Source organism: Silurus aristotelis, assembly GCF_946808225.1.
Source record: "Silurus aristotelis genome assembly, chromosome: 6".
NCBI classification, from domain to species: Eukaryota; Metazoa; Chordata; class Actinopteri; order Siluriformes; family Siluridae; genus Silurus; species Silurus aristotelis.
The window spans coordinates 3,069,900-3,125,299 of record NC_139579.1 but is presented as its reverse complement, the minus strand read 5'-3'; the positions used below and the strand labels follow the sequence as shown (position 1 = coordinate 3,125,299).

The 55,400-nt window shown below is 38.1% G+C and overlaps 7 protein-coding genes and 2 long non-coding RNA genes across 21 annotated transcripts in view; 4 read left to right on the top strand and 5 right to left on the bottom strand.

The window, feature by feature from the left end:
• Nucleotides 1-642: 642 nt before the first annotated feature.
• Nucleotides 643-12,593, top strand: eya3 (EYA transcriptional coactivator and phosphatase 3). 9 transcript variants are annotated; one of them, XM_083544210.1, is made up of 20 exons: nucleotides 718-819; nucleotides 1,510-1,572; nucleotides 4,223-4,344; nucleotides 4,462-4,511; nucleotides 4,613-4,701; nucleotides 4,797-4,865; nucleotides 4,960-5,026; nucleotides 5,489-5,598; nucleotides 5,811-5,948; nucleotides 6,707-6,786; nucleotides 6,942-7,122; nucleotides 7,217-7,350; nucleotides 7,445-7,528; nucleotides 7,628-7,717; nucleotides 7,798-7,856; nucleotides 7,974-8,134; nucleotides 8,529-8,643; nucleotides 8,756-8,877; nucleotides 8,967-9,067; nucleotides 9,594-12,593. In XM_083544210.1, exons 3-20 carry the CDS (start codon nucleotides 4,312-4,314, stop codon nucleotides 9,672-9,674), a joined length of 1,764 nt encoding a protein of 587 aa, XP_083400336.1. In that variant the 5' UTR covers nucleotides 718-819; nucleotides 1,510-1,572; nucleotides 4,223-4,311; the 3' UTR covers nucleotides 9,675-12,593. The 9 variants fall into 9 exon arrangements, with proteins under 9 accessions (XP_083400340.1, XP_083400338.1, XP_083400335.1 ...); XM_083544209.1 differs by lacking the exon at nucleotides 1,510-1,572 and having other exon boundaries at nucleotides 679-819; XM_083544208.1 differs by lacking the exon at nucleotides 1,510-1,572 and having other exon boundaries at nucleotides 686-819; nucleotides 4,229-4,344.
• Nucleotides 12,594-13,632: 1,039 nt separating this feature from the next.
• LOC310728011 (XK-related protein 8-like) lies at nucleotides 13,633-17,988 on the bottom strand. The gene is made up of 3 exons (XM_083545039.1): nucleotides 17,605-17,988; nucleotides 14,935-15,125; nucleotides 13,633-14,862 (listed from the first exon to the last, which is right to left on the bottom strand). Exons 1-3 carry the CDS (start codon nucleotides 17,910-17,912, stop codon nucleotides 14,012-14,014), a joined length of 1,350 nt encoding a protein of 449 aa, XP_083401165.1. The 5' UTR covers nucleotides 17,913-17,988; the 3' UTR covers nucleotides 13,633-14,011.
• On the bottom strand, nucleotides 17,079-17,565 carry LOC310728014. Its single transcript, XR_014534162.1, has 2 exons — nucleotides 17,146-17,565; nucleotides 17,079-17,115 (listed from the first exon to the last, which is right to left on the bottom strand). It is a non-coding gene; the product is annotated as an uncharacterized lncRNA (long non-coding RNA).
• Nucleotides 17,989-18,593: 605 nt separating the features above from the next.
• On the bottom strand, nucleotides 18,594-24,353 carry LOC310728010 (XK-related protein 8-like). Of its 4 annotated transcripts, none has more exons than XM_083545037.1 (4): nucleotides 23,062-23,194; nucleotides 21,576-21,697; nucleotides 19,949-20,139; nucleotides 18,594-19,872 (listed from the first exon to the last, which is right to left on the bottom strand). In XM_083545037.1, the coding sequence occupies exons 2-4, from the start codon at nucleotides 21,614-21,616 to the stop codon at nucleotides 18,974-18,976; spliced, it is 1,131 nt and encodes a 376-aa protein (XP_083401163.1). In that variant the 5' UTR covers nucleotides 21,617-21,697; nucleotides 23,062-23,194; the 3' UTR covers nucleotides 18,594-18,973. The 4 variants fall into 4 exon arrangements, with proteins under 4 accessions (XP_083401163.1, XP_083401161.1, XP_083401164.1 ...); XM_083545036.1 differs by lacking the exons at nucleotides 18,594-19,872; nucleotides 19,949-20,139; nucleotides 21,576-21,697 and adding exons at nucleotides 21,738-22,979; nucleotides 23,476-23,923; nucleotides 24,127-24,353 and having other exon boundaries at nucleotides 23,062-23,252; XM_083545035.1 differs by lacking the exon at nucleotides 23,062-23,194 and having other exon boundaries at nucleotides 21,576-22,216.
• An 861-nt stretch (nucleotides 24,354-25,214) lies between these two features.
• LOC310728012 (XK-related protein 8-like) lies at nucleotides 25,215-28,260 on the bottom strand. The gene is made up of 3 exons (XM_083545040.1): nucleotides 27,719-28,260; nucleotides 26,786-26,976; nucleotides 25,215-26,684 (listed from the first exon to the last, which is right to left on the bottom strand). The coding sequence occupies exons 1-3, from the start codon at nucleotides 28,042-28,044 to the stop codon at nucleotides 25,927-25,929; spliced, it is 1,275 nt and encodes a 424-aa protein (XP_083401166.1). The 5' UTR covers nucleotides 28,045-28,260; the 3' UTR covers nucleotides 25,215-25,926.
• A 3,224-nt stretch (nucleotides 28,261-31,484) lies between these two features.
• On the bottom strand, nucleotides 31,485-33,448 carry LOC310728013 (XK-related protein 8-like). Its single transcript, XM_083545041.1, has 3 exons — nucleotides 33,111-33,448; nucleotides 32,397-32,584; nucleotides 31,485-32,286 (listed from the first exon to the last, which is right to left on the bottom strand). Exons 1-3 carry the CDS (start codon nucleotides 33,392-33,394, stop codon nucleotides 31,856-31,858), a joined length of 903 nt encoding a protein of 300 aa, XP_083401167.1. The 5' UTR covers nucleotides 33,395-33,448; the 3' UTR covers nucleotides 31,485-31,855.
• Nucleotides 33,449-36,227: 2,779 nt separating this feature from the next.
• On the top strand, nucleotides 36,228-44,512 carry LOC310728161 (transmembrane protein 238-like). Of its 2 annotated transcripts, none has more exons than XM_083545345.1 (3): nucleotides 36,228-36,324; nucleotides 37,947-41,385; nucleotides 43,786-44,512. In XM_083545345.1, exon 2 carries the CDS (start codon nucleotides 40,882-40,884, stop codon nucleotides 41,377-41,379), a length of 498 nt encoding a protein of 165 aa, XP_083401471.1. In that variant the 5' UTR covers nucleotides 36,228-36,324; nucleotides 37,947-40,881; the 3' UTR covers nucleotides 41,380-41,385; nucleotides 43,786-44,512. The 2 variants fall into 2 exon arrangements, with proteins under 2 accessions (XP_083401471.1, XP_083401470.1); XM_083545344.1 differs by lacking the exon at nucleotides 36,228-36,324 and adding an exon at nucleotides 37,208-37,333 and having other exon boundaries at nucleotides 43,786-43,929.
• A 4,239-nt stretch (nucleotides 44,513-48,751) lies between these two features.
• On the top strand, nucleotides 48,752-50,407 carry LOC310728223. The gene is made up of 2 exons (XR_014534212.1): nucleotides 48,752-49,907; nucleotides 50,202-50,407. It is a non-coding gene; the product is annotated as an uncharacterized lncRNA (long non-coding RNA).
• Nucleotides 50,408-54,308: 3,901 nt separating this feature from the next.
• Nucleotides 54,309-55,400, top strand: part of foxk2b (forkhead box K2b) — a 7,925-nt gene continuing 6,833 nt past the window's right edge. The window contains exon 1 of the mRNA XM_083545042.1: nucleotides 54,309-54,854. Coding sequence (XP_083401168.1) covers nucleotides 54,526-54,854 — 329 coding nt within the window. The 5' untranslated portion in view covers nucleotides 54,309-54,525. The remainder of the gene's footprint in view (nucleotides 54,855-55,400) is intronic.

The following is a 55,400-nucleotide window of genomic DNA, read 5'->3' as shown; positions in this document are numbered from 1 at the left end:
TTAGTTAGTTAGTCGATTCGTTATCTCCGTGTTTTTGGGACAGGTTGTGATTCACTGCAATCTTGACCAGCAGTTACTGAGAGTTAATTAATATTGTAATACTTTTTTTTTGCATAATAAATGCTGATAATAATAATGATAATAATGGTTGTTATTAGCATTTTTTAATTGTTGTATACATATATACATAGTATGTCTCATACATTTTATTCACAACAAAAAACTATTGTATGTATGTTTAAAAAAATATAGTGTATTATCAATAGTCACAACAACGAAAACAAACAACAATACTACTACTACTACTACTACTAATAATAATAATAATAATAATAATAATAGTCCCTTTTCTTCTTTTATTATTTTTATTATTATTATATACATGCTTATATAAATATATAGTTTATTTATTATCAATATTCACAACAAAATAAAAAAACAAAAATGATATAATAATAATAATAATAATAATAATAATTATTATTATTATTATTATTATTATTATTATTATAAATACATAGTACGTGCTTAGTGTATTAATCGTCAGTATTTGGTATCTATATACATAGTGTATTTATCAGCAATTTTATTTCCAAGTTTGTTCTTTTCATGATTAATAATTCAAAAATAAAACTAGGTTAAAATATCAAAGCGTTAGTAAGCGGAAGCCGCGCGGTCGTTACTACGCATGCGCATTCTGAACTTCCTGCCAAATAGTTGTCCCTAACAACCCAAGAGCTTCAGTATAGTGTAAGTTTTCAGGCCGGGGAATATTTTAGCGGTTCTTAGCGAACTCGACTCGACCGACTCAGTATGATGGTAAATATTTATTTATTCTCCGTGTATATATATTTATACCGACTTTAATTCTGCGTGTTTAAGCATTTTTAAGGTCATGGAGCAACCATTCGGGTAGCTAAGCTAAATCATTCACGTTAGGCTAACAACGTCGCTAGCTTGCTATCGTTGCTAAATTGTTTTAGGGTTACATAAAAAACACGACAAATGCGAAATGTATTTTGTATTCTAAGTTCAAATTTGTACTATTATATAATACTTTTACTGCATAAATGCACACAAACAGGTTCTGCTTTGTGCACTGAACGCGTCTTTGCTATCACCGTTAGCTTCAGCTAGTGCGCTGATTATTTTATTTTTTTAATAATAAGATACTGTGAGGTTTATTAAAGACTTCAGAACAAATTACTGTTGTAAAAAAATATACAATTTCTCGGTAATACGTCATCTAAAAAAAAAAAAAAAAAGCAAGTGCTTACAAATGAAAAGTTGAGTCCATAACACAGGGTCGCGTCCTAAACCGGCGTGTGCGCCCTCCGAAGTGAATAACAGAGTGCACGGGAATAATGGCCTCTACGCCCTTTTCTAGTGGACTCCAAGTTGCAGGCGGAGGCGATTGATAGCCGGCTATAAATCTGGCTGGTTGTATGGAAGATGAATTAAGCTTTAGCGCAGACACGCTCGAGTTTGATCTACCACTTTATCTCCTAGATCAAGGGTGGGACCTGCTTCATCCAGACCCACTTTATCTCAGGAACCCATCCTGCAGAGATGGTAAGGGGAATAGTAAAATCAGTCAGGGAGGAGATGTGGAGGTGTTCTGTTAGAAGAAAGGATTAGAGATGGGATGTGAAACAGCTTCTGTGATCAGTCAGACGGTGAAGAAGATGAAAGACGCCCCAAACTCATTTAGAAATTGTTTTAATAATAAACATAGGACGTTTTGGTGACAAAGTGAGAGAGGAGCGATTGAGATGGTTCGGACATGGGGTATATCGGTAGGAGAATGCTGAGGATGGAGCCACCAGGAAGGAAGGAAAAAGGAAGACCATGGAGGAGGTTTATGGCTGTGGTGAAGGAAGACATGCAGGTAGTTGGGTTGAAAGAGGCAGATGAAGAGGAGAGGGGGTATGGAGACGGATGATCCGCTGTGGCGAATCCTAATGGGAGAAACCGAAAGAAAAAGAAGAGGGAGATGATTCATTCACTCTTCTCCAGTTTTCCTTGCCTGCTTTGTGCTCACAAAATTAAGGTCTTCATATATTTATGGCATTTGGCAGACCTAATCCAGACTTTGATTTAACTCATTCATACAACTAAGCAGCTATTTGGTTAAGGGCCCTTTCAGAGGCCCATGAGGGTCAGTTTGGTGTGTCTGGGATATAAACCTTGAGATCCAATGCCTTGACCACTAAAATACCACTTCCCCAGTACAGTGCACCTGGAAAGGGTTTACAGCACTTCATTTTTTTTCCACATTTTCTTGCGTTACATTCTTATTTTCAAATTAATTAAATTCATTATTTTTCTCAAAATTCTACAAACAGTATAATGACAACGTGAAAGAAGTTTGTTTGAAATCTTTGCAAATGTATTTAAAAAGAAATGGGGGAAAAAATCACATGAACACCTGTGATAAATTCAGTTGATTGGATATGATTTGGAGAAGCACTCACCTGTCTATAGAAGGGCCCACGGTTACAGTGCATGTCGGAGCACATACCAAACCATGAAGTCCAAGGAATTGTCTGTAGACCTCAAAGACAGGATTGTATCGGTGCACAGAAATGGGGAAGGGGACAGAAAAATCTCTGCAGCATTAAAGGTCCCAATGAGCACAGTGACCACCATCATCCGTAAATGGAAGAAGTTTGGAACCACCAGGACTCTTCCTAGAGCAGAGCCACCCGGCCAAACTGAGAAACCCGATGTTCACTCTAAAAGAGCTCCAGCGTTTTTTGTGGAGAGAGGAGAACCTTCCAGAAGAACAACCATCTCTGCAGCACTTTACCAATCAGAACTGTATGGTAGAGTGGCCAGACGGAAGCCACTCCTCAGTAAAAGGCACATGACGGCCTTCCTGGAGTTTGCCAAAAGGCACCCGAAAGACTCTCACGCCATGAGAAACAAAGATTGAACTCTTTGGACTGAATACCAAGCATTGTGTCTGGAGGAAACCAGGTGCTGCTCATCACCCGGCCAATACTATCTCTACAGTGAAGCATGGTGGTGGCAGCATCATGCTGTGGGGATGTTTTTCAGCAGCAGGAACTGGGAGACTGGTCAGGAAAGATGAATGCAGCAATGTACAGAGACGTTCTTGATGAAAACCTGCTCCAGAGCGCTCTGGGACGACGGTTGATCTTCCAACAGGATAACGACACTAAGCACACAGCCAAGACAACAAAGGAGTGTCTACAGGATGACTCTGTGAATGTCCTCAAGGGAGTTCAGACTTGAACCAGACTGAACATCCCTAGAGAGATCTGAAAATGGCTGTGCACTGACACTCCCATTCAACTTGATGGAGGTTCTGTAAAGGAGAATGTAAGAAACTGCCCAGAAACAGATGTGCCAAGCTTGGAGCATCAAACTCAAAAAGTCTTGAGGCTGTAGGTGCTTCAACAGGTGTCTAATGTTGTTTAACAAAGTATTAAGCGAAGGCTGTGAACACTTCTGTACATGTAAAATGTTTTTATTTCTGCATATATAAATTTGCGAAGATTACAAACAGTTCTTTCACGTTGTCATTATGGGGTGTTGACTGTAGAATTTTGAGGAGAATAATTATTTATATCCACAGGTCGAAATTATAATTTTTTGATCATCCATTTTAAATGTAGGTTGAAACCCAGTCATAAATAAACAGAATCTGTTGTATAGGAGGGTAAAAACTGGGGAACCGCCAAACTCCGCTAGAGAGGTGAGGTTGTAGAAAACCGATTCATGTCACAGGTCCTACACCATGGAAAGCTTTAGCACAGCAACAAGACACAATGTAGCTGTACTGAATCAGAAAGGTCTCTCCCAGACATGTTCCTCAAGCTATTTTTAAGAAACACAAAGAATCGCAGTTTTGAGGACCGTAGACTTGGTGGTCTGCACCAATGAGTAAAAATCAGGAATCTGAGCAGTTGGCTGATTTTAGCAGTCCATCAGTTTCACCACATTTTGTTCAGTCATGATGTGTCATCTAAAAACATCAGCAAACAGATCTAGGGCATGATGGGAAATCTCGAATGTTTAATAGCGTTAGGAGGTGGTGTGTGCTGCGGGAATGATGTCACCTTTGACTCCGATACAGTGGTTACATTTCCAGTGATTTTCCATCATTCATTAAAGCTCCTGAAGCCTGGTGGTGAAATGAGACGGATAACAAGTAAGTGTCTGCGGCTTAGGAAATTTGTGTGTGTGTGTGTGTGAGATTCAGGGCCTGCACAGGGCCAGGAGCAGCACTAGAGCGTGAGCAAAAGGACACATCAGGAGGCACAGTGCCGTCCTCACACACACCTCATGGAGGAGACACAGGAGGCACCAGAGCTCCCGGTCAGTCTACTCTGTATTTATTCACACACTTGCACTAATCGCTCTAAGATCATGAAAACTGATTATGACACAAGAACTTTCAGACCAAAAATATCTCCATGTGTGTTGACTGAACAGGCGAAGAAAGCGAGGCATGACCCGGAAGCCAGTCAGGCAGAAGATCCAAGGTGATTGTTCCCTATATACTTATTACTTATGATCTCCAGTATCTCAAGTCAAGTCAAGAGGCTTTTCACATACTCATACTGGTTTGTTGTTGTTCTTGTAGAAGCACGCTTGCTCACGACAACAGGCCAGGTGTGTTGGGCTCCGAGGTCTCTACTTACCCTCCATCATCTGCTGCTCACCTAGATTCTGGTCCGTCTACTTCGTCATTCTCAATACCAAGAAGCTCACGGTAACATCAACCCGGTTGTTTGTTTCGCATTTTTAAATTATTTCTGATGTTTCAGTTCCTGGGAATCCACAACCCTCAAATCAACATATATCAGGCTGTGACTCGAACCGTTCATATACTAAAGGTATTATTATTGATTCAGATGTCCACTGTAATGAATGAATCTTTATATATAAAATACGGTTTGTATTTATAATTTTGTTACATTTGTATTACAGTAGAGACATGCAAAGATCTCACAGCTGCAGACTCTGAATATACCTCACAGATCTACCAAGAAAACAGGTAAGAGCTCCGCACCGTCGCTGAGGGAGCGTTATTCCGAGTGGTAATCTCTGTTGGTAGATGAATAATTTACATTATATTTCAACATGCGGCTTGTGGCTTCATTTTTTGCAGTATTGATCTTGAAGTAATTCATAGGCGCTGTGTTAGTAGGATTTAATTCACCAAGAGAACAGTGTTATATGGGATGGGAAGGAGGCCACGCCTCTTTTGGTCTGATCGATAGACATTTGTTGCTTCATTTGAGATGATTAGCAGAGTGGCCATGCAACATTTATCAACATTATTAAGTCCAGAAGCTACACCTCCTTCACTGGAATGGAAAGGCATAGCAGACAAAATAATTTAACATGGTGGAATGATTATAAAAGTAATCGACCAGAAGCCCCATGCATATAATCATGATAAACATTAATGTATAAAAAGAGTAATTATTCTCCCTCTCTTTCTCTTTGTACATAGCCCTGCAGTTACTGCGTACGACAGCCAGGTGGCGTTTTCTTCTCTGGGTCAGTCAGCAGCGTACAGCAGCTTCAGCCAGACAGGCCAAACCTATGGCCTGCCTCCATTTGGTCTGTCCCAGCTTGAAGCTGTACTTCATACCACTTTACCACTCATGCTGCCACTGCATTCCAAGCACCATTCACCGCACATGCAGCTTCCATTTGCGTTCACATTTCCACCCCATGTCCGCTTCATCTCATTCTCTGTCTCTGCATTCTCTTTCTTGTGTACGTTTGTCCTCTTTTGCTCCGTGTCTCCACCCACACCCGCGTGGCCTTAGGTGCCATGTGGCCGGGCATTAAGAGCGAGCCCCGGCTGCAGGACGTGTCCGCTGCTGGCCAGACGCCGTTTCTCAGCTTCAGCACCGCTTATACTTCAACTCAGCCATGCCAGACGCACTATTCGTACCCCAGCCAAGGCAAGGCGGCTCCTTTTCCTCCCTCCCTCCTTCCTTTTCTCACTCACTTATTTACTCACTCACTTAATCACTCACTCTTGTCCTCCTTCTGCACCTCCTACAAATGCTGAGCTTCTCATGCAACATTCTTGTAGACTGTAAGCAGTTAAATGTATTACTGGATATGCAAAGGAAAGGACTAGAGATGCATCAAGAACATTTAAAAAAATATATATATTTTGACCACATAATAGTGCAAAGCAGGATACTAGGTGACTGTAAGGAGATGTAATTTTGCAAGGGCTACTCAACATCTGGAACTCATCACTCTCTCCTAAAGTTTTGAGATCCAGTGGGGCCCCACTGGTTAACAATAACCGCACTTTCCCTGTTTTATAACACCCCCCCCCCCCCCCCAAAAAAAAAAGTGTCCATACTGTATATAATAACTGTATATTAAAAAATTAACTGTTCAGTCAGTAGCATAGGCATTAACTATTTACATATTTTTGTCAAAATTTTTTTTATATATAATGTATTTTTTTGGTTATTTATTTGTTTTCAAATTTTTAGTTTAGCCTCGTCCAGGGTGTAGCATCAATCCGTGTGTTTGAGTAAATAATGTGAACTTCAGCATTTTCTTTCATTTTTCACAAAACATTTTCTGTTTTCTTTTCCTCCATGGTTTCATTTGATCACCTCTGATCTTTTTTTTTTTTTTTTTTTTCTCTCAAAATTTTCTCATTATATACTTTATTTTTTGTAATTGAACACTTCAGGTTCCTGCTTTACCACGTCCGGTATGTACTCCAGCATCCCCACAGCCCCCGCTGTCACCACAGCCACCGCTACGCATCAAGTGAGCTTCAGCAGAACCCACTAAAAAAAGAAAGAGAAAATATATATATATATATATTTTACTGCATTTATCAAAACCTCTTATCAGGTTAAATGTTATTTCAAAACTTGCCACATAGATTGTGGGTGCTTACTTATTTTCCCCTCTGACTGCAGGATTTCACCAGCTATAACTCACTGGGACAGAACCAGTTCTCCCAGTATTATGTCCCCCCCAACAGTTACCTCCCACCTGCACCACCCAGCAGCGAAGAGGATGGAGACTCCGTCGCAGTGCCGCCTTACACCCCGGTAAAGAACGAGACTAGCGCCTCCACAGGACTTCCCAGCTCTACAGGTACTTTACATATGGTTTATATTTCTCATTTGTTTCAGGTCTGTCAGTTTAATAACAGTAAGACATTTTTTTGTGTGTCTCTGTGTCTTCCTAGCTGCGTCTCCAGCCAACGTGAACCTCCCCACAGGTGCGGCTCAGGAAGACACCGCTCACAGAAACCCGCCCCCTAAAGCAAAAGGCAAAGGAAAGAAATCCGAAAGCGGCCAATCTGCAGACAACGACCTGGAGGTAGATGAAAATTTTACCTCTTTCAAACAATAATTGTGAAAAAATGTTGATTGCTTTTAACCTGGCTTTATCTCCTCACCCCTGTTTTTCTCAGCGAATCTTCTTGTGGGATCTGGATGAAACCATCATCATCTTCCACTCCCTTCTCACAGGGTCGTTTGCGCAAAAGTTCGGCAAGGTACCACGCAAAGCACCAAATACGAAACAGGCTGGGGAAGATCTACATCCTGTGTACAGAACTCTGAACATCTTTTTTTTTTTTTGGTTGGTTCATTAGGATCCAGCCACGGTGCTGAATTTGGGTCTGCAGATGGAGGAGCTGATCTTTGAGCTAGCAGACACTCATCTGTTCTTCAATGATCTGGAGGTGAGCCGCCTTTTCTCCTTCGTGCCAAACCGCAGCTTCTGCTAGATGTGTAGGTAATCAAGCTTGTGATCCGTGTTTAGGAGTGTGACCAAGTCCACGTTGAAGACGTGTCCTCTGATGACAACGGACAAGATTTGAGGTAATGCAGGAGTAGAGTGCAGTATTCATAGATGCATAGAATATAGTTTGCCATGTATAAAGATTTTTTTTTATATTATTTGTTGGATAGAATTTTAACTCTTTTTCTTCTCATTAGCAACTATAATTTTGGGAACGATGGGTTCAGTGGAACGGCTGGAGCAGGAGGGCAAAACTCCAACCCAGCAGTGCAAGGTGGAGTGGACTGGATGCGCAAACTGGCCTTTCGGTACCGCCGCCTGAAAGAGATCTACAACGGATACAAAGGGAATGTAGGAGGTAAGCTTTAGGTTCGAGGATTGAGGGCTCTGGGTATTCTGAAATGTCTTATAGTATAATCTAGATGTTATGGTTAAAGATGCTGTTGATGATCTGATGCTCATAATGGAGGATTAAGACGTTGGTGAATTGTTGGCAAAAAAAGGCCATAAATTTAAATAGAAATATACCAGGTGGTTTCAAGACTACCTCTGTTTACAAGAAAGTACTTTCTTTCTCTACGGTTACTCACCATCACCATCATTTCTTTAGGCACACTGATTTCTGAAGGTTGGTGCTCCCATTGACTGTGCGTGCAGCCCTGTGCTGCCATCTGTAGGCGTGTTACAAAACTAATCTCAACTTTCTGATGAAAAAAAAAACTTTGGAATTGATAAAGCTGTTCCCTCTGTAGCTCTGCTGAGTCCCCTGAAGAGGGAGCTGCTGCTGCGAGTGCGCAGTGACATCGAGACTGTGACAGACAGCTGGCTCAGCACCGCCATCAAATCCCTCCTGCTGATCCAGTCCAGGTCAAGATCGAGACATCAGACATTTCTCACTGCTTACGAACGTCACACTTAGTCGTGTAATGACCCCTAGGACAGGCTTATTCATGGCTTGTGATGGTGTGTTTGATCACAGGGGCAGATGTATGAATATTCTTGTCACCACCACTCAGCTGGTTCCTGCTCTAGCTAAAGTGCTCCTGTACGGCCTCGGGGATGTTTTTCCCATCGAGAACATCTACAGCGCCACCAAGATCGGTAACAATCAACGTTCTCACTCTTTAAAGAGCTGTGTTTTTTTTTGTTTTTTATTGCTTGCTTTTTATGGAGTGTTTAACGTTTGCTAGGAAAGGAAAGCTGCTTTGAGCGCATCGTGTCACGTTTTGGAAAGAAGGTGACTTACGTGGTTATAGGAGACGGCCGGGAGGAGGAGTTTGCAGCCAAACAGGTAAAGATAAGGATTTTTGAGGTGGATAAATGTCTTATTGATCCCAGAGAGAAAAGTGAACAGCAAATTACAAATGCAGAGTGAACACACAGATTATTCACATCACAGTAATTTAAATTAGTATTTTAAAAATTAATTTTTTTGTAGTAAAAAAAATATGTTGAATTATCATGTTTCATTGCATAATTTTTTTTTTGTTTTATTTTATTTATTTTTATTTTAAATGTTTATTTTATTTAATATTTGTAGGCATTCTAAATAGTTACTATTTTTGTTTATTTATTTATTAGTTAAAATACTGCACCTTTTGGCAGTTTTTTTTACCCATATGGCGATCCATATTGTGTATACTAGAAATTAGTTTTTAGCGATCTCTTCTAATTCTTAGTACTTTGGAATAAGAAGTTTATTACAAGCATTTTATCAAACAATAATGCACAATGCACAGTGCGTTATGTCTACACTCCTGTAATGCATGTCTGTTGTTGATATTTGTGTGTGTGTGTGTGTGTGTGTGTCTCTGTAGCACAACATGCCGTTCTGGCGCATCTCTTCTCACGGTGACCTGGTGTCTCTACACCAAGCTCTGGAGCTGGACTTCTTATAGAGCGCACAATCCCAGACTCTCACGCTCTCTCTCTCTCTCTCTCTCTCTCTCTCTCTCTCTCTCTCTCTCTCTCTCTCTCTCTCTCTCTCTCTCTCTCTCACACACACACACCTCATTACAAACACCTGATGAGGCAAGAAAATAAAGAGTTTGAGCCTACAGGGAATCCTTCCACTACCTTTAAGGCAGCTAAAATCCCCGGGCACGATCCTGGCACTGCGATACAATCTTCAGATCTACATGACGATGGCGAGAACGATAGGAACCTGGCCCCCGGTACTGCCAGCCCACCACTAAAGCACTGCTTGTTCACGAGCTTCTCTGTTCAAACTGGATTCACCAAAGTAAAGACCAAAGCTCTGCACTGGCATTGAATTTTGGAATTTTTTTCTTACTTTTTATTTTTAAATCTTATTCTCTAGTTTGTTGGACCTGATCCTTTTTCCTTTTCCTGTTTTGCACTCATCGAGGACTGGAGCAGCGTCAGAGCCTGAATTTGAATATGGAATAGCAGATCGATTTTCTCTGACCTTATTTCATTACTTTACAGATTTTTTCAGTGCATTTACATTTTTTCAAAACGAAGAACGTCCACTAGTGTGAAGCGACTCGGCAATTCTGCACGACTACATTCATACGAGTCATACAACAGAACCCATCCGACTGGTAGCATTTTGTATTCTGTTCTTATAGCATGCTTTTTATCACTCTCTCTCTGAGTTCAGGATGGGGGGGGGGGGTGCAAGCATTTTTTTTAAACATTTGACTTCTCACGGTACCCAGTTGGTTTCCTGCATTGTGTACACATGCCACTTGTTTATAACCCCATGGATTATTATCTGTGTCCTTCAATGGTTTTATCAGTTTAATCCAAATTAAACCCTCATCTCACTTGCCATAAAATATAAGGATTGTGATCATTCGAGTCCGTCACGTAACTCGAGTGAGAAGTTTGAGAGTGAGACTGAAACTTTTTTTTTTTTATATAGACAATTAAACGTTTTCTTTGCAGCTTTGGTTATACACCATCAGGTGCAATTTAAGGCCGCATCTGTTTTTTTGTTCTGTATAGAAAGTCACCAGATGGTGATTAAAACAAAAGAGTTTTCAGAGAAAAGATCAACAACACATCCTGACATGTTTTTATTTCCTACGTGCCTCAGCTAGTCTGCCGACCGTAACACTCTGCTCAGAGTTCAACTTTTGGGAATAAAACCGGAGACGACTCCTGACAACATTTTAGTTAAAGTCTCCTCGGAAAAAAATAAAAAATGACGTCGCTCAAGGCTATTATCAGAACCGTCGTTAAAGGAAATTCGACACCAATCCAACCAATCAGAATGGAGAATTCCGTTCCATTGATCTTGTGAAGAAGAATCAAAGCTCGTTAACAGCATTGTACAGAATTCCGCGTCTGCTCTGAGACTTGTATTATTACTCGATTTCAAGTTTTTCCTGTTTTTGTTTTTGTCGATTTCAGGCAGAGGAAAGGTTCCGAGTTGTTTGTTTGAGGTGTGACTGTGAAATCAGGCGTTAAAAAAAGTTTGAAATACATTCGAAGTATCGCTTTACGTGAAAAGTGTGCCGAGCTCTAAAGCTTTCCCGCAAGAGCTGACCTGCTTAGTCACTTCCTTTCTCTACGCCTCAGTGCTTCGTTTTCAAATTTACGTGTATAAAAAGAAACATGGAAAGACACAAGTACATGAAACCGGAATATACGTCTCTAGTCACCTTGGGGTCGGTCAGTGTTACAAACCTACTCATTGTCTTTCATTATATCACGATACCGAGTTTATATGTATTAGTGTATATAGTAATGTACGGGCCAGCCTTACGTATCGTAACTCGTGAAAAAAAAAAAAAAAAAACACGGTTTGGGAGAAGAAAAACTGTGCAATATGTTACTTGGTCAGTGATGGACACAAAAAGAGGAGGACGCAAATTCCTGGACGTTTTTTGGACGCTGCGAGATTCGACTGAACCGTCTGAAGAAGATAAAGAAAAATCCCCATACATTTTCACACAAGCAGCTTCGACTGGAAGACGAATGTGGACTTTTTTTTTCTGTACTTATTTATATTGTGCCTTTTGACTATAATCCTTTACAGTGTATCATCTTAAAGGGATTTGCTGTAATAATGCAAAATTTTCTTTTTTGTTTGTGTTTCGTCAGTAAATAGATGTATTTCGTTCTTTTGTTTTTATGATGTTTTTTTTTGTGTGTATGAGTTTTTACTTGATTCTGAGGCTCAGTTTAGCGCTCATGCCTTTATCGTTATCACGGCGCCCCCCGAAGGAAATCGCGCCTACTTCAATTTACGGTTAATATGTTCCAGATATATTAATGCGAATCGGTTTTTCGTCATTTTCGTGTCCTCGTGTTTGCTTGCTGTCCTCCGGTGATCACTCTGAGACTTAAAATGCAAGGACAATCACGGATCCAGAGATGAACCGCTTCGATGAATAAAAAACAAAAAAAAGCTCTTTACACTCGAACCCTTTAATTCCAAAAAAGGTTTGCTTTCAAGTATAGCAACAGTGACGATCTCATCACTTTGTCTGTTTCATCTTCTGCCATGCATTATAATTATTTTTGTGATTATATTTGAGCCTCGACTTCTGATAAAGCAGCTATGACAAATCATTTATCCCAGTTATTATAATTATACTTTGTGAGTGTGTGTGTGTGTGTGTGTGTGTGGAGGATGTTTGGGTATGAATGATTTGTTTGGCTAGTACTCTGATGCTGATGTGAATTGACATAGGATATAGTTTATTCATTATTTTACTCCTTTAATTTTATTTTATTTTTTTGGGTGACCAGAATACTGTTTTTGTTGTTTTTTGGCCCAGGCAAGTTTTCCTGTGTGTTATAATACTATTTGTGGCAGTATAAATAAAACAGTTTCAAAACTCCTACTAAGAGTATGGTGTGAAAATGTAAAAAATAAAAACATTATTCTTCATTAAAAAGATGACATTTTGGTTTTAATGCTTAGCCTTTAATCATTTTACCAAATAAAATTTTGATTACATATATTTACATATATTGTATAACCATGGCAATGTGAAGAAATCAAACAATTTAAAGAAAAAAAAAAGGCCAAATTGCTTTCTTAATGCTTATTAAAAGATTAAAATGGCACAATGTGAAAATGTGTGTGTGTATATATATATATATGTTCTTAGCTGTCAGGAGTGGCACCCGGTGTGGTCTTCTGCTGCTGTAGCCCATCCGCCTCAAGGTTCGACGTGTTGTGCGTTCAGAGATGCTCTTCTGTATACCTCGGTTGTAACGAGTGGTTATATGAGTTACTGTTGCCTTTCTATCAGCTCGAACCAGTTTGGCCATTCTCCTCTGACCTCTGGCATCAACAAGGCATTTGCGCCCACAGAACTGCCGCTCACTGGATATTTTCTCTTTTTCGGACCATTCTCTGTAAACCCTAGAGATGGTTGTGCGTGAAAATCCCAGTAGATCAGCAGTTTCTGAAATATTTAGACCAGCCCGTCTGGCACCAACAACCATGCTACGTTCAAGGTCACTTAAATCACCTTTCTTCCCCATTCTGGCGCTCGGTTTGAACTGCAGCAGATTGTCTTGACCATGTCTACATGCCTAAATGCATTGAGTTGCTGCCATGTGATTGGGTGATTAGAAATTTGCGTTAATTTGCATTATATATATATATATATATATATATATATATATATATATATATATATATATATATATATATATATATATATATATGATTTGCAAATAACAAAAATCCTTATTCTAGTCACAAAATAATTAAAAAAAAGCACTCAGATTCTGCTACAATGAAGTTATGCTATTGTAACAGATGTAGTATGCAGTTAGCATTGTTTTACTCAAATATACAAGGAGTTCCCTGAAAAAGACATTTGTTGCTCTAAAACCTGTATACAGTCAACCCCCGATTAATAAATTATAAATTCATAACATTTTTATTCAAAATTAAAAAAAAGCTTATGCTACACTATTTACAATAGTACAGTCAGATGGGAATCTGAGAACGGCACATTAAAGTACATTAATAAGGTAAAAATGTTGCAAAATAATAATACACTTTTTTGTGCACATGATTATTCTATATACAGGTTGGAACTTAAGTTACTGTACATAAGGTGCACAAACAAGTACATGATCCTGTTAGTGCCATAAGGTGGACAGCCTAAGAGACTGTAGAATAAAATGTGCATACATAAAACATACATTTTATTAACACATGTTTACGTAGAAAAAAATATAATGCTGGAAAATAAAATACTAGGAATCTGCATCAGCAGTACATCTGGACCGAAAATCTGGATCAGCAGTAAAAATTCCCAGCCATGATTTTCATTCGTTTTTGGACCCCTGTTAAATCCCTTTGGGTTGGTGGTATAACAGTAACAGTTTCAAATAGAGGTTCAGGTTGCTCTGTCTCAGTCGAGTCCTTCTCTAGACTACCTAAACTATGTAGCATTGCCCCTACTCTATACTGTGGTTTCTTATCTCCGACATCTAGCTGGTTCAGCAAAATTGGTTGTTTAGGAAGAAATTTCCATTTATCCATATTTAACTGTAACTCCTTTTCTTTCTCATGCAACTGTAATTCCCGTTGTTTGGGATGAAATTTCCAGTAATAAACTAGTCTCAATAGGATTCCTATAATGTAACTGAACATTAACAGAGCAATAAGTAGGTAAGGATAAATAGGTAGTGGACTAAGACGAGATGATTCCACAGATCTTCTCCACCACCACAGTCCCAGCAGCAGCATCATGTCCATCACCATAACCACATGGTAGATAATTCCTTTGTGTTTTGTATTTCCACTTGTTACATTAAACCAGCTAAAGTACCAGATGATGCCTACAGTGGCTCGGTACAGCCATTCTCCAGATTTAGAGTCCATGAAGTCTGTGTTCTGCCACCAGGCCCAGAGGAAAAGCAGCATCCACAGGGACAGGAAGTGAGCAGCAATGTAGCAGGGCAGGACGGAAGCAAATAGGGACACACATACTACACGTGGGCCAATCAGAAGCAAGTTCCATAAGAAGTAGATTACTGAGGAAGTCCATCCCATCCTAAACTTCTGAGGGACAAGCGCACGCATGTTGCGATGGAAGGATAACACGGTAAAGGAGAGTGAGGAAAGAGAGGCGAGGATTTTGATGACTGGAAATAGAAAGAAAAAATATTATAACATATCCAGAGACTAAATGGCAGGGTTTTTTGTACTGGTCTGACCTGTGAAAAAATGCAGTTCTGGCATCTCTATGATGAGTGCCATCATCAGGATGAGCTGTGGGGAGCTTTCAGAGAATGCCTCGAAAAGACGCAGCATGCTGAGGTCGTGATTCAGGTACACGGCAATTCCTTCTTTTAAAAGTTCACCCTGTTTAATGCTGGTAATTGAGATCTCCATTACGGCTGCAAACCTTCAGTGAAAAAAACCCCCCACAATTTGACACAAAGCACATTATTGTAGAGAATGTCTAGAATACACTATATTACTATATTACCACAACCAAAATGTTTGGATGCTGTGTAAAGTATAAGTATAAACAAAATGCAATGATTTGCAAATTTCATAAACCCATCTTTTACTTACAATAGAACATAGAAAACAAATCAAATGTTTAAAATTAGAATATATTCCATTTTAAGGGAAAAAATAAGGTCATTGTAATTTTTGATGGCTGCAACACAAAAAGTTGAGACAAGGCCATGTTTACCACTGTGGAGTATCACGTCTTCTGTCTGTAAACATCTGGGAACTGAGGATACCAGTTGCTGAAGAGAAATGGTGTCCCATATGTGTCAGATTCTAGCTTCTCAACATTTTTGGGTGTACTTTGTTGTATTTATTGTTCCATCATGCACCTAATATTTTCAAATGATGAAAAGTCTAGACTGCAGGAAGGCCAGTTCAACTCCTGGACTCATGCTATTGTAAGTCATGCTATTGTAATAGAAGCGGTATGACGTTAGCATTGTCTTGTTCAGAAATTTGGAAGGCCTTCTATTTTGTTTCACTAAAACCTATATATATTGCTAAGCATTGATGGAGCCTTTCCAAATCTGCAAGCGGCCCATTCCACAGGCACTAATGCACTCCCATACCATCAACGATTTTTTAACTGAGCGCTTATAACAAGCAAGATGCTCCCTATCCTCTTTAGTACGGAGGACGTGGTGTCCATGGTTTAAAAAAAAATAAACATTTTGATTCATCTGACCATAGAACAGTTTTCCACTTTGCCTCAGTACATTTTAAATGAGCTTGGGCCCAGATAGAAAGTTGACTTTCGGGATCATGTTCACTAATGCATTTTTCATTGCACTATAGAGAGTTAACCATTTGTGGATGACATGGCAAACTGTGTTCATAGATAATTATTTCTGCTGGTGTTAATGAGCCCATGCAGTAATTTCCATTACAGAATCATGACCGTTTTAAATACCGTGCCGCCTGAGATCACTTTTAAAACAGAACTTTTAAACAGTAAATGATGAGATATTCAACTGGTTTTAAATTTTATTCAGGAAAATTATTCTGAAATTGTTATATAATTTGTAGACACAGTCTTTCACAGATTGGTGAAGCTTTGCCCAAATTTACACCTGAGACTTAGTCTCTCTAAGATACACTATTTATACCCAATCATCTTACTGACCTGCTGTCAATTAACCTCATTAGGTGTGTAACCCAATTTAAAAAATAGGTTCTACTAATATTGTAGTTTCACTCCCAACCATAGGGGGCACTATTGGATTGAGTCAATTAGACCAGCATTTTATTTCCGTTTGCAATTCTTCTCCTCAGAAATGGCAGCAAAAATAAAACTTGTGGAATTCGAAACGCTGGTTTTGAAAGCAGAAAACTGAGGAAACACTGCCAAAGTAGAAACAATTGGAACTCCGGTGAGTGGAAGCACGTCTTGCTAAGTGTGTTGCTACTTATCACGTGTGCTAAAATTTTTACTAGGGAATTACCGTAAAAATAAAAACCAGTTGGAGTATGTAGAGTTATGTGAACAGTGAAAATCCAAACGAACTATGTGTCTTATAATTACATAAGGTTGATGTCCTTAGCTACATGCTTTATAGTGTTGCAATGCTAAAAGGTGTCTAAGGCCGCAGTACGTTAGCATCATTGTTGGTTGTTCAGTATGACCGAATACGATTATAAACATGATTATTATAACCGAGGTACATAGTCAATGTATTTATTTGTGTTAAATCGTGAATTTTTGATAGATTAGTAATCATGCTAATTTGTTTCCATGCTAAACCTGTGTTAAACAGGCTGATTTTGAATGTATTACAGTTCAAGAATACATTTGTAACTTTCTGTTGAATAACTGTACTTAATTATATATATATATATATTATAACAATACTTTCGTACATGGCTAGATCTTTTCTCTGTGTGTGTGTGTGTTTTCTCTTCTCCACATCGGACCACTTAAATAGCAGCAAACTATACCGATTCAGTAAATATTAACACATTGTTCAATAAAGTGACACTTTTATGGCTATTTGGGTCCAAAGTCCAAAACTAAGAGCTAAAAAAACAACTAATACATAACTTTACTTCACTGATCATTCTAAATTATACAGCAATATAATAAAGGACAGCTAAAAAAGTACGATTATAAGGAATTTGTGTATTATAGTCTACAAGATTTAATTTCTCAGTTAAAATCTGACACTCAAGCACACAAATTTAATGGTGGACCTCAAAAAAATTCTGAGATATATATTAGACTCAATATTGACTCCCAGTAGCTTCTCTAATAGATCCTATGACTGGAACCAAAGCGTTTTATCTTTTTTCAATTTCTGTTTGTCATTTCTCTTTCTACTTTCCATTAATTTATCTCGGTTCTATAAAACAAAAGAAAAAGCACAAACCTGACGAAGACTCCAAGCTGAAAGATGTGCACTATATTCATTAAACCGTGTCTACTGATGAATTTCTCGACATTAGTCTCCAGGTTTTTGGAAGAATCCGTGTACCAGAGCCAGCTGAAGATCTGTAGTAGAACTGAGGAAGTGAGTAAAATGCATAATAACAAACCCATGGAGAAGTATTTCTGCTCTTCATAAAGGGACACGATAGCCCACACGTCCAGTGCAATGTCCACGAGGAACAGAAGCAGAGAGAGCACAGAAAATGTCACATCTGACCACAAAAAATGGAACGGAAAACCTTCTTCCATTGCATAAGCTCAGACGTTATCTTTCTGAAACCAAAACCAGCCTGAAGCACAAAATGAAAGCAGTTGTAATATTCTACTATTGGCTAAGAGGCCTCCCTCTTTACGTAACACCATGTAAATATGTCATGGCGCATGATTCATTGGCAGGCTTTACAAGGAATAAGGGAAGTAAACATTGCACCTGTTTCACAGTCTAGATAAAAGTACAAACAGTGACACACATGGTTCAAACAGTAATAGTGGCATATTTCATTTACATTCTGCACAGTTTCCTGAATTCAGATGCAGGTTAGCAGTAGAAATTCCCAGCCATGTTTTTTATCCTTTTGTGTATTCCAGGGACAGTGTTTTGAATTGGAGCTTAAACTGTAAGCTCAGGTTCAGGGGACTCACCCGAGACTGCCATTAGAATAGTAATACATTCTTCATAACATTCTAGTTTCATCTTGGGATCTTGATATTTCTGATCTTCCTGATCTGTAAAACTGGTTTCTTGGAATGAAATGTTCAGTAATAAACCAGTTTTAGTAGGTAGATGAACATCAACATTACAGTAAGTATGTAAGGATTAATAGGTAGTGGACTACGAAGAGCTGATTTCACAGATCTCCACCACCACCACCATACACACAGCAGCAGGATCATGACCATACTCAAAGTTAATGGACGGATGTATGGATTGACTGAGTGATTTATTGATTTCCAGATCACAGATATACAACAAAGTACAATCAACAACATATAGAAGAATATTAAAGCTAGATAAAATAAAAAAAGGTCAAAATGAGAAAAAGGGTAAAATTATTTAAATAAATAAAAAAATACACTGATACATTGTTTACACTCGTGCAGTCAGATGGGAATCTGAGAACTGCACATTAAAGTGCATTGTAATGAGGTAAAAATGTTGCAAAATAATATTCTGTTTCTATACAACCAATGAGTCTGTAGATTACCGTGTAAATATACATGCAGTACACATTTTATTTACAAGTTTCTTTATTAAAAATATAATTCTGGGAATAAAATACTCAAGATCTTTTGCTGATATAAAATCAGGATTAGCAGTAAAAATTCATGGTCATGTTTTTCATCCGTTTGTAGGCACCCAACGACCCCATCCTTTGGATCGGAGCTGTAACAGTAACTTCGGGTTCAAGTAAGGATGCAGGTTTCGGTTCCCGCATCTCACTTGAGTCCGTCTCTTCAGTACCTCCAGTACATAGCATTGATTTTGCTTTAGTCTCTGGCTTATCATCTTGTTTATCTACCTGGATCTGTAAGTCTGATTGTTTAGGAAGAAATTTGCAGTAATTAATCAGAAAGTTTCTTTTTCTTTGTGTCAGGACTGAATCTGTGAGGATATATTCCTCTTCTTTCTCACACAACTGTAATTCATTTGGTTTGGGACGAAGTTTCCAGTGATAAACTAATTTTAGTAGGATTCCTATAATGTAGCTGAACATTAACAAAGCAATAACTATGTAGGGATTAAAAGGTAGTGGACTAAGACGAGCTGATTCCACAGTTATCCTCCACCACCATAATCCCACCAATAGCATCATGTCCATCACCATAACCGCATGGTAGATAATTCCTATGCGTCCTGTATTTCCACTTGTTACATTAAACCAGCTGAAGTACCAGATGAGGCCTACAGTGGCTCGGTACAGCCATTCTCCAGATTTAGAGTCCATGAAGTCTGTGTTCTGCCACCAGGCCCAGAGAAAAAGCAGCATCCACAGGGACAGGAAGTGAGCAGCAATGTAGCAGGGCAGGACGGAAGCAAAGAGGGACACACATACTATACGAGAACCAATCAAAAGCAGGTTCCACAGGAAATAAATTACTGAGGAAATCCATCCCATCTTAAACTTCTCGAAGAGGAATGAAAGCATGAAGCAATGGTAGGACAACATGGTGATGGAGATCGAGGAAAGAGAGGCGAGGATTTTAATGACTGAAAACAGAAAAACAAATATTATCATAAAATTCAGAGACTGAATGACAAATATTTCTTTTTGTCCTGGTCTCACCTGTGAAGAAATGCAGTTCTGGCATCTCCATGATGAGCGTCACCATCAGGACGAGCTGTGGAGCGCTTTCGGAGAATGCCTCGAACAGACGCAGCATGCTGAGGTCTTGATTCAGGTACACGGAAAGTCGTTTTTTTAAAGGTTCACCCAATTTACACCTGTTACTTGATATTTCTATTACGGCTGCAAACCTTCGGGTGAAATTGCAAGAAATTGCAGTATATGAGCAACATTATGCAGATATTCTCCTTAAACTGATTCGACATCACCAGAGGTGGGAAGTAATGAAGTACAAATACTTCGTTATTGTACTTAAGTAGATTTTTGCTGGTATCAGTATTTTATTTCACTTTTTCTTTTTTGGACTTTTTACTTTCACTCATTATATTTTTATACAAATATTTGTACTTTCTACTTCGTACATTTTCCAAACAGACTCGATACTTTAGTTTTAATTTTAAACACAAGTATCTGTACTTAGCCACATTTGACAGAATGTCTAGAATTCTCTATATTACTACAGTTTCCCTAAGACCTTAAATCTGATGATGTTCCTATACACAAATGTGGTTGTTTGTAGGAACATTGTAGTGAAACAGAGCCCTGACCTCCTTCACCCCAATAATAATAATTTTTTTCACTACAGTACATGGCTAAACTATTCCGAGTGTGTTTTCCACGTTGGACCCCAATTCAGGGAAAATTTGTTAAAAGGACACTTTTATGGCTATTTGGATTAAGTTGCCAATACTAATACTAATAGGTAACTTTACTTCATTGTTCATTCTGATTATACAAAAATGTGATACCTGAAACTGTCAATCGATTAAAATATTTAAACACGATTAATCAAATGACGGTCATGAGTTATCTCATGATTAATTGCAACTTAATCACACATTTCAAGTTTTTACTACTCTAATCAACATGGGCATGGACAAATATTGATGCTTAATGCAAATGTATGTTTACTATTAGTAAATCCAAACTGAACATAAGAGCATAAAAACAAAATATTCTTTGAATATTATTTAAAAACATTTTTTGAAGTTTTTTAAACTACGTAAACTAGGTCACGAAATGGAACTTTTGCTTTGTTTCCACACGGATGGTTTAAATTGTCGGATGTGCGCATCATGGCGGATTTTGGTGCTTGATTTGAGACTTGCCGCATCAGTAAAACAAATGATTAGTGAATAAAGATCATTTTTTTTTGCTGGAGTTTATTATATTTTAATATCTGAGTAAATAAAGGACAATGTGAAGAAATGTGTGTTGCGTTGAAGGTTTTAATTTCACCTCTTTTATTTATATATTTTTTTTAGTGTCGTTAAAATTCTTTTGCGTTAACGCGTTATTTTTCACAGCTCTATCTGAAACCTGAATAAAGTCGGATTTTTAGGAATTATTCAATTATAAATCTACAAAATTCTATTTCTCTTACATTTCAAATTAGAAATGTAACCTCAAGAAATTCAGAAAAATAAACTGGAATCAATATTAACTCAAATAGATCCTGATACTGGAAGCAAAGCCTTTAATCTTTTTATAGTACTGTTTAATTAATTTCTCTCACTTCTTCCCACTGATTTTTCTCGCTATATAAAAAGAAAGCAAAAGCACAAACCTGGTGAAGACTCCAAGCTGGAAGATGTGCACTATATTCATTAACCAGGGTCTGCTGATGAATTCCTCGACATTAGTCTTTAGGTTTTTGGAAGAATCAGTGTACCATATCCAGCTATAGATCTGCAGGAGAACTGAGGAACTGAGCAAAATGCATACCAACAATCCCATGGAGAAGTATTTCTGCTCTTCATAAAAGGACACTATAGCCCACAGGTCCAGCGCAATGTCCACGAGAAACAGCAGCAGAGACAGCACAGAAAATCGTACAGCTGACTGCAAAAAATTTAAAGGAAACCCTTCCTCCATGGCATAAGCTCGGACGTTAATCATAGAAATCAAGCAAGAGCTTTCGAAACACAAAATGAAAGCAGTTCTTATATTGTACTACGTGACATCACACATCATATGTAAAGGTGTTTTAATGTATGATTCATGGGAAACCAGGCCATACAGCAAAACAGGGAAGTGATACGATTCACACAGTTTTCATTCGAGAAAAATATAGGAAGTGTCTACACTGGCATTTCCAACATTTCAAAATGAATCCTGGATTTAAACAGCAGTCCAGTACAGCAGTATCCAGTACAGCAGTATTGACTTGCATATTAAATTTACATTCTGCACAGTTTTCTGAACTCAGATCCAAGTTAGCAGTAGAAATTCCCAGCCATGATTCTTATCCTTTTGTGGATTCCAGTGTTTGGAGTTTGAGATAAAACTGTGCATTCAGGTTCAGCTTTATGAGTCTCACCCAAGTCTGTCTTTAGAATACTAATACATTCTTCATCACGTTTTATTTTCAGATGTGGCTCCTGATCTTTCCTATTGATCTGTAAAACTGGTTTCTTGGGATGAAGTTTCCAGTAATAAAACAGTTTTAGTAGGATTCCTATAATGTAGATGAACGTCAACATTGCAATAAGTAGGTAAGGATTAATAGGTAGTGGACTAAGACTAGCTGTTTCCAAAGATCTCCTCCACCACCATAAACCCAGCAGCAGCATCATGTCCATTACCATAACCACATGGTAGATAATTCCTTTGCTTTTAATATTTCCACTTGTTACATTAAACCAGCTGAAGTACCAGATGAGGCCTACAGTGGCTCGGTACAGCCATTCTCCAAATTTAGTGTCCATGAAGTCTGTGTTCTGCCACCAGGCCCAGAAGAAAAACAGCATCCACAGGGAAAGGAAGTGAGCTGGGAGATAGCAGGGCAACGTAGATGCAAAGAGCGACACGCATGCTACACGTGGGCCAATCAGAAGCAAGTTCCACAGAAAGTAGATTACTGAGGAAGTCCATCCCATCTTAAACTTCTCAGAAACAAACACACGCATGTTGCGATGGTAGGATAACACGGTAAAGGCAAGAGCGGAAAGAGAGCCGAGGATTTTAATGACTGGGAAAACAAATTAAAAATATTTTATAGAATTTACAATATATACAAAAAATTTAAAATTTGATTTTTTTTCTGGACTGACCTGTAAAGGACTGCATCTCCTTCATCTCTATGATGAGAGCGGTCATCAGGACGATCTGTGGAGCGCTTTCGGAGAACGCCTCAAACACACGCAACATGCTGAGATCATGATTTATGTATATGGTGACCCCTTTTGGGAAAACGTTTCTCTGTTTGAAGCCACAAGTTGAGATCTCCATTGTGGCTGCAAACCTTTAGAGGAGATTGCAGGACATTAGGCACCGTGCAGACACTCAATCAACCAATGGTGTTACTTACAGATATATAGTGTAACCTACCCACAAATGTATCGACTACTTTAACTCTCTGTAGTGAATAAAGGTTCAGATATATAATTTGTTATCTTATAGAAGACACAGAGCTTTGAATCACTTCTACATTATTATTTTTTTATCTATATAAAAAGAAAACAAACCTGAGGAAGAGTCCAAATTGGCAGATGTGCACCAAAGGTAGTAAACCATGTGTGCTGAAGAATCTTTCTACTTTGGTCTCCAGGATTCTGGAGGAATCGGTGTACCAGAGCCAGCTGAAGATCTGCAGGAGAACTGAGGAACTGACCAAAAGGCATATCAGCAATCCCATGGAGAAGTATTTCTCTTCTTTATACAGGCAGTCTATGGCCCACAGATCCAGCACCACGTCTACAAGGAAAAGAATCAACGAGAGCAGAGAAAACATGACATCTGAAGGCCCGAACTTGAAAGATAAATCTTCCTCCATGGTTTATGAGGAAAACCAAGCTACAGCTTTGAAGTGTTGAAATGAAATCGAATCCAGTTTTTGCCTGTATGCTGCGGGTTTGTGTGAGACGCTTCCCACTGCTGCGTCACTCAGCCATAATTATGATCCCTGTACACAGTCTGGAAATGACATGGAAATGGAAATGAAATGCAGGAAGAAAATGATACTCTAAAGAAATCTACGCACAAATCGGCACACGATAAACACACTTACAACCACGTGACTATACATTGAGATGCATATTACAGAGTGTGAATACATATTCCTTGCATTTCTGTTCTGAAATTGAACAGCGGAAAACCTGGAAAAATTCCAATCTTACTTTCAAAGGTCCTGCTCATGCCCGAGCATGTCTGTACGCTAAAAGTCAAGACAGATGCAGCAACAGGTTTTATTTTATTTAACGGCACTGATATATTGTTATGCTGCAGTGTTGACTGGCTTTGGCTGGAATTCAAACCAAAGGCTAATAATACATGGATTTAAAAACATTCCTGTCCTGTAGGGCGATTTATGTACCAGTCAAAGCCTTTTGTTTTTGTTTAACATGGTAAAACATATAAAAATGATTTTATATCTAGATGTTAGACACCTTAGAACATTGTGTCCCATTTTGTTTCTTATTTCACAAATAATTAGAAATATTGGAGCAATGGACTGATATTGAATGCCTACTCGGTCATTTGCTGTCCAGGGACCAATGCTGTGGAATGCACTTCCAGCACACATACGATGCATCACTGAGCTGAGTATTTTTAAATCGCAGTTGAAAACTCATTTATTCAGACAAGCTTTTAACACGTAGCCCTGAATCAACTGCTATTTTATGTTCATTGTGTCTTATTTTTTATTTTCTTAAGTATTTATTTATTTTTTAATATATTACTTTTAATTAAATTTTTATTTTATTTTTAATATTTATTTTTGCTTTACTGGAAAGCGCCTTGTGCTCCTGTTGGTGTTTGTAATGCGCTTTATAAATAAAGTTTGATTGATTGATTGATTGATTGATACTCTTGGTTTCATCTGTAAAAACTGCACTTGTTAAAACGGATAAACCAACATGAAGACCAGAGAGCTGTCTATGGGAGAAGAGTAAGCCATTTCGAAGATTGTATTATTATACAATCAATGGGAAAAGGCAATAATCAATTTGGAATGTTCTGAAAATGAAAGAAAGACAGTGTACTGAGCAACAGACATCGAATTGGTCTTCTTCTTCAAAAAAAGTCGAAAACACCAATTGGTGATGTCTTTTTTTCATATTTAACTTTTAATCTCAAACCTAAATGTCTTTAGTGTAACAGAAAAACCAATGAACTGGCCTTGACGTCCCAATACTTTTGGAAGGAACTGTACATATGGATTCATATTTATTATATACACTAAACCAAGCACATATTATACATGTATTATTATTATTGTTATTGTTCCACATTTTTGAAAATATGCCAACCAACATGTACACACGCCACTCATCTGAGCTCTCGGTGTCTCTGTGGTTAGAGCTGACTGTCATCACCGAGCACATGTATTGCATGAGACACTTAAGGTATTGTGTGTTTGTTTGCGTGAATGGATCAGCTGCAAGAGGGTGATGCAGTGGTCAGTGCCCTCTCTTGGAACGCTTCTGGAAGCCAAACCAATAACAAGAAAGCTTCAGTTTCTCATTAAACATATTTAAACCTTTAATAACCTTTATTAAAGATATTTTCTTACTTCTGCTTTCAATATTGCTGCGTTTACTGTTATTCCATGTGAACAATCGTGTAATGTTTGGTGAAAGGGATCGTCTACGACAAAAAAATCAGTGTTGCTGTTTTAGCTTTTGGTCTACAATTGCTATGCAATATATTGACACAAACTGAAGTTTTTTATAGAAGTCTCCATTAGTGAACTTGTTAAAATAAGCATCAATAAATTTCCTGGTTATTTAATACTTGCACCTTTCGACCATGTAGTACACAGTTATAGAAGGGTGTTATTAATATCACCCAGATCAGGTGTCACCCAAATGAAGGTTGGTTTCTTCATCACACATGCATAAGAGTAGTCTGAAATTCATTACTTTGTACATGGAAACTTAATAGGACATTTTGTCTGTGAAAAGAAGTCACTTGAATTAGCAGTAGAAATTCACAGCCATGTATCTCATCCTCTTGTGGAGGCCATCCGTGCTTCTTTGAGTCAGGCTGGAAAATGTGAGTGCAGATTCAGGCTTCTGACTTGAATCCACTGTATCATAACCCTGAACCTGTGGTATCATCTGTAACTCCTCATCTTTCTCATCTATCCATAAGTCTGGCTGTTTGGGATGAAATTTCCAGTAATAAAACATTTTCAGTAGGACTCCTATAATGTAGATGAACATTAACATAGCAAGAAGTAGGTAGAGATTAATAGGGAGTGGACTAAGGCGAGCAGATTTCACAGATCTCCTCCACCAATATAATCCCAACAGAAGCATCATGTCCATTCCTATAACCATATTGTAGATGGTTCCTTTGTATTTAGTCCAGCCGCTATTATTTTTATTTCCATTTACATTAAACCAGCTGAAGTACCAGATGAGGCCTACAGTGGCTCGGTTCAGCCATTCCATATCTTTATTGTTCATTAGGTCTGTGTTCTGCCACCAAACCCAGAGGACCAGCAGCATCCACACGGACAGGAAATGAGCTGGGACATAGCAGGGCAGGGTGGAGGCAAAGAGGGACACACACATTACACGCGGCCCAATAAGGAGCAGGTTCCACAGGAAGTAAATTATCGAGGAAGTCCATCCCATTTTTAATTTCTCAGGAACGAAAGCACACATGGTACGATGGTAGGATAACACAGTGAAGGAGAGAGAGGAAAGCGAGCTGATGATTTTGATAACTAAAAAAAAGGAGAATAATACATTATTATTATTATTATTATTATTATTCAGCAATGAAAAGTGAATAGACCAACTATCAAATGAAAATTTTGATTGTGACCTGTGAAGGGCTGACAGTCTTCCATCTGGATGATGTTCGTTGTCATTAGGACGATCTGTGGAGCACTTTCAGAGAACGCTTTGAACAGACCCAGAGTGCTGAGGTCGTAGCTTAGACTCTCGGTGTCCTGGTTTTGGGATGTGTGCTTCTTTTCAAAGCGGCTGATTGAGAGTTCCAACATACCTAAACACCTACAGGGCAAATAAATAAATCAACAATAATAATGCAATAAAATAAAGTACCCCCATAGTGGTGTTCGTTTAAATCCCGAAGATGTCTCAGGCATCAGCTGAGACATCATCACTAGCCTGGGTGAAAATTGTCAAGTAAAGGAACTTATGCAGAAACAAGTTCAAAAGTATGGTATAAAAATAATTGTGTGGTGCAAGGTGACCTGAGGTAAAGCATGTACACTGTTGATTATTATTATTCTCAACATGTGTAAATTCTACATACAGGTAAGAAGCTAATTAAGTAGCCCCAAGCAGCCCATTTTTGGTGTCTGTATCAGCCCTTCCTGTACATAATGCTAGATTTGCAATAAATTTACATAATAGCCATGCTGCTGTATGCTTCCTGACTACATGCTACTCGTTGCCTTGAGCATGTCGTTGTAGAGATATTCAAGTTCAGCTTTCTTCTGCTTGTAAAGACGTTACAAACATCTACATCTTACAGCATGCTAGACAGGTTTCGTCAGAGTTGACTTTGTAGCCCAAGATATGCCTGCCTTAATACACAGACTTACCTTTGATCTAAAAACAAACTATGCTAGCAGTGTGCAGCTAGTACACATTTCAAATCCTGTTCCAGCACTTTCTGCCAAACAACATGTTGAAAAAACCCTACTAACGCATAGCAGACAGTCAGAAAGAAATTATTTAAAATAGAAAAAAACTGATTTTGTTACATTAAAATACTCTAAACACAAACCTGAGAAAGACTCCAAGCTGCAAAATGTGCACCAGGCCAAGTAATTCATGTTCCTTCATAAACCTCTCTATATTGCTGTTAATCTTTTCAGAAGAATCAAAGTACCAGAGCCAGCTGAAGATCTGCAGAAGCACCGAGGAACTGATTATTAAAAACAGAAACACTCCCATGAAGAGGTATTTCTGCTCATAATAAAAGGACAGCGTGGCCCACACATTTGCTGCAACGTTCCAGAAGAAGAGAAGCAAGGACAGCAAAGCCGCAAGAATGTCCAAAGCAAGAGACCAAACCGAAACTTTTTCCTTCATGGCATGGGCTGGGATCATGCCATGTCTAGATTGTAGCTAAGATGACCTGAACAGAAATGAAAGCTAGCGTCTGAGGGCAAATGCAAACCCAAACCCGCACTTGAACTAAAAGAGCGTGGGAGATTTACACCTTGCCTAAACACTCCTACCCGACATTTGTCACACACCCTTTTCTTTTGAACCACTATTGTTTGCTGGTACATTCTTGATCATGAGTGATAGCAAATGAACCTGCACTGTACACCTTCAGAAACAAAGGTACCAAGGTACTAAGCATTCTCTCTTGTTTTGCCTTCGAGTTATGCAGGTATCATTTCTACTTTTAGCCTTATAAACTTGGCCTACAAAGGTGCATATAATAAAAGATTTTAAGGTAAATTATGTGTTTTCAGATGAAATATATATATATATATATATATATATATATATATATATATATATATATATATATATATATATATATATATAGCACAAACTGGAGTAAAGGGCAGTGGTGTAAAGAATTTGAGTAAATGTGCTTTTTTTACTGTACTTAAGTAATTTTTTTATCCACTTTCTAGTTTTACTGAGTATCAAAGACATATGCAACATTTACTCTCTATTTAACTAAATTTTAATTCAATATACAGTAAATCCCTAAGTTTTGACGGCTCAGCTTGTGTTCGAACTTACGAGGATGATAGCGATACGTAAAAAATGTTAAAAATATTGACATTTTTACGTAGCATTTTTAATTTTCGAATGATACATTAGGATGCTCCGAGGATGCACCCATCTCCCGCCTTGTGAGAAGCCTAACTCTTGTCAGTGGTTGACAGATTTCAGTGTTTTTGATGTTTCAAAGCCAATTTTTACGTCTCATTTTTTTAAGAGCACTGAGACAGAGCAGGTCCTTCTCCGTCCACCACTTGCGAACCAGTGCTCTTGCACATGCCTGTTGCCACATACTTGTAAATTGTAAAGTTCAAACATTACGATAATACTGTAATTATTTAATAATTTACCAAATTACAGTTACAATACCAATCACCATTCTTTAAGACTCCTGGGTATGCTAGTCCGTGTCTCGACTTACGATATTTTCTCGTTATGATGGGGTCACGCATCTTCACCATAAATTGGGAACTATTTGCATGTACTCCACTCTATTTGAATTCACAATGACTGTTACCAATTACATTTTGCACCTCTGTTGAAGATGTCATTAAGGTTTAGCATTCCCATACCCGCCTCTGCTGCCTCTGAGCAACTTTTTAGCACTGTTGGCCTCAATTTCAGTCCAAAATCAGCTCGAAAACATTCCAAAAACTTTAAGAACCATCTTTGGTTTGAAGTTAAATACAAATATTGCCTGCCCTTTTTCAAAACTGAGGTGCATCGAATCACATTCAGCTCTGAGTATTTGGTTTTACTTTGTTTACACTAATTTAGATAGATATTATTTGTCCATTTAATACTAATGGTTCTTCTACTTTGTGACATGATACTGTAATTTTAATTATGTGATTGAAGATCCTCTTTTAAAAGATTGCTTTACTACTTTGTCTTTTTTTTTTTTTTTTTTTTACATGTTAAAGAGGCTGTTTGTTGATCTGTTGATTTGGTTAATGTAGTGTTGAGGTGTACAATATGATTTGTATTATAGGAAATAAACCATTGTATGCTTTAGCTACTATTGCCATCTTTTTTGATTGCTAAAACTTAAGCCAAGCATCAATTTTGCAACAGGAAATGGCATTTTCAGTATGAAATTCTGTTTAGCCCGATCAGCTGACATCTCGTCTGGTCTCAATGGTGTCCATGGGGTGTCGTAATTAACCATGTTACTACATGAGACTCAAGCCCTGAAATAATCGTGTGTTCATGACCTGCTTAATGTGTAATGCACGTTTCAAAAGCCAGTTAAAATTCTGATTCTGGGTAATGTTCTCACCTCACAGCTCTAGGGCCTTTGTTTCAGTTTTAAGCTTCAGAGTTTTGCATGTTCTTCAATTGTCTATATCATGCGTCTATATCTGGGGGGTCTGCAGGGGTACTGCAAGGGGTCCGGTAATTAATGTAGATTCACAAATACATTTTTGTTAAAAAAAAAAAAAAAAGGGTAAAAACATCAAAGATAAAATATATAATAAAAAAACTATTATAATTATTTTATTAAAGTCACATTAAATTTAAAGATGATGTTCATGTAAATGTATAATTGTTCACCTGACAGTAAAAGGGAAATTTATGAAAATGCAAATCTATTAAACTAAAAGACAACTGTGAACAACCTAATAAAATTGAATTGCAAAATATATGTTTGTTATGATGCATAAAGCGTTTTAAAAAATTTGAAAATATACAGACGATGATGCATGTACTACAACAACAACAAAATATTTTAGTCTGTTCTTAATTCTTTAGTATTAACTAAATGCAGTTTAACACTTAAGACTCTGGGTTACTGATTGGAAGGTCGGGGGTTAAATAAATGCACCTACTATTATTATAGAAAAATAAAAGAGTTTGGGTCCTGATGTAACAGCAAAATCTTGAATTCCTCAAAGTAAGAATATACACTTCAGTATTTTCTCAGCATCTACCAAATTTAAAAGTTATAAAAAAAAAACAATTACAGGCCAGAGTTGGTCCATTTTTATTTTTTATTTTTCCCACTTAACATTTAAACCATAGAAGTAGCCATATAAAAAGTAATAAATGGAGATATTACAATGTTTAGCAGCAGAAACAATGCATTTGTGTACAAATACCATACTAATACTAATATATATTTCATTATACAATAGACATCGTTTAAGTAAAACAGCGCCACCAACCGTTGAAAAAGTGAAAAGACTGGTATGAAACATACAAAGGGCTTTTTCTTTTTAGATAATTTTGCAGTATTATTGTATAACACAATGTTTTGTTATATTTTTGCAATATGCTCTCATTTTAGTTTAAATTAGTTTCCTTGGATTTATTTTATACATGTATACATACATATATATATATATATATATATATATATATATATATATATATATATATATATATATATATATATATATATATAAATATATATATACATAAATACATACACATAAATTGTACCAGCTTGGAGGTGTTAATAGTGATACTATTATAATGTAGCACAAAATAAATATTTGTAATATTGTATTATAATTATTTTTTCAATAGAAATAACTACAATATTTCTCCTATAGTTTAAATTGTTTGGTTCTCAAACATGCAGTCACTGTCAGGTAATACAGTGCTCAGGTATATACAGTAGGTCAGCTTGTGTAAAGTGTGTTTAGTTTTTGAAATGAAACTGCTTGGTCAAATGGTGAACTTGCATATGATCCTACTAAAGAAAATGGAAAAAGAAACAAAAAAAACCTACATGTTCAAAACACCCTAAACATAAATCTAGTTTATGAGTAGTGGATTAGAAAAAGATCATTCAGAAATAATTTGCCATTATTTTTATTATATTTTGGGTACCAGATTCAGCTTCTGTCTCACCAGCAGAATTGGTTGTGGCTGCAGTGTTGGATTCAGGAGAACCACTGGAGTATGGCTTTTCTTCAAATAAATTATCATGCACATGTGTAGACTTTACACTTGTGTTACCAATATACTCTACCTTGGACCGTGTGAAGGTGACTTCTTCTTCTTTCTTTTCGTGCATCAGCAAAATATTCACTGTCTTATCTGGAAAAAATTTCCAGTAATAAACCATTTTCAGTAGGATTCCTATGATGTAGCTGAATATTAACATAGCAATAAGTATGTAAGGATTAATAGGGAGTGGACTGAGATTAGCTGATTCCACAGATCTCCTTCACCACCATAATCCCAGCAACAGCATTATGTCCAACACCATAACCACATGGTAGATGATTCTTCTGAGTTTGGTGTTTTGATTTGTTACATTAAACCAGCTGAAGTACCAGATGATACCTAAAGTGGCCCGGAGCAGCCATCCTCCATCTTTAGAGTTCTTGTAGTCTGCTTTCTGCAACCAAGCCCAGAGGACGAGCAGTGCCCACAGGCACAGGAAATGAGCGGCAATGTAACAGGGCAGGACGGAGGCAAAGAGAGACACACTCACCAGACGTGGGCCAATCAGGAAGAGGTTGCACATGAAGTAGGTAATAGAATTGCCAGAGAACCAATTTATCTTGTGTTTTTGGTCGATAAACTCAACAATGTTGCGATGAAAGCACAGTATGGAGAAGGCCATGATAATAATAGAGACAGCAGTTTTAATGACTGAAAAAAACCCCACAAACAATATATATATTTTTTCTTTCTTATATTTAGGACAGTTTTGTGATTATTTATTAATTTATTTATTTATTTATTAATTTATTTATTCTGACCTGTGAAGAGATGCAGCTCTGGCATCCGCATGATGAGAACCATCATCAGGATGAGCTGTGGAGCACTTTCAAGGAATGCATCGAACAGACGCAGAATGAAGAGGTTGGGATTCGAGTTCACGCTGACCTCGTCATGGGGAGTCTTTTGTATAAAACTGCAGGTTGAGATCTTCACCACCGTTAAAATCCTACAGGGAATGAAATCATGGTAACGACAGTAACGTTGTCATCATCAACATCATACCTATTATTAAATCTGCAAGCGGTATTTTCAGGGGTCAATCGGCCAAATTCGCGAAGCTACACATTCACGCACATTGTTGCCTAATCAGTCACAGAAAATTAGAGCCATAACTTTAGGCATAATATTTAGAATAATCCAAATACTTTTGGTAATAATAATTACAATAATAATATAAATATAATAATTATCAGTGGGGATAATAATAAACTAGTAATGCTGTTTCATCATAGCTTGTTCACACACACACACACACACACACACACACACACACACACACACACACACACACACATTTAGAGGCAGTTTAGCATCCAACCACCTACTGTACCTAGAGAAAAACTCACACAAAAACAGGAAGTATTTGTGAATCACTAACAAACAGCTAGTAACCTGAGTTTAGGTGTAAGAGTCAGTTTTTATTTCTAACAAACTTTACCTTTAACCTGCTGTATCAACGTCAAAGCACAAACCTGTGGAAGACTCCGAGCTGCAGTATGTGCACCAAAAGGAGTAACTTAGTTTCGATGATGAAGCCCCCTTCAGGTGGGCAATCGGTGTTCCAACGCCAGCTGAAGATGTTCAGAAGTATCGAGGAACTGAGCAGTAGAAATATCAACACTCCCATTGCAACATAATTCTGCTCCTTATAGAGGGACACCACTGCCCACAGGTCCAACACCACATCTATGATGTACATGAATAGAGACCACCAAAGAAGGAAGAGCAGATGGATAAAAGAACAGAATCGCCCCATGAGTTCGGCTCAAACAGTCTTCTTAGGTTTACAAAGTGCGAGCAGTCTTTTATATCTGCCTGACCACCACCTCCAAAACATTCTTGAATATCTCATGTCTTTCCAATGAAATGAATTCTGATTCTTAAGAACACTTTAAATACTGAGCTCCAGGTCCAAACTTGCACAAAGGCAAATGACTGAAATGAGTATTTCAGAGAATTTCAGAACACTTGCGTTAGGATTGAGAGAGCGAAAGTAGACAACGTTTGTCTTTTATCTAAAGTCTGAACACCAGTGCAGTTTATTAATATTCAGCTTGCATAAAATTTTTCACTTTTGTATCTGTATTTTGTAACTCTTAGACCTGGGCTAAACTGGGATTTTTATATGGCATGATTCCAGTCAATTATTTACAACCCTGTCTGTTGATCAAAATAAAATGCAGTTGTACTGAAAAACTTTGCTTATTTCCCCTTCCACAGCACAACCCAAAGAGATTTTATTCTTTATTAATTTAGGTGCTGTGAAGGTGCTATGAAGGCTTTCATTGGAAAACGAGCAAATTGAACAAAAATTACCCATTGGCCTTCAAGATCTTTTAAATATTATAGCAAATTATTGATATTAGATCTGATGATATGTGTACATTGCTAAAGTTCTCCTTTAGAACATCAGGAGAATCTGTTCATTTCTATCCACAAAGGCCAATCAGGTTCATTTCCTTGTCAGCTCATGATTGGACTTCTGCAACTTACTATTACTTGTTTCAGCTGTCCTGAATAATTACACACCAACCTATTGCTACACTTCCTCTACTGGCTTCCTGTAGCTGCCCACATTAAATTTGAAGCACTGGTGCTTACCTACCAAGCAAATGATGGACCAGTCACCTGCTATTTCACAGCACTTCACCACACTGCTCCCTCGATCCTCTATCACTACACCTCACTCTCTCCTTCTTCCACCACTGCTCCCTCTATCCTCTACCACTGTACACTGATCTTTCTTATTTTTCATCCTCTAATTTTTCTTTCTCATTTTTCATCCTCTAAAGACTGGCATGATGTCTAAGACATTACCACCTTTCAGTGAATCATTAAACAGAAGCATGTCGATCTACAAGCCAATTGCATCATACTTCTTGGCCCGAAATGTTTCCATATTACTCAGTTTTGAAAAAGTGAAAAACCACCACCTTTCTCAAGAATACTGCGCATGTGTGTTTGACTTCCAGTAACATCCAACTGGAAACTGGCAGTATTTTAATATAAATAAACATTCCAACACTATAAAAAAAACGTATGATTATAACCATTTAAAAACTTTAAATTTTTTAATAATGATGTGAATGCTGGGACGAAATGGTTAGCCATCTGATAATACCAATTATATATTTGCATATCTATCTATCTGTCTGTCTGTCTGTCTGTCCGTCCGTCCGTCCGTCCGTCCGTCCGTCCGCCCGTCCGCCCGTCCGTCTGTCTGTTTATTTATTTTCAGTAAAGCAATAATATAATCTATTTCCCCATTTTCGTACCATGTACGGTATATAAATATACAGGATCTCAATAAAGTGAGTGAGTACAATAAACATTGTCTCAAAGCAGCTTTACAGAATTTAAGAGTTGAGTTGAATGATGTGTGTTTATCCCTGATTAGCAGCCATGGCGACTGTGGCAAAGAAAAATTCCCTTAAATGTTATGAGGAAGAAACTTTGAGAGGAACCAGACTCAAAAGGGGAACCTCATCCTCATTTGGGTGATAACAAAAGTGTGATTATTTCAAAAACAATACAAAACACCAGAGAATGACTCAATCAAATGCCCATTTTTCCTGCAATAACTACATCAACTTTAAGGACAAAATGTTCTCTGTTTATGTTTGCTGCTTCGTAAATCCCACCCTTAGGTGCCATGAAGAGATAATCAGTTATTCACTTCACCACTCATAATGTTATAATAAATTTCATTATTGTCATCATATTATCATCCTCACAATCCATCAACCATCTATCATCATCATCATCATGCATTAGCAATCATTAATCAACCATTCATAATAATCATCATCACCAATCAACCATTCATCATCCTCATCATCATCATCATCATCATCATCATCATCATCAATCAACCATTCATCATCATCATTATCATCCATCAGCAATTAGCAATCATTAATCAACCATTCATAATAATCATCATCACCACTATTATCATTATCATCATCATCATCATCATCATCATCATCATCATCATCATCCATCAGCAATTAGCAATCAACCATTCATAATCATCAACATCATCATCATCAGTCATTATAATGATCATCCATCAGCAATCAACCATCATCATCATCATTGTGAATCAACCATTCATCATCATCATCATCACTATTATCATTATCATCATCATCATAATCATCATCATCATCACTATTATCATTATCATCATCATCATCATCATGATCATCCATCAGCAATTAGCAATCAACCATTCATAATCATCATCATCATCATCATCATGATCATCCATCAGCAATTATCAATTAACCATTCATAATCATCCATCAGCAATCAACCATCATCATCATCATTGTGAATCAACCATTCATCATCATCATCCATCAAACATTCATCATCATTATCATCAGCATCATCTTCATCATCAGGGTGAAAGAATGAGCAAAAAGAAGTACAGAATGGAAGACTCACTAAATTAGATGATAGGAGTGTGTAAGAACCTTTAAGATTTCCAAGAAGAAACACTCTCTCTCTCTCTCTCTCTCTCTCTCTCTCTCTCTCTCTCTCTCTCTCTCTCTCTCTCTCTCTCTCTCTCTCTCTCTCTCCTTATGCACAGGCTGTAAAGAGATTAAATGCTGATGGTGTGATGGGATCCCTTCCTCTCTTTCTGTAGATCTGAAGCTCTGCTACCATTCAGTGTTTCCGGTAAGACTCTGATATGACTTTAAAATTTAATATTTAAATTCTGATTTTATTTATTTTAATCCTGCAGATTTACGATAAGATGTTTAATTTAGCTTCTTTGAATTATAGCAACAGATTTCTCTTTATAATATATTCAGGACTTTTGTGCATTTCTAAAGATGAAATGTATTTTTCTTTATATATAATTATTAGTAGTAGAAGAAGTTCAGTTGAAATATTTTTTATATTTTTGTCTTATACTGTTGAGGTGTAGAAAAGGTTTGATATCTTTGTACTTTATTCTCAACATTGTAGGTTTTTTACATTCTCAGTCAATTAATATGATCTTGAATAATATTTAAAACAATGTCTCTACAGTCATTAGAGTATTTGTATGCACAGAGCTTCTACTAGCCAATATAATTAGAATTATATTTGGTGTTTGCAGTAACTAAACGCCCCTTTCTTTACTTATTTCAATTATATTGTTATTACATTATTTAGTTTCAATTCACAAGTTTACATTTCAATCTAGATACCTTAGAGTCCAAAAAGTCCACCACGTTGACTTTTTTTTTTGGAAAAACTAATAATAAGAAATGGAGTGTTTTATACATGATGGCATTGTTATAATGTATGCATAAAACAGTGTGTTACCAACATATTGTCTGGAAGCACTTGAATTTGCTAATAAAGTGACCTTATAATTATAGTGTCGGGAGAAAGGAATTGTGACAAAGCCCAGTTTGTTTCAGGCGACTCCTAAACAAAGAAGGAATAGAATAAAAATGATGTGGTTCTGGATAATGGGTTAACAAAGCAAAGTAATGAAACATTGTGAACACCAGGGGGAGCTGTAAGAGCAGAGATTATAGACTGGGTTTAGAGACAAACTGGACTAGATGCACATACAAAGAATAGAACAGGATTAGGACCTGAGACAGGAAACGGAATGAGAAATCAATCAGAATTGTATCAGGGTGCAGGTCTGATGCCAAGACAGAAACTTGAACTGGACCAGGCACCTGAGGTAGGTACAGGATTATTGGAATGTGGTGTCAGTAGGATAGAAATGCGTATACAGAGTGTGCGCTTAATTCCGAGTGAATCATCTGAATCCTTATGGGGCAGTAAGATAGCAATTAATCAGGTTGGAATTGGACTGGAGCTGCATGGACTAAAACTGGAACAGGGGATGCAACGGGTACAGGACCAAGAAAGAGCCACGTGAGAAAGCGACTAAAACTGTATTTCAGCGAATAGGGTTTTAAAAGAAAAACAAGGATTGAAACTAGATCAGGATTTGAGCTCTACATGAAGATGATAAGGGCCAAGAAAGAGACTGAAATTGTCAAAGTGATGCTGCGAAGTGGAAAAACAAAGAATGGTAGTGGAGTAGGGGTCTGTGGACATGGTGCATCAGGGGACAAACTGATCTAAAAATAAGAAAATTACTACAGTTTAAAGTGAGACAAGTATAAGACAACTTCTAGTTCAGAAGCCCCCCCATCATGACAGCTTTATTAACCTTTGTGCAACCTTTCAGAATAAAACGTTTTTCTTGTTTAGTTCTTGGTAATGGACTTGGGCATGTTTAGTTTGTTATATTTCTAAGTTTATGTCCTTTTTCCTTCAATTAACAGTTCTCTGGCCATGCCTTCATCATCGTCGTCTCCTCTGGAGCTCATCGCTCTGGCTGAACACTCCCTCTCTATCGCTCGTTCTCTCTCGTTCTCCCTCACTCCTGAGCCGCTCAGTCCATACACTGATGGAACAGTGTTCAGCCTTTCGTGGCATGCTGGGACGACACGTAGTACCTGCAAGCTCTACCGCAATGCCATTCTGCTGATCTGCACTGGGGGCAGTGTTCTGGCCGGTGGCTTGGTCGTCACCGGCCTCTACTTCTCTGGAATATCCAAGTCATACGCCAATATCCTGGGCCCTGTCATGCTGTCATTTGGACTCATGGTGCTTGTCATGGGCATTGTTTTGGTGCCCATTACTCAGGAAATGCGGCAAAACGCATTTAAGAGAATGTGCAGCTGGTATGGAAGTCAACTTACTGTGTAGTACAAAAAGATACTGTTTATTTCATTCATTTCAATTCACAAAGCAGCTTGGACTCCTAATGATTCCTAATGAACAAATCAGAGGCGACAGATGCAAGAAAAAAAACCCTGTTGAGATGCTTTTGAGATGGAATGAGGAAGAAACCTTGAGAGACCACCAACCACACCACTTTTTTGTTTCAAATGGTGTGGGTTGGGGGGGGACACTGGGCAATTGGGTTATAAATCATGACCTTCCACAGGTATAGGGGAATATTGTAGGAGTATGTATTGGTGAAATTATATTGTAATACAACACTTGGAATGTTTGTTTGCTTTATTTAGTGTTATGCTATGATAAAATATCAGGGATAGATGTTGCATGAACAAGAAAACTAAACAAGGAAAGGTATTTTTCCCTTCTGATATCAAATGCAAATATTCAGTGTAAAACCACAATCGCACATTTATCTGAATATGAGATACGACCCATCGAAAGTAAAGGCTCAAGCATAAGCAAAAGACAGATGTTATTATTACAGTATGTAAATAGATACAAAAAGCACAATACCACTGTAAATAATCACAGTAACGTATTTCTGTATATAGGAAGACTACATTTTCATTTCTGAACCATAGAGTGCTGAAAGTGCTGCTCTAATGGCTACTAAGTCAAAAGGGAAGAGATATTTAAGCACAATCAAATCAATGATCAGTGCTCTGTTCGCTCAAGAAATTGATTTTGATGTGAGTGCTTCACTCAGAGCTCACACTAACCAGGAATTCTCTTTAAAACTACTTCATGCCCTATATATGTAATTATATCACATATTCTAAAAGGTTTACCATGGAGTAAAATAGCTCTCCTGTGTTTTTTTTTTTTTTTTTTGAGTCAACAGAATTAAACACTTTAGGCGAATGCGATTGGTGTTGGATTTGAGCAAAGTGACTGTATAACGTTATCATACTGTGTTATGTGTGTACATATTGATTTTCTGATCATAAATACTTTATAGAAAACATTAAACTTCTTATTGTCATGATTTAGTTTTTTAAATGATTAATACTTTAACAACATGGTACTGTTGTGGTAAAACCAAACAACGAAAAGATTTGAATAACAAATTGTATTGTGTATTTACTTCAGACACACAATTACACTTCATTACTCTTGATTGTGAGTCCCAAAAATCACAGCAAATACTTCTATATATGAATAAATATTATATAAATATGAACAGCAGTAATTACTATTAATCTCTCTTGATTGCGAGGACTATAAACAGCAGTAATTACTTTTGATTATTCTTAATTACTCTTAATTGTTAGTACCATAATTAGCAATAATCACTTTTAATTGTAAGTACGACAATTTTTTTATATTTAATAATTTCTCTTAATTTTAAATAATTTCTCTTCTTTTAAATACCACAAAAAAACAGAAATTAATTTAATTGTGATTATCAATTAAAGGGTGGTTTAAAAATAGCAATAATTCATCTTAAATGGAAAAACAGCAGTTCTGATTATTGATTTGAAGTACCATCTTATCGATTACTGAATACTATAAACATTAATTACTCTTGATTTTGAGTTTATTGACTGAATTCACCTGCAGTGTTGATGAATTACTTAAACCGGTCCGAGTAACACATTTCTAAGCTTATTTCAGTTTCTCAGGTTTCTAAACTATGACTTTTTGCTTGTATTTATCCTAAACACATGAAGAAGTTGCATTTCATGAAACCGTGTGTCCTGAATGTATCTGAGGACAAACTAAAGCCCTGAGGAACTACTCACAGCTAAAAGAAACAGCTTACACATGGACGTAGACGTGACCTTCTGGCACATTTGCTTAGCGCAAACTTTTTGCATGCAGGTCTCATTTGCATTCCAAATGTCCATGTGTGTTGAAAGACGAAAGGCAACGTGTGAGAGAATCAGGGTCAGGTAGTGAAGAAAACTCCAAAAAAACATGACTTTCGAAGCACATGCACAAAATTCTGCTTTTATACAACTTTGTATTGATTTTGTATTGGAAAATATGACTTGAGAATATGTATATAAAACAGATGATCGATGATAACACCATTTTTTATTACATCATTTTTTGTAATGAATCAAATACTTCATTAATTGATTAATTAGTTAAGAAATTGATTAAATGAGTCATTAATTAATGTACTAGAAATGATACATAAGGTGATATAAGTGGGAACAGGATGCAAATCTTCCATGCAGATGTTGCCATTAAATCTAATTATATGGCATAAAAAATATAATGTATAATTATTGTAATATTTGGCGGATTGCTGCGGTATAATAAGAATAAAACAATGTTGGAAGTCTGCTATAGTTGTGTTTGTATAATATGTGTGTTTGGGAAAAGGTGTTTGTGTTTGTGTTGCTCTGATGCTGCACCTGGCGAACGTTGTTAAGAGGCGGCGATGACGTCACGCAGAGGCGGTCACCTGCTTCACAAGGTGCTTCAGGGTGCAGGTGCGCGTTCTCGTGCTCCTCAGCATCCTGAATGATGGCGGTGAAGAGGCTTACAGGCGAGTGCGCGCCGTTCTTCTTCATGGCGGCTACATTTGACTTTGTGGGCTTCCTCTTGCTGCTGGTGGGCATGACCCAGGCCCCGCAGATCGATGGGCGGTGGTACGGGGACTTCCTGGAGCTCACCGGCGCCGTCCTGATGTTCCTCGGTTTGGGGTTCTGGGTGATGTGGTACGCGGGGAACATCGGCGCCGATGGGAAGCGCATCAGCAGAAAGAGCTTCGCGCGCATCAGCCGGAAACTGACGGAGCGCCTGAGCTCCATGCGCTGGAGAGGAGACAGCTGGAAAGCACGTAAACCGGAGGAACAGGAGGAGGAAGAGGAGAAGGAAGAGGAGAAAGAGAAGGAAGAGGAGAAAGAGAAGGAAGTGGAGAAAGAGAAGGAGAAGGAAGAGGACAGTGGAGAAAAAAGTGAGAAAAATGGTGCTTACATCAACGAAGCTTACGAACCGACGGACAACGAGATAGTCTGAGTGTAGGTGAGTTCATTAGCTTATGATCATCTTCAACATCATCACTAATCATTAAGTAAGAAGTTCCCCAAGGGTTCTTCCAAATGTGGGTTTTTTTTTACAAACTCTATGTTTTGGGGTAATTCCTAGAAACTTTTACTGTAAGAGATGCCCAAACCAAAAACAACCATTCTGCATTATAATCAAATGAAGGATGGCATTGTTTATTTCTTTAGTGATTTCATAAAATAGATAGATAGACAGACAGACAGATAGATAGAAAGCATAACTCTGTAATTTGCTTAATTACGAATTAAGTTTTACTTTTAAAGATTAGCACTGAGCAGGACTGGATGATCAGAGATCATAACGTAACGTCAACAAATAACGTACTACCCCTTTGTAGTACCGATACAGGGCAAACTACTTTGAAATTAATTTTTATCGTGCATCTAATAAGAAACAATGTAGTAAGTTTCATTAGATCGTAATGTTATTTCGAAGAATGTACAATGCGTGAGAAATCGCGATCCAGAGCGAATTTTTCAAAACCCTTTCTTAGTGAGCACCTAAGACCCAAGAGGAAGGTATGTTCAAAATTCCATTGCAATCCGTTTAGTGGTTTTTGAGATTTCATGATGAGTGAGTGAGTCAGTCAGTGGTATTTGAGCTTTACATATATATATATATATATATGTATGTGTGTGTGTGTGTGTGTGTGTGTGTGTGGTAGTAAAATAATATAAAAGGTAATAATAAAAAAAAAAATCTATTGCATGGGTTATAAATTTGCCATTTTCCAAGAATGTGCAGTATACAATAAAAAAAAAGTGTACACATAAATTATAGTTTGTATAATATGATGGTGTGTTGAATGCAAATGTAAATGTTATGTGAGACGTCATTCATTTTTGTTTTTACAGGAACTCAGACAAAGTTAAATTCTCACTTTGGATAAAGTTGTAGTTGTGTAGGATAATGATACATGTTTGTATAAAAACATGTATAAAGACAATTTTTTGTTGTACATACCATTACACTAACATCCGATATTTCACATATAATATTAATAGACTACTATTATGCTTGTGGACACTTCATCAGAAGATCATTTTAGTTTTGGAACATCTAATTCTACCTGTAGTTCTCATTTGCTAAGGGGTCCTTCATTCTTCTGGGAAGATGTTCCACTAGATTTAGGAGATTTGTGCTCATTTAGCCACAAGAGTGTTAGTAAAGAAGGTACTGGTGTAGGTAAGGTGAGGAGGCCTGGGGTGCGGTCAGCGGTATTCAGTAGGATTGAGGTCAGTGCTCTATAACAAGGACACTGAAGATCTTCCACTCGAAAAGATTTAAAGCATATCTTCATGGAGCTGGATTTGTGCACAGGGGCATTGTCATGCTGGAACATCTTTTGTTTTCTTCTAGTTCGGGTGAAGGAAGAAATGTGCAAAAACATGCGAAGTGAAATGTAAAGAAAGTAAGGATGCAAACTAAAGACGTGACAGAAAGCCTCTGTTTGTTTAACACGTGGTGGGGTCAGGAGTGTGACGTCAGATTGTTGTAGCGCATGTCTCAATGTAGAAACACAGACAACTGCAGAGAGAAAAGAGCAGGAAAACTCCTTAGTAAATGTTTATAATAACTGACTGTGAGGCAGAGCTCAGTGGAAAATCGTCATCATGCACAGCATCACATTCTGAAACGATAAGAACAGACACAGTGCTATGGAGATACGGAGCATCACATGTGTATCTGATGGTAAAGGAAAAACTGGCGTTTCCATGGTGATAGTGGTAGATGTTGCATTGCTGACATAAGCAACTATATTGTTATGTGTCGTCATAGTTACATGGTTGCGGATTTTAATAACTAGAAGAACGGGGGTTGCATGTTGCCATGGTAATTGCATCGCTTGTTAAATCTGGAGCACATAGAACTAAATAGTGTTGACCGAGTGACAGAATCACATGGTGCACAGCTCATGATATTATGTTTGCATGTGTGATGCTTTCGCCATGGTGTCGAAGCTACAGCACGCAGCCGAGTTTCAAAAGCATGAGAACTTAAATAGTGTGTCGCCATGGTAATCGCATCACGGTGCACAGGTGATGTTAATAGACATAATATTCATATCTGATGCTGTCACCATGGCAAAGACTAAAATTATGAGGACAGGTCTGATCCTGTCTATGGATAATAAACACTGTTACTGTTGAATTGTACACGGTTACAGTGAAAAGCAATAGTGTCCAGACACTTTTGTTTTTAATATTAAGTATTTATTTATTTAATCATATATTGATTTTTTTTATTTATTCATTTATTTCATTTATTATTTACACTGCAATTTATTTATTTATTTATTTTTTTGTGGGTCTGTGTTTAGATCGCATGTTAAAAATTCCTCTTTGTGTGTTTTTTTAGGTTAATGTTACATGGAGGCTCTTGTGGAGGATTTGATCACCCTGGAAGACAGAACTTGTATTTATTTTATCATCACTTTATTTCCCTGTGTATATGGCAAAAAATGAACACATATACATATAGTGTATAAGGCACACTTCCTGTCCCATGGGACGCTTCGGGTCATCTACAGTATCTGGTTTACACGTTTTTTATTCTTTAGCGATTTATCCCGTGTTCGTGTTTCGGAGAGTTTTGCTCCAGCGAGAGGATTTCACTTTCAAACCGGACGAGTCTGGATGCAAACGTGTGTTTGCACAAGCTTAACTTACACTCCAGCATGTGGAGCATTTACAATAATAAAAGGCCTTTGGTTGAGAGAGAAAGAGAGAGGGGGGGATATTAATGGACAAGAAGTGAGAGCGGTCAGACAAGTTTGGGGAAAAAAGAACCTGTCCCTGGTTTCACTGCCCACCTGAAAATCACCCACGTCCCTGAAAGTCTCGCCTTCATCACTTTTACTTTACATATCTTTACTGCATTTAATGACTTATTTATTCATTTATTTATTTGTTTATTCTCAGTTCTGAGTCACTTTATCTCATCATCGATACACACACACACACACACACACACACATGCACCTTGAGCATAATAAAATGTGCAATGATTTGTATAATAGATAGATAATTTACGTAAATAAATATTTCATTGTTTCATCAAAAACACTAATAAATATATATTCAAATAATATTTACGCTTTTGTGATTTTTTTGCATATTGAATGAATCTCACATTCAATATTAAAGCATTTCTGTTTTTATCTAATGACTAAAACATTTACTTTTTATTTAATAGACATTCCTAATTTTTTTTAACGTTCCTAGAATTATTTTTGGAGACTACAACCGTCATTCATTCACGTAATTTTTTACCACTAATATTTCTTTGCCTTGCTTCGACTTTTTTTCTTGATTATATTTCTTTTTTAGTTTAATTTTATCATGTTTTGATGCCATCATTTTGAAAATGTACCTTTAAATAATTTTTTACTTTATAAAATATATATATTTTTTTACTTTCTTCAATTCAAGATTTTCCTCTTTTAATTTGTTATATTTGGTTTATGTTTAGAATGTTTTTTTCTATCCAATCAGTAGGGCAGAATTAGTATAAATTATTATATCACTTATATCATATCACTACATGTTAAATGTGGATAGTATCAAGATTATAAAGAATACATACCAACAGCTTATCAGACTTCAAATAATAACATTGTATTGTACAAAATTTTACACACACACACACACACACACACACACACACACACACACACACACACACACACACACACACACACCATCACTAAACACCACTCAACCTGAAATATAATTTGATAAGACTAAATTTGTATTAATGGCCAGCCCCCACACTTGCTTCTTGTACGCTGTCATTACGAGAGCGGCCTCTAGAGGCGAATCACGGAAACCACGTGCTGTTTGTTTTTACACGTGAGACTGCCTGCAGCATGAAGAATGCTGTAAGTGCCCATTAAAGAAAGGAAAAACCATGTAGCCCTCACAGAAAAGTTGTCGGACAGATACATTATCTGTGTAAAGGAAAAACTCCCCGAGATGGCATAAGGAAGGAACCTTAAGGAACCAGATTAAAGAGGGGACCCATCCTCATCTGGATGGCACCATTTATTGCAGCTAAACCATGTTGAGGTGTGCAATTATGGTGATAAAATGCAAACTGTAGTCCTGAGTCAGTGTAGCAGACTGTTGACATCAGTGTTGTGCTTGTTACTAAAAAATAGTAACTAGTTACAGTTAGTCGTTACTTTATTCAAAAAGTAACTTAGTTACTTTGTTGATTACTTACACCAAAAAGTAATGTGTTATTGTTAAAAGTAACTTTTTAGTTACTTTTTTTTAAAGAACCTTTAATGTTCCCATTAATGCCCTTTTATGAGTTATGGTCTACAAACACAAAACTGACTTAAACACAAAGTAATTTTTGAACACTATTTTATTAAAGTCAGACCAGCACAAACTGAATATATCTGAATATATATAGGATTTCTGAAATAAATAACAAAACAAGCCGAATAATATATTCACAACAAAAACTAAAGTGGCTTCTGCTGTTGTGTTGAGCTCCTAAAAATGTTCCTTTCACAGCTGAAGTATGAAAACTATCAACAATGTAGAACAGAACACCGGGTTAGCTTGCTGTTTTATCGCAGTAGATACGACCTCCGAACCAGACAGACACAACTTACATTTGACTTAAAAGTTTTTGTCTTTATACTCAACTAAAGTAAAATAATGAGCCTATTTCCACTTTGAGAACCTCGTCTTGCTCTCGCCTCGACTCGCCATTACTGCGGCACAAACCCAAATAAACGGAGACAAGCCCACAGTGCGTCTTCTTCGTGTTTACAGAGGGTAATCCACCAATCCTACAGCGCGTCTTCTTCCTGTTTACAGTGGTTCATCCACCAATCCTACAGCGCGTCTTCTTTCTGTTTACAGTGGTTCATCCACCAATTCTACAGCGCGTCTTCTTTCTGTTTACAGTGGTTCATCCACCAATCCTACAGTGTGTCTTCTTCCTGTTTACAGTGGTTCATCCACCAATCCTACAGTGCGTCTTCTTCCTGTTTACAGTGGTTCATCCACCAATCCTACAGCGCGTCTTCTTCCTGTTTACAGTGGTTCAGCCACCAATCCTACAGTGCGTCTTCTTCCTGTTTACAGTGGTTCATCCACCAATCCTACAGCGCGTCTTCTTCCTGTTTACAGTGGTTCATCCACCAATCCTACAGCGCGTCTTCTTCCTGTTTACAGTGGTTCATCCACCAATCCTACAGCGCGTCTTCTTCCTGTTTACAGTGGTTCATCCACCAATCCTACAGCGCGTCTTCTTCCTGTTTACAGTGGTTCATCCACCAATTCTACAGCGCGTCTTCTTTCTGTTTACAGTGGTTCATCCACCAATCCTACAGTGTGTCTTCTTCCTGTTTACAGTGGTTTATCCACCAATCCTACAGCGCGTCTTCTTTCTGTTTACAGTGGTTCATCCACCAATCCTACAGTGTGTCTTCTTCCTGTTTACAGTGGTTCATCCACCAATCCTACAGTGCGTCTTCTTCCTGTTTACAGTGGTTCATCCACCAATCCTACAGCACGTCTTCTTCCTGTTTACAGTGGTTCAGCCACCAATCCTACAGCGCGTCTTCTTCCTGTTTACAGTGGTTCATCCACCAATCCTACAGCGCGTCTTCTTCCTGTTTACAGTGGTTCATCCACCAATTCTACAGCGCGTCTTCTTTCTGTTTACAGTGGTTCATCCACCAATCCTACAGTGTGTCTTCTTCCTGTTTACAGTGGTTTATCCACCAATCCTACAGCGCGTCTTCTTTCTGTTTACAGTGGTTCATCCACCAATCCTACAGTGTGTCTTCTTCCTGTTTACAGTGGTTCATCCACCAATCCTACAGTGCGTCTTCTTCCTGTTTACAGTGGTTCATCCACCAATCCTACAGTGTGTCTTCTTCCTGTTTACAGTGGTTCATCCACCAATCCTACAGTGCGTCTTCTTCCTGTTTACAGTGGTTCATCCACCAATCCTACAGCACGTCTTCTTCCTGTTTACAGTGGTTCAGCCACCAATCCTACAGCGCGTCTTCTTCCTGTTTACAGTGGTTCATCCACCAATCCTACAGCGCGTCTTCTTCCTGTTTACAGTGGTTCATCCACCAATCCTACAGCGCGTCTTCTTCCTGTTTACAGTGGTTCATCCACCAATCCTACAGTGCGTCTTCTTCCTGTTTACAGTGGTTCACCACCAATCCTACAGTGCGTCTTCTTCCTGTTTACAGTGGTTCATCCACCAATCCTACAGCGCGTCTTCTTCCTGTTTACAGTGGTTCACCACCAATCCTACAGTGCGTCTTCTTCCTGTTTACAGTGGTTCATCCACCAATCCTACAGCGCGTCTTCTTCCTGTTTACAGTGGTTCATCCACCAATCCTACAGCGCGTCTTCTTCCTGTTTACAGTGGTTCATCCACCAATCCTACAGTGCGTCTTCTTCCTGTTTACAGTGGTTCATCCACCAATCCTACAGCGCGTCTTCTTCCTGTTTACAGTGGTTCACCACCAATCCTACAGTGCGTCTTCTTCCTGTTTACAGTGGTTTATCCACCAATCCTACAATGTGTCGCTGCTGTAAGCAGGTTAGGCTGTAGTCTACACTTCAGCCGAAATTAATTCATTTATAAAAGTAACGGGTAACGCACCATATGGTAACGGTAACAAAGGTTTTTTTTTTTTTAAAGTAACACGTTACAGTATTAGTTACTGTAAAAAGTAACGCGTTACTGCCCAACACTGGTTGACATTAAGTACAGTCCAAATCCATCCTCAAAGCTCCAGTGTTACTTCTGTAATTTCATGCATTCCCAGGCTGTAGATGTGAAACATCCCCAGCTGGCCTTCGATCAAAGAGAACACCAGCAAGAGGCAGGCTGGGACAAAGAGGACAGATCCGAGGGGGGGAGGCAGAAACACTGGTCACTGGTACCTCAGGAGCATGTTTAACATGACTGAGAGAGAGAGAGAGAGAGAGAGAGAGAGAGAGAGAGAGAGAGAGAGAGAGAGAGAGAGAAAGAGAGAGAGAGAGAGAGAGAGCGAGAGAGACGAGGGGTGACAGGGAGAGAAAGCTATAGGTTATTAAGTATCCTTATTTTTGTATAATAGTTCAGGGCAATGTTCAGTTGGGTCCTCTGGCAAAACTAGCTATGGCAGCATAACCAAAAGGGAGAGCCAGAAGGTAACACAGACATGAAGGATCTCCGCCACACCACCGTAAGAATGAGGGGACGAGAGCATACAAATATCCCAGTTCATTGAACGTTCTATATCCATGATCCACCCAGATCTGCAACTTCCTACCAACCTAAATAAACATGTTTTCAGCCTCGACTTGAACACTGAGACTGTGTCTGAGTCCCGAACACTGACTGGAAGGCTGTTCCATTATTGTGGGACTTTAAAAGTAAAAAATCTGCCCCCTGCTGTAGTCTTCATTATTTGAGGTACCAACAAATAGCCTGCACCTACCATTGTGTATCATCAGAAGAAACTAATAACATGCTACATATAATTTCACCCAGAGGCAGCATATATCAAGAAAAAAAAGAGGGGACCCCTGTCCTACACCATAATCCACAGTGTTTTAAAAAGACCTCATTGCTAAATATACCCATGATGCAGCAGTGTTAGTGGAACGTTCTGGTTAATTTCTGGTTCTTTTGTTGTTGTTTTAGAGATTGTGTTACTCTGCTCTTCCTCAGGTTTTGTACTTTCACTCCCTTCATTGCATAATAGTGTGTTTCTGCTCTAACATACACACCCAAACTCTCACACACACACACACACACACACACACACACACACACACACACACACACACACACACACACACACACACACACATCCCTATGCTACCCTCATAAAAGACATGTAGGAGTGTTTGGTGTGTTTGAGCTCAGTTACGGATCCAGGATTATAAATCTTCCAATTAGAGACACTTTTATAAACGTCTTTAGTGTGTGTGTCTGTGTGTCTGTGTGTGTGTGTGTGTGTTTGTATGCTAACGTGGCATGATGTCGTCACACAGGGCGAGGACACCTCACTGTATTGTAGCTGTTGGACTCGTTAAACAAGCATAGGAATGCATCACATCTCAGCTACTTTCTGCTTTTTTTGCGCACTGAGGTCTGTTTGCCGGAGCGATGGACTTCACCTCATACGTGGGACGCTGTATCGGCTTCTTCCTCCTGGCACTTGTCCTGGACATCGCCGGCCTTGTCCTGTTTCTGCTCGGCATCTTCGCCCCGCTCAGTTTCTGGGATTTTTTTGTGCTCTCAGGGCCCATCATAATCTTCCTCAGTCTCCTCTTCTGGATCTTGTGGTACTTGGGGAATCTGAACGTTCCTTACCAGCAGCTCCTGACCTAAAGGAATGGAAGTAATGGTGGGAAAAAGGGATTGGGACAGGGTCAAGGAACTGGGGACTCTCAGGGACAAAGGGGGGAACCAAGCATTATAGGGGGTCTATGAACTGAACAGAGGTAGGTTCTAAAAGACAGATGCTTGCAGATGCTGTAAAAAATTATCGGTCCTTTCGCAAATAAAGGGACGTTTATTTTGATGCTTTGGAAATAATAATAATTGTTATAATAAGATGTATTTGACCAAATTTGTCCTTTAAGGTTGTACATTTATTATTTAATTTAGAATGCAAACTATGACATCGATTGTGCCTTTCATTTATGATTTTAAGAGGAAAACATCACCAGAATTAAATTTTTTGAGCTGTAAAAATTATTTTCATACTTATTAACACCAACTTCTTCTCCATTCAGGAATTTGCTGCTGTCATAACGTGTCTGAAAACTCCCTAATTCAGCAAAACGCCGTACACAAGAAAGAGCGAACTCCCCAAGACTTTATATGCAATCTGAGCACTTTGTTTAATGGGCCCTTGTTCTAAATTTGGAGCGAAGCCTCATCGGTGATGTTACCGTTCTGTATTAAAATATAAAGAAAAATAAATGTGATTTTTAATGTACGGACGTGAAGTGAAGTGGTGGATCACAGAGTATACTAAGAATTCATTGTAAACACTGGAATGACGTTCAGATTCCAGGTCAAAGCTGTCTAACTGGAAAAGCCGGTATATGTGTGTGTGTGTGTGTGTGTGTGTGTGTGTGTGTGTGTGTGTGTGTGTGTGCATGGTTCGTGCATGGTGTGTATGTGTGTATTGAAACGCACCTTGAACAACATTTAGGAAGTTAAATACTACAGCATTATGACTGAGCGTATTTGGTGTGTTATGATGATGCTGCTGTTGTGAAATTGTATTATCTGTACTTCCTGTTTACTCTCTCTCTCTCTCTCTCTCTCTCTCTCTCTCTCTCTCTCTCTCTCTCTCTCTCTCTCTTTCTGCCTTACCTGATAGATTGTCTAGACTTTATTGCTTTGGTATCAGGACACACCTCGTAAACACATTCCATGTTATGTCCTTGTGAGAATATCTCACAGCAATTCTGGATCATGATTGGTCAGAAGGCATTGTGAGACACTGTGAGCTTTTTCACGCCAATTTTCTGACTTTGCTAATATTTGCTTATATGTCAGCTAGCTACTACATGAAGGTAAACCTTAATATCAGTACATTTTTGTAGCAGGAAATCAAACCTGAACAATTCAAAGCAGCTAGCTGATGCTACTTATACTAGTATTCAAGGCTGTGATTGGCTGATCTTATTGACCTAATGATCCACCCTGTTTGACCCCCTGGGACACCTCTCAGAAATCAGGGAAGCTTAGAACATATGTTGGTGTCTTTTGATGTTGCCATTAAATATGACATTGCAGGACTTGAGCGAAGCTCATGCAGAGGGTCCCTAAGGAGTGATCATGTTGCGGTTTAGGGCACGCCCTGAGCTTCACCAGGGCTTTCATAGAGAAGCCACTAAAAGCTTTGTGATGTAATTACAAAATTAGCAAAAATATCCACTCCATATCTCGACTAAGGATATACATATATATAATATATATATATATATATATATATATATATATATATATATATATATATATATATATATATATATATATATATATATATATATATATATATATATATGTGTAACAGCACATAATAAATGAAAATCAGAAATATCAAGAAACAAAATAAGATCAAACACTGTTAAAGGAAAATAACTAATGTCTTGGTGGTGTGATGAAACTGAGGAACCATTTCCATCCTAAAGATGATTATTTTCCTATAAAAGCACATGATGTGTATTATTTCTGTTATGTACCAACAGAATTGTCAAAAATATATTTTTACTGATTAGATCATCTCATACTTTTTTAATGTTACACTTATATGTTATAGTGATATGATGATATGTTCTATAGTTATATCTGAGTTAATAATGGGCTTGTAGAAAAATAAAATGGGAAAAGTCTGAACTTAAATCTATCCTAGATCTCACTAAACATTTTTACAATATTACAAATTATTTAAAAATAGTCTCATGAGTCCTCTGGTCACGTGGTTCCCATACACGCTATGAAGGTGAACAAAGGAACGAAATGAATTAAATAACTCAATAAAAGATTCGTTAATTTCAGTAAACGTGACTCAAAGAACCAAGTTACTAAAATGATCTTCACATCAATAATAAATATCACTCCTTTCTCTCTCTTTCTTTCACTGATTTTTTGGCTGTGATTTTAATTGTCTAGCACTGCCATCTAGTGGTCAAATAATTATCAACCCACGTTTAGTAATATAGATAAAAGTCTTGTAAAGAAGTCACAAGAAATCTGAAACCTTAAATAAATTCAATTCAGTTTGCTGATCAGATCAGTGGTTGCGAGACTGCACTGACCACAACAAGGATACTGTCTGACTGATTTCCTCTCAAAAGAACACATCTCATTCTCACTTATAATTTTTGGGGAAGTGTATATGATGTGTCACTAATACAACGCTGTTTCTGTAAGGTTTAGTTTCAGTTTATCGTCCACAACTAGGTGGTGATTATACAATCCTCCAGGAAGGGGCGGTATACCGCTCTTCTTTATAAGCTGCTGATAAACTCTGGGTGATGGGTTAAAGACAGCAGGTGAAGCTTTTGAGGCTTCTTCATGAATGTGTGCACATGTGGCTGGGTGTCTTTAAGTGTGTGCATTCTTTGATTTGAGCCCAAACTCCAGGATATTTTCTTTTACCTGGGCTCAAAAGAAGAGACAAATCCCAAATGTAGAATAAAAAAAGAATGGTGCAGCATGATTTTGGTGGTGAGAGGTTGGGAGGATGATGGGATTCATAGCCAAATCATGTCATTACGCCAGCTCAGATGGTTCAGTGGGTCCAAGGTCTGCACCGGTCTCAGGTAACTCCCCACTGTCTCTGTCAGTGTAGCTATAACAGACACTCTCAATCATCTATCGCTATCAATACCACACAAGCTCTCTATAACAACATCCTGGTAAGTTTTAAGTACTATTATGCCACTTTGGTCTCAGATAAATGTGTACTGGTAGTTGCGTTACTTGTAAACATGTTGTATTACTCTACATCTTGTTTTGGTCCAGCACTGCTGTGCAAGTCCACCGATCAGGCATAACATTTTGACATTATGATCGGTGAAGTAAATTACACTCATTATCCCTTCATTATGGCACCTGTTAGTGGAAGGGATATGCAGTATTAGGCAGCAAGTGATCATTTTTTATTTAAAATTAATGTATTAAAAGCAGGACAAAGGGCAAGAGTAAGGATTTGATTGAGTTTGACAAGGGCCAAATTGTGTTGGTCCAAGAATGGAACAGTGGTGAACTAATAGCTCAAATTGAAGAAGTTAATGCTGAAGAAGATAATGTTATTAATACTCGAAAGGTCAGGAAGGTTTTGACAGCAAAAGCGGGGCCAACACAATATCAGGCAGGTGGTCATACTGTTATACCTGATCTGTGTGTTAATTGTGCACTGTTGGTTTACTATGAACCAGAATTCCTTGAATGCTGAAGCATCCTTGGCCAATAAAGCTGATTCCGAAGTTTGAGAACTTGGGTTACATGGTTATACAACCATGTTTAACACCTGCCCTGGGAACAACATTAAAATAAATCTGCCATTTTAGCTTGGAGATCTAAATGCAGTTAAACTGACTTTATTAGAATTTATTTATTGTGATTTAATATAGAGAACCTGTAGCACATTTTCTAATCTGTTTTATAGCTTTTATTTATCTATCAAGATTTATGCAGTTATATTACACGTTGGTTTGCATCGTTAGGGCCAAATTATTATTTTTTTCCTTTATTGAAATGTTGTTGAAATTTTTCTCAGGATCGAATCTCCACTATTATTATTAACACCAAGGCCCAAATCCAGTGAAAGGATTGAAGTCGTCACAATAAAACACACAATTACAAAAAAGCAAAACAATCTGATTACTCTCTGTATTAAAAATCTATAAGGAAAAAAAGGGGAAAAAAATTATACATATACATATACATATATATATATATATATATATATATATATATATTCATTTATTTATTTCAGCTCTTTCTAAAAAAATATTTTTTTTTTATAAATTTTATAAGTTACTCCCGTCTGACTAATACATTATTATTTATTCATTTATTTGTGTGTTCAAATATAATATTATATCCGCATTTTTTAAAGATTTGCTTAATGTTTTTTTTTTTTTTTTACATCCGGCAAAAAAAATCCATTTCCGGGTTTTCTTTAAAACTCTCTCAGGCGCTCCGTGTTGATGTACGGCGCAACCAACCTTCATACCAAGCACCCGCCCGTGTTCTTCTCTCCAATTGGCTGTCATTCGAATTACAACTGCGGCGTTGTCAGGTTTGATTGGAGCTTAAACGTGTCAATCAGGCAACCCTGTCTTGTGATTGGCTCTATTTCTTTGTCCTCCCCTCCTACCGTTCTCTGAGCCGCTGCTCCGCGGTCTGGCACGTTTACGCGTCTCCCGGCCAGGCCCCTGCCCAGCTTTTTATTTTATTTCACTTATAATTTCAGGACGCGCCTTTGAAGGAGACGATAAATAACGATTCTGGCTCTGAGGAAGCGGAGGAAGGAAGCAGAGTGTTAGTTAATAGGAGTAGGTAAAGATTACACGCCGTTGTTTGGGGTGGAACATGGCGGCGGTGGGGGTGAGCGGCTTGTCCGGACTGGCCGTGGCGCGGCTGGAGGGCCGTGAGTTCGAGTATCTGATGAAGAAGCGCTCAGTGACCGTGGGCCGGAACTCCTCTCAGGGATCGGTGGACGTGAGCATGGGCCACTCCAGCTTCATCTCCCGCCGGCACCTAGAGCTCTTCACGGCCGGGGAGGACGACGAAGAAGAAGAAGAAGAGGAGGAGGACGGGACAGGGGGAGTCTTCTACCTCCGCTGCCTTGGGAAGAACGGCGTGTTCGTGGACGGTGTGTTTTTACGCCGAGGGGCTCCTCCGTTACAGCTTCCACGAGTGTGAGTACACACACACTTTCACTATCGGCCATGTGCTTTGGTACACGCAAACACTCGGCTACGGCCTTTAGTGCGCGTGAGCGTGTGTGTGCGTGCTTCGTGCGCGTGCCCGTCCAGTAAAACTTCACATAATCACACAAAACAGCAGCATGAACGACCACAATCGTATTTCAGTTCCCAAATGCTTGTGTGTGTTTGTGTGTCCGCGCTCGCGCGCGCCCGTTTGTGTGTCCGCGCGTGCATGGCCGTTATTCTTGTTGTTGTTTTGGAATCTGTACGTGGCGCACGTGCAGTCGCCCCTGCGTCGCCATGGACACCGCTTTTAACGTTGCATTTTTTTTATACGTGTGTGTGTGTAAATATATTTATATTCGGCAAATCTTTGTGAGAATAAAACGCTTTAAACACATACAAGTTGTGAATAGGTTGGTTGTTTTTTTTTTGTTTGTTTTGCGTGCGTTCGCTTATTGTGCAATTGTGTATTTCATCGTTCATTGTTTTGTATTTTCACATTTGAAAAAAGCTACACTTTTTTCCCCCCAGCTG

Coding starts and splice junctions, on each gene's coding strand:
- LOC310728012 (XM_083545040.1), bottom strand. CDS start 28,044: ATGATCCCAGCCCATGCCATGAAGGAAAAAGTTTCGGTTTGGTCTCTT. Junction 26,977..27,718: donor CAGCTTGGAGTCTTTCTCAG/GTTTGTGTTTAG, acceptor TTTGCCCTGTAG/GTGTTTAGGTATGTTGGAAC. Junction 26,685..26,785: donor AGACTGTCAGCCCTTCACAG/GTCACAATCAAA, acceptor CCTTTTTTTTAG/TTATCAAAATCATCAGCTCG.
- LOC310728011 (XM_083545039.1), bottom strand. CDS start 17,912: ATGGAAGAAGGTTTTCCGTTCCATTTTTTGTGGTCAGATGTGACATTT. Junction 15,126..17,604: donor CAGCTTGGAGTCTTCGTCAG/GTTTGTGCTTTT, acceptor TTTTCACTGAAG/GTTTGCAGCCGTAATGGAGA. Junction 14,863..14,934: donor AGAACTGCATTTTTTCACAG/GTCAGACCAGTA, acceptor TTCTATTTCCAG/TCATCAAAATCCTCGCCTCT.
- LOC310728010 (XM_083545035.1), bottom strand. CDS start 21,907: ATGATTAACGTCCGAGCTTATGCCATGGAGGAAGGGTTTCCTTTAAAT. Junction 20,140..21,575: donor CAGCTTGGAGTCTTCACCAG/GTTTGTGCTTTT, acceptor TTTCACCCGAAG/GTTTGCAGCCGTAATAGAAA. Junction 19,873..19,948: donor AGAACTGCATTTCTTCACAG/GTGAGACCAGGA, acceptor TTCTGTTTTCAG/TCATTAAAATCCTCGCCTCT.
- LOC310728013 (XM_083545041.1), bottom strand. CDS start 33,394: ATGGGGCGATTCTGTTCTTTTATCCATCTGCTCTTCCTTCTTTGGTGG. Junction 32,585..33,110: donor CAGCTCGGAGTCTTCCACAG/GTTTGTGCTTTG, acceptor CATTCCCTGTAG/GATTTTAACGGTGGTGAAGA. Junction 32,287..32,396: donor AGAGCTGCATCTCTTCACAG/GTCAGAATAAAT, acceptor GGTTTTTTTCAG/TCATTAAAACTGCTGTCTCT.
- LOC310728161 (XM_083545345.1), top strand. CDS start 40,882: ATGATGGCGGTGAAGAGGCTTACAGGCGAGTGCGCGCCGTTCTTCTTC.
- eya3 (XM_083544209.1), top strand. CDS start 4,312: ATGGAGGAGACACAGGAGGCACCAGAGCTCCCG. Junction 7,351..7,444: donor CTGCAGACAACGACCTGGAG/GTAGATGAAAAT, acceptor TGTTTTTCTCAG/CGAATCTTCTTGTGGGATCT. Junction 8,878..8,966: donor CTACAGCGCCACCAAGATCG/GTAACAATCAAC, acceptor AACGTTTGCTAG/GAAAGGAAAGCTGCTTTGAG.